General features: G+C 38.2%; 3 protein-coding genes across 4 annotated transcripts in view; 2 read left to right on the forward strand and 1 right to left on the reverse strand.

Annotated features, from left to right (window-relative positions):
• Positions 1-3,411: 3,411 nt before the first annotated feature.
• On the reverse strand, positions 3,412-29,948 carry LOC109430832 (nucleoporin Nup188). The gene is made up of 7 exons (XM_029866161.2): positions 29,837-29,948; positions 29,526-29,751; positions 28,021-29,467; positions 25,329-27,769; positions 8,431-8,718; positions 7,991-8,365; positions 3,412-4,415 (listed from the first exon to the last, which is right to left on the reverse strand). Exons 1-7 carry the CDS (start codon positions 29,860-29,862, stop codon positions 3,486-3,488), a joined length of 5,733 nt encoding a protein of 1,910 aa, XP_029722021.2. The 5' UTR covers positions 29,863-29,948; the 3' UTR covers positions 3,412-3,485.
• A 3,248-nt stretch (positions 29,949-33,196) lies between these two features.
• On the forward strand, positions 33,197-55,759 carry LOC109424152 (N-alpha-acetyltransferase 60). Of its 2 annotated transcripts, none has more exons than XM_062852684.1 (5): positions 33,197-33,649; positions 36,119-36,404; positions 46,701-46,921; positions 46,995-47,105; positions 55,383-55,759. In XM_062852684.1, exons 1-5 carry the CDS (start codon positions 33,630-33,632, stop codon positions 55,519-55,521), a joined length of 777 nt encoding a protein of 258 aa, XP_062708668.1. In that variant the 5' UTR covers positions 33,197-33,629; the 3' UTR covers positions 55,522-55,759. The 2 variants fall into 2 exon arrangements, with proteins under 2 accessions (XP_062708668.1, XP_062708669.1); XM_062852685.1 differs by lacking the exon at positions 33,197-33,649 and adding an exon at positions 35,876-36,032.
• A 9,607-nt stretch (positions 55,760-65,366) lies between these two features.
• LOC109424155 (protein cueball) overlaps positions 65,367-72,089 on the forward strand; it is a 44,214-nt gene continuing 37,491 nt past the window's right edge. The window contains exon 1 of the mRNA XM_019699243.3: positions 65,367-65,712. Within this exon, the coding sequence (XP_019554788.3) occupies positions 65,640-65,712 (73 nt within the window). The 5' untranslated portion in view covers positions 65,367-65,639. The remainder of the gene's footprint in view (positions 65,713-72,089) is intronic.

Below are 72,089 nucleotides of genomic sequence, written 5' to 3' on the forward strand. Positions count from 1 at the left end.
GCTAAGAAAATTTATAGAACTTTCTTCAACATTTCCATCAGAAGTTCCTTCGCGATTTTTTCCGGAGTTCCTTCGAAAAATACTCCCTGATAAACGTTCAGCAATCAATTCTCCACGAGTAAATTCGGAAAATCTTCAGGGCTTACTTTGGCAGCTCCTGTAAGAATCCCTTGAAGTTGAATCGGATTTTCCGGAAATTTATCCGGATAACACTCTTGCAGTTTTTGTTATGGTGTTCTTTTGGAAATTTCTTTCGGATTACCAATAGGAATTTTAATTTGAAAGTCTGCAGAAGTTTTAACGGAAAATATTTCCAGAACTTCCTATGAAATTTTCTCTAGGATTTCTTAAGCAGTTTCTCCAGTAGTTTGTTTAGAAATTCCTCCAGAAAAAAATCCAAGAAGTTCCCTCAGCATTTCCTACAATAGTTCCCACGTAAATTCCTTAAGAATTTCTTCAAAAGTTCCTTCGGAAACTTCTTAAGAAGTACTCTTGTAAATTTATCCAGAAACTTCATATAGAACTTCTCCAAAAACATCTTCGGGAATTCTTCCATAAATTAACCTTCACGTACCTGACACCCGACAACTTTTTTTTTAAATGCTGACATTTCGTCAATTTTCATTCGATTTTTTTGAAGTCACCCTTAATCGATCATAAATTTGTGCAAGTTTATTATACTCAAGTGGCCATGCAATATCCTGAACCATTCGCGGGGATATTCCGAATTATGCTGGGGTCAGGGGGGTTGCCAAAATGGTTGAAAGTGATTATTTCGTGTGTCGTTGTGTTTGAACTATAGATTTTCAGTGAAATTTTTGTTGCGAACAGTGAAACACAACTGCAATAACTAGATTTGAATAAGTTGATCCACCCGGATCACCGTGACAGGTTCCACTGGGCCTCATTGGGGACACTTCTGGTTTTTAACCTATACATGCCGTGCCACATATCAATCTTCATAATTTCGAATGAATAAGTCAGAAACGATAGACTGAAGTCTGTATCAACTAATGTGGCCACACCAGAACATCTGGCACAGGTTCCGAGGGGGCGTCGTCGGGGACATTTTTGGCTTGCTACCAAAACATGCCGTGCGACGTATCAATCTTCATGATTTCGAGAGAATGGGGCAGAAAAGATAGACTGAAGTATGTATCAACTGATCAACAAAGTCTGCAATGCCCTTATAATTTCATAGTGTTTGAAACTGTCGTGCTGAAACAACCTGTTAAACTTTTTTTTATATACCGTGGGGTGCCCTAATTTCGCGCGGGTCCAAATTTCGCTCACTGATAATATTTAGTGATCACAATCATGAAACTAATTGTTTAATTGTCCAAATTTCACTTAAGCTTCACTATCTAAAGTGAAATTTGGACAATTAAACAACTAGTTCTATGATTATGATCTCTAAATAGCTTGTGCTTCTTTTCCCCGAATGTCGTTTCCCCGAACGCCGATTCCCCGAATACCGTTTCCCCGAATGGTACTTTTCCCCGAATGACCCATTTCCCCGAATCACACCCTTCTTTATTTTATAGGCGGTTCTTTCAAGTTTTATTGCTCCTCAGACCTGCTGAATGAAGAATGGTAATATGACTCCTTCTTTCAATTGCTGCTCGTTCTTTGTAGAACCAAATTGATACCAACGACCTGTCTAACTATGGTAGGATATCTTTTTGAATACCCTAATTGCCAGGACACGAACATGTGGTGGCTAGTGACCATTTCGAACAAGAATGTAATATATAGTCTTTTCGGGGAACTGACTTTCGGGGAAACGGGTAATTCGGGTAACCGGCGTTCGGGGAAACGACATTCGGGGAACCGGCATTCAGGGAAAAGTAGCACAATCCTCTAAATATTATCAGTGAGCAAAATTTGGACCCGCGCGAAATTAGGGCACCCCACGGTATTTTAAGAAGGTAGACCAAAAATCGTTCGAAGCTCTTGAGCGTTAAGGCGAAACTGGAAGCATTTCCTCATTTTTTTGGTTTTTGATTTTTTATTAAATAACGAAGCAATATTTTTAAAATCGGTTTTCGTGCACATGTTGAATATGGATCATGGTAGCTTCTGATTTTTTTTGAGGTGAAAAATGTTTTCCATTTATGCAGAAACCATTTTTTGTGGAATTTAGTTCAAAAATGGTTTCTGCAAAAACGAAAATCATTTTCCACCACAAAAAAAAAATCAGAAGATACTTTGATCCATACTCTATATGTGCACGAAAACCGATTTTGAAAATATTGCTTCGTTATTTAATAAAAAAAATCAAAAACTAAAAAGTGGGGAATTGCTTCCGGTTTCGCCTTAAGTCATGAGAACACTTCTTAGCTGGAGAATATTCGCCTTGACGGAACTCTTTGAGAGAATTGCACTGTGCGTGAAAACACTTTTTTTTAACATGGGAAAGGATAGGAGCTGCATTTTCAAATGCTTCTAAAATATTTTAGGGACTTCAGATTGAAGAAAGAGTTAATGTTTTGCAATATACTTTCAATTAGCTACACTATAACTGGTTTTAGACAAAAAGTTTTTAAATCACAATGTTATGTCTATAATATAGCGTATCAAAATCTCATTCAATAACATTAAGAACGTTTTGCTTAAAAAAAATTCTATAAAGAATTAGAAGCATTTGAAAATGCAGCTCCTATCCTTTCCCATGTTAAAAAAATTTGTTTTCACGCACAGCGCAATTCTCTCAGAGAGCCTCCGTCAAGGCGAATAGTGTGTGGCGCAGACGTATGAAACGCGATATACATCGACAATGATTTTTTATAAGGGCCTAACTGACTTGATCGATTTCTCTTCGTCGACTCTCTCTTTCGCTAAAAACTTGATCAAAACAAACAAAAAATCATCATTCTTTTTGTTCCTATACTGCCGTGAATCGCATATCAGTCCCATCTTTGCTGGATTTCCTATGCAAATGGGACAAATATGCGATTCACGGCAGTATAGCAACATGTAGGGAAGTGGAACCATCTCGGCAGGGGTCCTATTTTGGGCACTTTTCTGCTATAACTCAGCCAATTCTTAACCAATTGACACAATTTTTGGGACGCGATGAGATACGTATAGTATCTAGCAGTGTACAACATTTCAAGTCAATTGGTTTGGAATTGACTGAGTTATAGCGAAGAGTGCCCGAAATACCGGCCGCTGCCCAAGTGGTTCGCTACCCTTCTTCGCATTTCAACCAAAAAATCTTTGAAAAACTCAATACATATTCTGTGATAACACAAAAAGAGGATCGATGAAGTAAACTCGAAAATGTCAGTCAGGCCCAAATGAAAAATCAGTGTCGACATAATCGCAGCTGGAATAAACCTTCGCTGTACCCATCAGAGCATCAATGCGAAAAAGAATTGTGGGTGGTCATCGCTTTGAAAAAAATATATATTCAGGCAAAATTGAAAAATTTAATCAACGTTTTCGCGGAAATCTTACACATTGTCATATTTACGATCTTTACACTAATTTTCACTCTGAGCTATCATGGAAAACAAATTCGACAACAGGTGTAGGTAATCCTCCTCGACTATCCTCACGTACGACAATCCAGTGTACTTACAATCTTCCGGTTCATAGAAGATGGGTTCGTCTTCAGGACCCGCGTAGGCAAAGGTTTTACTGTTTTCCAAACCCTCGTCGAACATCACCCGTTTAACCGAGCCCGCATTGGGCGGTTTTAAAATGCCTCGCGGTGCCGCAGCTGCAGGAGTAGATGACGATGGTTTATGCACGGTTGGGTCCATCCGCGAGGAGTGAGCAATTGGACTCAACGGTGATGACGCCGCCTGCTGTAGATGCTGCTTCAGAACCACGTTCACTCGCATCGACTGGCTGCGGTCGGGTTTCTTCGGTACCACAGCAGGCGGAGTGGTTTTAGCGGCGTGAGTGTCATCGCCTGCTTCGTTTTCATCATCGTTGTAGATCGGCACAGATCCATACTTTTTACGTGTAAGGATTTCCTTCGAATCCTTCAGGATTCGTTTCTTGACGAAATCATGGAAAATGAGCAACTCTGTGCTGAGTTCGCGTTTGATGAGTTGCTTTTCTCGCTGTGATAGATTGGTATCCTTCAGGGCAAGCAAACTTTGCGATGCGAGCAATGTGAGGACAAATTCTAAGCCGCTGATGCAAAGCTTGGAATCCAAATGCGTTAGCAGCTCGTTGGACAGGGCGATGGCATTCGTTGAAGTGAAACTCGAAACGGATGTCATCGAAAGCGACTTGGAGAATGGGGTACGAGGGCTTTGTCGCGTAGTGCCGTTACCGCCGGCAAGGGCCGATCTGTTGAGTCGAGCTAACGCTGCATTGGATAATGTGGCCGTGCCATCGACGTTGTCAGCTTCGCCAGCTGGCAGTTGGTTAAGCGGATTTTCTTGGAACGTGTAGTGTTGCTGAAAGGAAGCAATATATAAACTTGTTAATTCCTTCTTTACATCATGAACGCTTTCGAACTGTGGAAAAATTGGATTCGAAATTAGTTAAACATGTATAAACTGTGTGGGAATAGTAGTTTACGCAACATGGTGCAGAATGAAGATTTTTACAGCACGAGTCGTACATTTATCCAACGAGGCTTGCCGAGTTGGATAATTACGACGAGTGCTGTAAAAATCGAGTTCTGCACCGAGTTGCGTACGTTTTTTGCAATTTCATAAATTACCGCTTGGGGATAGTTTTCAACAAAACTTTTCCATCAAACTGCTCACTGATGTCTATAGCCTTGTTTAAGAATATCTGATCATAGCAGGTTATACTGTGTAGTTGTCACAATTTTTCAAAACTGCGTCCATAAAGCATCAAGAAGTTGATCAAAACTGAAAACAGTGCTGTAATGGTTCATTACGCAACGCAAATCAGTGCTGTAATGAACCATTACAGCACTGTTTATTTAGTGTGGGAAAGTAGGCCTTTTCCTGCCAGATTTGCGTGATGTAAAACAGCCTATTACGATGAGAAATTGCAAAAAATAATAAAGAGGAATTCCACGGAGTCATGTCAGTCGATCCTGAGCGACCATTTCAAAAATATCTGAAACTTTGCACAGTTTTTCAATTTCATCTAAATCGCCATTTTTCGATATTAAACTTTCATATTCACTCACGACTAACTTTTCAAAAGGGTGTATGCGAAAATAGTTCAAAAATATTCTAAAAGCTGTACAGCAAAAACGGATTGTTCGATTGTTATGAATTTTTCAGCAAAGTTAGATAACTAAATGATGATTCCTTAGAAAATATACACTGTAAAAAATTTCTTTTTTTACTTTAAAAAAATATGATCTTTGTCACAAAAACTCAAATATCTCAAAACCCTATCTTTTTACCAACGTCAATTTTTTAGGGGAAATGGCCCATTATATCAGCTATCTACCATCAAATTTTGGTGATGGTAAACTGATAAACAAAAAAGTTATGACATTTCAAACATTTCACAATTTTTACATTTAGTAACAAAAAAAAAAAATTTTTCTGTGTAAATTATTTCGAGAATTATATTTTGATGCTGATTTTATTGTAAAGGCTACCGCCTGAATTAAACAAGTTGTTTTCATGATATTTTTGTTTGATTATTCATAATTACTTTAGTATCTATTTGAAACTTAGACGCGATCCAGTGTTGTGATCAAAAACATTGAGAGTGTCATACTTTTTATTGTACGTGACTGGTGAAAAAATCCCTTGATAGTGTTGAAAAGCTGTTGATTATAAGAAAAATGGAATTAAACTTATTTTTAAGAGAAAAGCTGTATAATAAAAGTTTTATATACGCGTATACGTCTAGATTATCTGCAAAAAAAATTACCTCTTAAAGAACAGACTTTATGATCGGAAGAATGTGAGTAACTTCAACAACAACAAATGCATGAGAGGTACATACCATAGACAAACAGACGAAACGCCTAGAACAATTTTCGTGAAAATCCATCGCCCAGTTCACACTAACACCACCTGGTGGAAATGTTTCACGAAACACTGCGTTGTGCAATATCGTCATCAGAAGGCGCTAGTGTGAAACGTCAAACGCACGATGGGCGCTCTTCTGGTTATGAAAGCCACAACCAAGATTCAAAATGATCGTTAAAGGCGTGGTCAATGAAAATTTCGTCAGTGTTACGTTTGTGTGTCTGTATACATACCATGACAATGCTCACGAAAAAACAAAGAAATACTTCGCTATGGATATTAAAAATTTATTAGTAATTTTTTTCTTCAGCCAAGCAAACAACACCAAACTAGTCAATTAAAACTAATAAGTGATTTTGTTTATTATAATCTAATGAACAACATCAACAGTCGCTTTCTCAAAGGTCTTCAACTCAACGCTGTCTTGTAGACCGTTTGATGAAAAAAATGTTCAAAAGAGTTACGAAATCTCACCGAGAGCACCATAGATAAACTGAAAGAGACTGGTTATGCCCAAATGCCCACATTGAATACAAATTTACTTGCACGTCCTGCCGTCTAGACTTTGACAAACGAGCCATCTGTATATCATCGGTAAAGCAGGGCGCAGGAAGTTCTAAAACGACAACAACTGAGAAATTGCCAGAAGTGCTAAGTGCAGAGAGTCATGCCACCGCACCATCAGCGACATCTGTTTAAACAATTTAATCACGCCCCTTTTCAAAAATGTTTTGGAATATTCTTCAACATCTATACCCATTTCAATATTTTTAACGTTGCAAAACACGCTTTCAACATTCATCTTGAAGAAGAGGGAAAACACTTGTCCTCAAATGTAACAGCAAATTAATGAATAAGGTACACCGGGGCAAGTTGAAACGGGTGGGGCAAGATGAAACAGCGGGTTAACATGATGTTTTCTAATGATAATAAATAGTTTGATCGCCGTAACGCATAGTTTTTGATTTAAACAATCTTTTAACGAAGGATAAATTACCAAATTGTATTGAAATCTGTTTCAAAACTTCGTGTTTCATCTTGCCCCACCCACCCATTTCAACTTGCCCCGGTGTACCTTAAACGACTAATGCGCGGAGGGCGTGATAAAATCGGAACATTACTGTACATATAACATACATAATACATAATAAAAACAGCTTGTTTTACTCACGCACGGCCATTAACAATAAAATCAGCATCAAACTGCGATTTCCGGCCGAAATAATTTACACTAAAAAAAAATATTACTAAATGTGATAATTGTGAAATGTTTTAATTGTCATAACTTTTTTGTTTATTAGTTCATCATCACCAAATTTTTATGGTAGATTGTTAATACAATGGACCGTTTTCCCTAAAAAATTACGTTGGTAAAAAGATAGGGTTTTGAGATATTTGAGTTTTTGTGACAAAAATGATATTTTTTAAGATTAAAAAAGATTTTTTTTCACAGTGTATATTTTCTTAGGAATCACCATTTAGTTATCTAACTTTGCTTAACAATAAAATCAGTATCAAACTGCGATTTCTGACCGAAATAATTTACACAGAAAAAATATTTACCAAATGTGAAAATTGTGAAATGTTTGAAATGTTATAACTTTTTTGTTTATTAGTTTACCATCACCAAATTTTTATGGTAGATTGCTAATATAATGGACCGACTTCGCTAAAAAAATTACGTTGGTAAAAAGATAGGGTTTTGAGATATTTGAGTTTTTGTGACAAAAATGATATTTTTAATGTTAAAAAAGATTTTTTTTCACAGTGTATATTTTCTTAGGAATCACCATTTAGTTATCTAACTTTGCTGAAAAATTCATAGCAATCGAACGAACCATTTTGGCTGTGCAGATTTTTGAATATTTTTGAACCATTTTCACATACACCCTTTTGAAAAGTTAGTCGTGATTCAAAATTAAAATTTGATATCGAAAAATGGCGATTTAGATGGAACTGAAAAACTGTGCAAAGTTTCAGTTCAATAGAAAATCATGAATTAAAAAATTTGCTTAATTTTGATGCTGTTGCTTGGAATCGCTCTAAAATAAAATTTGACTTACCACATTCAGTACTTTGGTGAATATGCAAACGGCTCTCAACACGGTTCCAAAGCTGAGCTGCGAGTAGTTATCCGAATTCATTTTCGGAACTCCAAACTGAATTTCGATCAACGGATACCATTGGCCCGGGAAGAAATCCACATCACAAAGCAGTTTCATCAAATTTGGACTGAATCTCAAGAGGCACTTGGCACACAAAGTGACAATCTCAATCACATTGTTCATGGCTGCGACAAGTTCATCGGAGGTATCGACGGCATTGGGGTCGTCCTGTTCGTTGCACAACTCTGCCGATGGCCCTTCAGCCAATCGTTTGAGAATTTTCGGACGATACAGCAAAGCAACACTGTGGTCCATAAGCACCTGAACACATCGCTGTGGAAATTTAGATAAGTTACACCTAGTTTTATTATAACAAACTTTATTTTTGCTCGACATACCATCAAATTGATCAAACTTTGACCGTGTTCCAATCTCCATTCTTTTTCGTAGTTGACCAATTCTACCAGCAGTTCCAGTGTACCTTTGATGAGGGCTACCGCTTTCGTTTCCATGGATTGCTTGGCCAATAGCAAAGAGTCGATGAGGAATTCTTCGTGTATTCCAGCGAAGAACAAAGCATCCTTTAGGAAGCGATACTTGTGCTGCGCCAGCAGTACCCGCACCAATTCAATGCCGCGGGTGTAAATTGGCCACCAGTCTTGGGATTTCCATTTGTTATCGGCTCCCTGAAATGATGAATGTAAATAGATCATAGAAATAATATTCACTACACAGACTATACAAGAATATCCCCAAAAATTGAGTAAACACCTTCCAAGATTTCTTAGAGTTACCAGAGTTTCTTCCTGGATTTCCGCAGAAGTTTTCATAAGATATCTATTGGAGGACCTCCCGATATTTCTTCTAGAGGTTTTCCGATATGCCTTCAGAGTTCCTCGTTTGATCCCTCCTGAAGATCCATCCAGAATTATTCAAAGTTCCTTCACGAAGTTCACTTAGTGGTTTTACGGGTTACTGTTCCAACAGTTTGTCTAGGGATGTTCACAGAAAGTTTTCTGATGTTTCTTGGATTTTGGATTTCCTCACGGAATTTCGTTCGTAGTTGCTCCCAGGATTCCATGACGTTTTCAAAGTTCCTCCTCTAATGTCCTTAATATTTCCTCTCGGGATTATTCTTAAAACTTTTTTGCTGAGATGTCGCATTTTTTCTCAGTGTTTTTTAAGTTAGTGATCAGATTTCTTCAATAATACTTTACGGAGTTTCGTACATTTCTCCGGGATTTTTTATAAGGAATTTCGTAAGTTATCCCCCCCCTCTGGGAGTAAATATTTCAAAAATCTTTAAAGAAGGCGTATCCAGAATTTTGGGACATTTTACGTTAAAGATTTCAGGAAGACTTCTGGGAATAATGCAGAGAAAATCTCCTGTGGATCACTGTAAGAAATCCGGTACAACTACGAGCAACAACCTGGCTCTGACAGAGATCACGGGAAGAATTCAATGTGAAATACCAGAAATAGATCCTGTAGTAATCCCAGAAGGCACTCCGGAAAAAAAAATATTATGGGAAATTCCAGGGTAAATTCAGATAAACTCTGAGAGGCATCCCAGGATCAACATCGGAAGGAATCTTGTTAGTAAAGTTACCGAAAAGAAATAACGAAAGAAATTTTAGATAAAACTTCAAAATAAACGTCGCAAGAACCTTCAAGAAAATCCCAGCTGGAACTCCTCTTGCAGAAAGCTCCCAGACAAACTTTGGAAGAAATCCCGGGAGAAACTCCTGCAGAAATTTAATGAAAAACTCATCAAGAAATACTTGCAGAAACTCTAGTGGAAATCCCAGGAATAACTCCTGTAGCAACTCTGAGAGAAATTCTGGAAAGATCTCCTAGGGAAGTCACAAGAGGAACACCGGAAGGAATCCCGAGAAAAATCTAAGGAGAAATTCAGCGACAACTTCTACGATTTATCCCGATAGAAATTCGTATAGGAGTAACTATCGCTGAGACCGGCTCACTACATATTTAAACATTGTCTTCAAAAATGTTTTTAGTGACGATTTTCTGATACATAGTCCTTGCCAAAAAAGTAAGAAAAATGCATTTGGTTACTCAAATTGATGGACCCCCGTTAGTTAGAGCCATAACCATTTTAGCAGACCCCTCGATTTTAGCCATCATATGGCCAAAACAGAAAGCTCATTTAAACAGTAAACAGTAAATAATTCGAAAGTTTCTCCAAAAACACCTCAAAACGAAATGTTGTTGAAAAGAGGAAAGATAGAGCTACTATTTACAGTTATAAAAAGTTGGGTTGGCCATATTGATTTTAGACGCCATCTTGGATTTTTTTCATAGCGCTGTTTGCAGTTCAGAAGGAATTTCTCGGCCTATCTTGATGCATGGGAAATTCCTTGCCTGAATCGCCCAAGAAACCGTTTTTTCTTCCATCGCAGTACGCAGTTGCGAAGAAATGACAATTCAAATGGCCGTCACCGTAGAAAGTTTCTGCCAGGAATCGCTCAAGAAGTTTCTTGAGCGATTCCTTCTGAACTCGAAACTGCGCTTATGGGTTTTCAGTTGGAGCTGCGTGACAGCTTGTTTGTCAAGGCTGAACCCGTTATTCAAATTTCATCTCTACAAAAACCAATGTTTAGACGGAATAGGCTATGTTGCCCAATTTAACACTAGTTTTTACATTGTGCCTTAGTAGTTTTAATCAAAATTTTGCATTTTCCCTCCCATAGATGTATTAGTCATGTCCGCCCTCAGTCATGTGAAGTCCATGAAGCTATCAGAATAAATCTTAACCCGCGGAACCTGAAGCCCCAGGAATGTTTAGGTTTAAACATAACACAAAATGCTGTCTATGTTGACAACTGTGTCTATACTATCTCCAAGAAATATTACGGTCAAATACCAATGGATTACCCGCTTTGATGAAAATTGCAACAGATGGCGCTAGTGGGCAGGAGTTTTTTGCCTTTTAAATATATGAAGAAAGTTACAAAAAATGCTTTTTTGGCTCAATAAACGTTTTATCAGAAAAAATATTTGGTACAGGTTGTAGGTAATAATAAAAGCCAGCACCGTTACCAAATATTTTTTGACAAAATTTCGAAATATTTGAAATATTTGAAAAAATGTTCAAATCTCCATATATTTTTTCGGCCGAAAACTTCTGCCTCGATATTGGTTGCTCTTCCTTTCCCTATACATGACATCAAATATACATGGAGTCATATTTACTTTCCCATCTGTCAAACGAACAGAAAACAAAGAAGAAGCAATGTTTGGAATCAGCCGATCAACAGTCGGCAACTTGGAACGAAAAGATTGAGAAGCTTGAGAAGTGAGAAAAATATAAATAGTGCGATCAGGAACGTCGGGTAACAATCTTCGTCGTCCGCAGGGAAATGGATCTTGCTGGAGCTCCAATCTCTATCAGGTTTGTATTTAACTTGGATAAGCTTTATTTTAGGATGAAGTGAATATAGGTTGGCCAATGTTTTTGTCTTATTTTTTTTGTAGAACAGCGAGATGGATATGCAATCTGGTCGAGCCAGGGTTTCTCCTTTGGCTGCTAGTGGAGATTCTCAGGTGGAGATATGGAGATCAAACGTTTGTAGGAAACCACCCGCCTGATGAAGAACCTGACGTCGATTGTTAATAAAATCCTGACGGATCGATTGACCCAGGCTGGCTTTTACGTTGGAGTTCATTGCCGTTACCCACACACGGTTAGACGAGATGGAACAAACTTCCGAAGGTGTGCAAATGAAGATTGCCCAGTGATGCGCAGCTTTGTGCTAATTCTAGAAAGCAGTCTGTGCTCAAATACAGCAAGGCAAGGTAGGAATACGTAAGGGAAAGGGGGTGGGAGGATCGTTTAAGATGGGTCAACTGATATCGTGGATTAGGATATAATTACTCTACCCGATCAAATTATCCTACATATTCTATTTATTTTCTCGATTTTTAAATACACTTATCATCTACGATATATGAGGATTGAAGATCAGGTAGAAATTTGATACTTCTCCAGTGGTGCATTTGAACTAAACGCGAGACAAAAATGAACTAAACGCATGTTCCAACTGGAACTTGACCTGTCTCTCTCCAACTTAGTATTCTTTGAGCATTTCCCGCCATCTTCCGATTGGCGATCCAAAGCCTTATCCACAAAGCTAACTGGAAACCCGACACCGCTCAAACGCCAAATGCGCTGTAGGTAACCTGGCCAGCATAAATTCACGTACAAGTCCATTATACATTGTGGGGTTAGGGTGGGGCCGAGTCGTAGCGTCCGGAACCATAATGTCATAATTTTTATGACGCGTTCTTATGCGAGATTACGCCCAAAGGTTTGGATATGTCATAAAATGTGCTTTTTTTCACTTTGTGACGCGTCTACGTGCTAGAACGTTATTCCACGAACAAATGCTACGTAAAAACTGGAATATTATGGCCTCGAACATTAAGATATTGCGCCGGAATCCAGATTTTCCACGAAGAACTCACGATGGCCGGACCAGTTCATTCTCTCAAAAGAAGCTGTGTATATGAATGAGTTTTAAATTGCTAAAATAGGCGAAAAATAGCGGAAATATGATCATTTAAATTCAGCTTCGCGGGTACCAGTACCAGGATACCTTGCATTCTACGGATTTCACCGGTTTTTTCGCTAGGTATTCGTTCAAGATGCGTTTAATTTGAAGCTCGCTCGCATTCCAAATTAAAAACTGAACTTAAATGCGAATATTGATTCCTTTCAAATGCAACACAGTTTTCCCCTAGCCAAGTTCGCAGGGGTTGACGGTATTAAAGTGAAGAAGTTGCATTTTGATTATTGTAATGTAGTGTTCTTTAGTGAAACATATCACCCTTTTAACACTTTAATGCGCCTCCAACGGTTCATCACGAACCGGCTGCAGCAGATGGAGTATGGCTGATCATATGTATCAGACATGCTCGATAAACACGGAGGAACCGCCGGGGCTCAGTAGAGAATAGAGTTAATAAACTATAAAGGACGAATGTCGCTGCTGTTCCCTTTGTTCTCGCTCGCAAACATGTCGGGTATCTATCTGTCAAACTGCATACTTTTTCGCTTTGACACTTATAGCCCGGCCTATCTCCGCCAGCAAGAGATGTTTCGGCAGCGACGCCAGCGACATTCTTCCTCTATAGTTTATTACCTCTATTCAGTAGAGTCTATTCCCAAGCAATAGTTCCAAGTCGGTTGGATTTGAGAAGGTTTTGATGATCGTTTCAAATCCTAATAAAAGTATTATAGGCTTTGTGACAGGTTTTGGAACCTTTTACAGCCAGCTGACTTCAACATGTTGTTTGGGCTCTGTTTCCCATGTTTCTCGGTTGATTTTGATCAGTAATTTATTAATGTCATAGTCGCTTTTTCGAATTTTTAAAATGTTAGTTGGTCATATTTTCTTTAAATAAAGCAATTAAAACCGACCAAAGAATCAATAGTGGGAAGGAGATTTGCAGCACTTAATTGTGCTGATAGATTCGAAGCTAACGTGCGAACACTTAAACCAAGACACCAACAGAAGTTCAGTTACATGTTTCTGTGGGTTTTGGACCGATGACAATTTAAGGACACAAGAGGTGAACACAGAGAAGTAGAATACGATTAGCGAAATCAAGGAAACAATTTGACACAGGATCGACTATATTTTAACATACAGGGTTCGATTGATTCGATGAAAAAAAAAACAAGCATACGACAACTGATTTAACGAGAAGTAAAACATATTGAACCATACCACAAAATCAAACAAGAAGACAATAACACTACATAGGCAAATCTTAACTGACTGACCAATTGAAAACTTTCCAATCTTCTACCGTAGCTTTCTGAGTCAGTTGCAACAGTGTCTTAAGGACAAACGTATTGAAATCCCGCTTCAACATTGCATCAAAACTTCAGATGCACAAATCTCAAGAAGCAAGCTTCAAACAACAATGTATTTTATTATTCTGTTCTTGCTAACTTGTAATAAGCTTAAAATGAGAAGCTCAGGTGCGCTGGTTTTGTTTACGAAGAGTTTTGTGCCCTCAAAATTGTGAGTAGGTGCCAAAGTCGGCCATTGTGGCGGCCATTTTGGGATTATAAGAAGTCTGTCCTTAATGGATATCATTTTCCGCGTACGGCTGGCAAACTGCTTCTGAAAGATTACGTACTCTTTCCTATCTTCGGGTCTAGTGTAGAGGTTTCAACTCTATTCAGAGTGCAGCTAGAAACCTAGCAAAAAAAAATGCAACACAGTTTTCCGGTATTCTTTCAGACGATCCTTAGTCATTCCCTCAAGAATACTTTCAGGGATTTCTTCTGGAGCTCCTTCAGAGTTTTTTTTTTTCAATGATTCCTATTATAGCTTCCACAGGAATTCATCCAGGAGTTGCTTAAGATAATCCATCACATCAGGGATTCTTCCAGGACATCCTTACAAATAACTTTTTGGAATCTTTCAAAGAGTTGGAATCAGAAATCGCTTAAGGTGTTTCTTCAAGAGTACCTTTAAACATTTCTCTAGGAGTTGTTTCAGGGATTGCTCCAGGAACTCCCTTTGAAATTGTTTGAGAGGGTTCTTCCAGAAGTTTTTTAGGCATCCTTTCTGCAGTTACTCCTTCCAGGAATTTCTGCAGGGTTTTCTCCAGGAATTCCTCTAGAGATTTCCCTATGAATTCACTCTGAAATTTTTCTGCAAAACTTCCATCAGGGATTCCTCCAGGTCTTGTTCCAGAGAATCTTTCTTGGATTCTTTCAGGAGTATTTTCCAGGACTCCTTTTGAAGTTAATATCAAGTGATTCCTTTAGAAGTTGCTTTCCAAAGGCTCCCCCAGGGATTGCTTCTAGGAGTTTTCTCCAGGAAGCATTCTTCAGGAGTTTTATCAGGGATTTCTTCACAATTTAGGGATTGCTGCTAGAGTTCGCAAGGATTCTTTCAAGAGCTCTTTCAGGGTTTCCTTCTGGAGTTCTTTCAAGGATTCCTTTTGGAGTTTCTTCAAGGATTTCTTAGGAGTTCTTTCAAGGATTCTTTCAGGGACTCCTACAGGGATTCCTTCAGGTGTTCCTCCAGCGATTTCTTCTGGTGTTCCTTCAGGAATTCCTACTGGAGTTTCTACAGTTATTCCTCCAGGAGTTGGTTAAGATAATCCTTCATGGATTTCTTAACTCTAGTAGGATGTTGGGGCCAATATGACCCAGAAAAGATCACTGAACGCACACTACGCTATCGTAGTAAGCCTAGCTTGACATCTTAGGAGGGTTTAGGAGTTTATTCAGAGATTCCCTCAAAAGTTCATTAAGGAATTCCTTCAGAAATTGCTTCGGGGATTCCTTTAGGAGTATCTTCAGGGAATTCTATCAGGGATTCTTTCTGAATTTCCAACAGGGCTTCCTTGCAGAGATCTTTCAGTAATCCTTCAAGGAGTTTCTTCAGGGATTTCTTCCAAGAATTCATTCAGGCATTTTTCAGGGGTTGCTTGGGTTTTCTTCACGAGTTTTATAAGAAATTCGTCCAAAAGTTTCATAAACAACCTTTTATGGATTTATTAATGTAAAGTTTACTTCAGGAATTATTTTTCTTGCAGGATTTCCTACAGGAATTCTTTTAGCGATTGTCCTAGGAATTGCTTCAAGGGTTCCTCGAGGAGATCATTCAGGAGTTCCACCAGGGATTCTTGCATGACTTTCTTGACTTTCTCCAGGAGTTCCATTATGGATTTTTTCACGAATTTCATCAATGGTCTTTCCAGAAGTTCCCTCCAACATTCCTCCAGAAGCTCATGAAGAGATTTCCTCAAGAGTTCTTGCAGGGGTTCCTTCAGGAGTTGCTTCAGAGAACCTTTCAGGGATTCTTTCAGAAGTTCATTCAGGGATTCCTTCTGGGATTATACAGGGGATAGACAAAATGGTCGGGACAGGCAAAATTTTCCCTTTTTAAAAATGTTAAACTAGCTGTAACTTTTCGAAAAGTGCATCAAAAATTCTCAAATTTTTACTGGAAGTTCATCAACTAGTTGTGTATCAGTGGTCTAAATTTGGGAAAGATCGGGCCATTTTCCACGAAGTTATGCAGATTCTTGAAGAAGGTAAAATTATCCGATAGCCTACTATATCTCCGGATTCAAAAAAACGAAAGCAATGAAATTTTGATCATTTATGACTTATATAATGAGCTATGAAAAACCGTTGACTAAACTTGAAATTCTTAACACGGAAGAAAATTATAACGATTAGATTATTTTTCTAATCAAACACCAAATTATCCAAAACTTCAACATCGTTTCAAAATTCAAGATGCAAATTATAGTTCATTTAATTTCCCTTTAATTGACTTATAAATAAATGTGTTTTGAAAGAAAGTAACAACATAGCCGCCAACAAATTGAAAAAAGTAATGGCATACATATTAAAAATAGACCAATTTGCTAAAATACCGTGAAAAAAATAAATTCGCTATACACAGTTAGAAAATATCACCGACTTCGGTAATGTTTTACCGAAATCTCAACCGTTAAGTTTCTTTAACAGGAAAAAATCGGTAAAGGTAACAACTTTTACCGAAGTTCGTTAGAGTTTGACAGATAAACGATAACATTTTACCGAAATTTGTTAATTTTTTACAGAATTTCGTTAAAAATCCATTACCGAACGCTCAGCGGTTGAGATTTCGGTAAAAATTACCGAACGCGATTAGCTGTGTAACTTTTTCTCTTGTTGAAAATTTTAAGTTAAGTCAAATGTTTTCCAGAGCGAATTATATAAGTCATGGATGGTCAAAATTTCATTGCAATCGGTTCATTAATCCGGAGATATAATAGCTCAAAGCTGGCTATCGGATAATTTTACCTTTTTCAAGAATCTTTATAACTTCGTGGAAAATGGCCCGATCTTCCCCAAATTTGGACCACTGATGCACAACTAGTTGATGAACTTACAGTAAAAATTTAAGAATATTCGATGCACTTTTCGAAAAGTTACAGCTAGTTGAACATTTTTTCAAAAGTGAACATTTTTGCCTGTCCCGATCATTTTGTCTATCCCCTGTACACAGTTAGAAAATATCACCGACTTCGGTAATGTTTTACCGAAATCTCAACCGTTAAGTTTCTTTAACAGGAAAAAATCGGTAAAGGTAACAACTTTTACCGAAGTTCGTTAGAGTTTGACAGATAAACGATAACATTTTACCGAAATTTGTTAATTTTTTACAGAATTTCGTTAAAAATCCATTACCGAACGCTCAGCGGTTGAGATTTCGGTAAAAATTACCGAACGCGATTAGCTGTGTACTTCAAGACCTCCTTCAGGAATTCTTTCAGGACTTCCTTGAGGAGTTCCTTCAGAAGTTGTTTCTGGGGTTCCATCAGGAATTCCTTCAAGAATTCTTTCTCGGTTCTTCTGGAATTCATTCATGGATGTCTTCAGGGATTCCTGCAGGAATTAATCCTAAAATTCTTTCAGGAACTTCTGTAGGGATCCTTCCAGAGCTCTTTCAAGATTCCTTCAAGGGTTTCTTTTAAGTTGTTCTGTCAGGGTTTCCAGCAGGAATTCATTAAGGGATTTTCCTGAAAATTTATTCAGTGGTTCGCCTAGTAGCACACATGTTCTAGAAATGCATACACGGAACTACAAAACAACCCAAATTTAAGTTGTTTTGACGCAATCCCAGTCTTCCGTGAAATTATTAAAATTTGCGTCAAACAGCGATAGTGGTGAGTAAGTAGTTCTCGTTTGATCGCTGCAAAAAATTTTACCTTGTGATAAGTTATTTTCACCCAGAGGAGACCTGATTTGACGCGAATTTGGGTTAAGTCAAGATAACCCAAATTTGGCTTCTTTCACGGAGCTGTTTGGATGTGTCGGTTCTTCTCTCTTTGTTTTTGACAACATTATTGTGGGTAGAGGGAAAAACAAACAATCCAATACTGTATAAAAACTTAAACCTATTTAGTCAAATTTGAGTTTTTTAAACTTATTCGCCGGGTTAAAATATTTTTCTGTGTACGCAAAACTTATATGACTATATAATTTAGTCATAAAAGAGTTGTATCTACTTTTGTAGAACATGTGTGCTACGAGGGTCCTCCAGTGGTTCATCCAGAGCTTTTATCAGTAGGTCCATCATGGATTCCTCTAGGACTTTCTACAGAGAACGCTTCAGAGATTTCTTCCAGTAGTTCCTTCGCGGATTCCTCTAAGAGTTCATTAGGTGTTTTGCAGGGGTACCATTATGAATTTATCCAGAAGTCCCTTAAGAGGTTCGTCCATAAGTTACTTCAGGGATTCCTCCAGGAATCCTCCCGGAGTTCCTTTAGGTTTTTATCCAACAGTTCATTCAGGAATTCCTTCAGGGTTTCATTTGAGGATTCCTCTTGGAGCTCCTTAAGGGATTCCTTCAAGAGATCCTTCATGAATTCTTCCAGGCATTTCTCTCGAGTTCTCTAAGGGATTTATCCAAGAATTCAAGGACTTCGTTCAGGTTTTTATCCAAAAGTAATTCAGCAGATATTTAAAGATTTTATTTCAGTTCCTTCAAGAAGTTTTTTCAAGATTATATTTTATAGAATTCATTCTAGAGTCCATTCAGGGTTTCTATATGAATTCCTCCAGGAGTTCTTTCTGGAGTTTTTAAGAGATTCCTTAACCCATAATTTGATTATTTATTAAAACATTTACCAAATATATAGTTCTACAATAAGTTTGAGCTAACTTTGTTAACGTGGTCAAATTAAGCCATTTTTGAGACTACAAACTGCTCCCAAATCGTTGTTGAAGTTTCGTTTAGTACAACAAAAAAACAGGTTTAGTACCAAAAAAATAGGTGTAGTACATAATCCCAATTTTGCATAAACCAAAAAAGAAGTTCGAAATAAATAGAACAGAAAAAAATAGAAACAGTTGGTGGCAATATAGTAACCACTGCCTTATAAATGGTTAAGACGTTGCATAAGAGATATATTCAAGTATTTCAGAGATTCATCCAAGGTTTTATCTTGTAGTTGCCTCAGGAGTTTTTGCAGAGATTCTTTTCGGAATTCCTCCGAAATTCCAGGAGTTCCTTCAAGGAATCTTTCTGAAGTTTCCTTAAGATTTCTCCAGGCTTCCCTTTCGGCCAAAAATTTCGGAAGGAGTTTCTTTTATATATTCCTTCTCAAATTCCTTTAGAGCTTTCTCCAAGAACTTTCTTCAAGATTTCACTTAGGAGATCCTTCAAGGATTTTTTTTCCAGGGACTCTTCCTGAGATTTTATAGGAGTTCTTTATGGATTTCTACAAGAGTTCTTTCAGATATCCCTCCATGTGCTAACAAAGTAGCCGTAGCAGTCGTAAAACAGGAGTAGAACGATGGGAGCACCGCGATTGCGAAATAAAGAGTACTTGAATCGATCGTTGAATTTGTAAACAACGGGAAGCACAGACTGCGAATCTGTATGATAGTAAAAGATTTCCTAACAATATAAATAAAAACTTTGGATCTCCAGTTAGCCTAGTGTTTAAGGCTATGTCGGCAATCCGGAAACGGCGGGTTTGATTCTCGTTCCAGTCGGAAAATTTTCTCGACTCCCTGGGCATAGTGTAACATTGTAGCCTCACAATATACAAATTCATGCAATGGCAGGCAAAGAAAGCCCTTCAATTAATAACTGTGGAAGTGCTCAAAGAACAGTAAGTTGAAGCGAGGATGGCCAAGTCCCAGCGGGGCGTAGAGCCATGAAGAAAAAGAAGAATAATAATAATTATTATTGGAATATGGAACTATTTTTGGCTAAAATACCGTTACAAAGTTGGGAATCCGCTCCCGTTTTAATTTATATTATTTTTTTTTCTATTTCTTGCAGTTTCTTCTGGAAATCATGGTTCTTCAATTTATTTCTCCGGTACCAATCCCACAAGGCAGACACAATCATAGACATCACCATCTTGGCCTCCATAAGTATTGGACAAGTTTAACAGAATCCTGTTTTATTTACTATTATATTTGTTACTTATTACTTATAATAAAAAAACCAAGGGGGGGGGGTGTCGGTGCTCTCTGAAAATTTCCGAAAATCCAAGGGTAGGTTCACCATATTCTCCAACGTTGAAACATTCGAATAGTTCATAAGTTATTCTTGCATTCAATTTTGAGTTTAAAGCTGCGAGCTGAAGAATTTCATCATACACTTTCTCCCAACATGTTCTAAGTGTGATATAAGGAAAGTAGTGTTTATAAGTGATTCCTGCATTTAATCACAAAGCTGGTTCACCGCGTTCTCCCAAGTTGCGAGATGACGCTTATTATTTTTTCTAAAACTATTTGTTAAATCATATTTTTTCTCCTAAACTTTTGAAATACTTTATAATGAATTTTATGGATGAGTCGGAAACAGTCGAAGCAAGTTCTTCAAAATGCGAGGTGACGCATTGGAAGTTATATCATTCTTTCTCCTAGAACTTTGAAACGCTTTATAAGGCATATTTGTGATTAGTCCGAAATAGTCGAAGCTGGTTCACCAAGTTCTACCAAGATGCGAGGTGACGCATTGAAAGTTATATCATTCTTTCTCCTTAAACATTGATCACTTTATACGACATTTTTGTGATTAGCATGAAATAGTCGAAGCTGGTTCACCAAGTTCTCCGAAGATGCGAGGTGACGCATTGTAAGTTATAGCATATTCTTTCTCCTAAAACATTGAAATACTTTCTGGTTCACCAAGTTCTCCCAAGATGCGAGGTGACACATTGAAAGTTATATTATTATTTGTCCTAAAACATTGAACACTTTATGAGACATTTTTGTGATTAGTCTGAAATAGTCGAAGCTGGTTCATCAAGTTTTCCCAAGTTGCGAGGTGACGCATTGAAAGTTATATTATGCTTTCTCCTAAAACCTTGAAACACTTCATAAGACATTTTTGTGATTAGTCTGAAATAGTCGGATCTGGTTCATCAAGTTCTCCCAATATGCGAGGTGACGCATTGAAAGTTATAACCAATGGTATATATACCATTCTTCCTCCTTGAACTTGAAACACTTTATAAGACATTTTTGTGATTAATCTGAAATAGTCGAAGCTGGTTCACCAAGTTCTTCCAAGATGCGAGGTGACGCATTGTAAGTTATATTATGCTTTCTCCTAAAACCTTGAAACACTTTATAAGACATTTTTGTGATTAGTCTGAAATAGTAGAAGCTGGTTCACCAAGTTCTACCAAGATGCGAGGTGACGCATTGAAAGTTATATTATGCTTTCTCCTAAAACTTTGAAACACTTCATAAGACATTTTTGTGATTAGTCTGAAATAGTCGGATCTGGTTCACCAAGTTCTCCCAATATGCGAGGTGACGCATTGAAAGTTATTCCATTATTTCTCCTAAAACATTGAACACTTTAAAGACAGTTTTGCGATTAGTCTGAAATAGTCGAAGCTGGTTCACCAAGTTCTTCTAAGATGCGAGGTGACGCATTGTAAGTTATATCTTTGTTTCTCCTAAAACCTTGAAACACTTCATAAGACATTTTTGTGATTAGTCTGAAATAGTCGAAGCTGGTTCACCAAGTTCTCCCTAGATGCAAGGTGACGCATTGAAAGTTATACCATTCTTTCTCCTAGAACTTTGAAACACTTTATAAGACATTTTTGTGATTAGTCTGAAATAGTCGAAGCTGGTTCACTAAGTTCCCCCAGGATGCGAGGTGACGCATTGAAAGTTATATCTTTGTTTCTCCTAAAGCATTGACCACTTTATAAGACATTTTTGTGATTAGTCTGAAATAGTCGAATCTGGTTCACCAAGTTCTCCCAAGATGCGAGCTGACGCATTGAATGTTATATATTTTTTCACCTAGGACATTGAAACGCTTTATAAGACTTTTTGCGAATTCTCAAGCATTTTTCTGTTCGAAACCTGATTGCCTTCATAGTGCATCTCCGGAACAAGGTCCCCCGGCGGGATGCAGAAATGTAGCCATGAAAGTTGTGGGAATGTGATATTCTGTGCAGCTGACGCAGTTTAATTGAATTGTACAATGAATTTTATTTGATTGTTTTCATTCAACAACACTGACTTCGAGTAAAGCTGGAGAAAAGGTTTCAACTATCTCTGCTCAATCATTTCCACTACCGATCGGACTACCAGTAGTCGTCGTCAAATGAACCGGATTGTAGATGCCCAAATTTTTAAGCAGGGCTTTGGGTCGTGGATCACGTCCTCGGAGCCGACGTGTACCCTATCATCTGAGCAAACCAAGTTCAGCAGATTAGACTCCTCGTATCTGCCTGCCACAGATCCCTCCGGTGAGCCCTGTCGAGTCAACAATCGGTTCCGGATCTTGGGAAAAGTGCCCTATAAGACACTACGCACTTTTCACTGAATCGGAGGGCGGTGGCTGCTCCTGGTTGAACTTTTCCACTACATATTTCATTGGCCGATTCTTTCACTTCGATTCATCAGGAGGTAGGTAATCGACCTGAAAAACATATTTTTTTTTTCTTTGGGCATAACAACGATGGTGCACAAGACTTACCTTTCATGCTCCAGTGAAAACTCTTCTGATTTTCACTGATTTTCTTCGGGAATCTTCTCGCATCGCATGCTTTTTCGGGAATTTGTTAGACCAACTCTTTTCAAACTCAAAAATATACGTGATTTTTTTTCGATTCGGTTTGTGTATCGTTGTTTTGCTGCGATCACGGCTTCTTTTTTGTGCTCATTCTGCGAATGGAGTGACGTGAGAAAAGTCGGAGTCGTATATCGAGATGAGGAATCCACTCTCGAATGAAGTGACTCGCCGTGTAAATCAAATGGAGAGTCACTTCATTCGAGTCGAGATTTCTCACCTCGATATACGACTCCGACTTTTCTCACGTCACTCCATTCGCAGAATGAGCACATTTGTTGTTGTGGTCCTATCCACACAAAATGAGCTGTCAAAAATTTCGCATCAGCAGCTTTACCGTACTGCACCGATTTTCGGCACAAAATAAATATTTAATCTTTTCAAATGCACATTTTTAACCAAAATAATTACATTTCCTTTGCCTCATAAAAAATGCAATAGAAATTTAAAAGAATGCACTGCAAGGTGTACTAAATTGGTCTTCTTAAGTTCAATCTGGACTAAAAATTAATAAATTATTATCTTCCCAAGTTCGGTGCAATCACTGTAAGCTTGCATACGCTATCGAGTCGCCATCTGTTGGAGTTTGGTGGAACATTGGAATGTTTCCATTAGTTTCCGATAGAGTTAAAGTATACTTGAAGCGCCTCTCGCGGTGGAATATGTCGGAAACCGGTGCAGGTAGTCCATTGAAGACAACAACCGTTACTGCGATAACACCTATGTTGGTAGCCACCTACAGCTCTGGCGCCATTCCCAATGATAGACACTAGTTTTGAACATGTCATGGGCTTCCAATGATACGAGATACGAAAACAGCTTAACTATTAAAACAGGGCCAAACCGTTCATTTGTCCTATCGGTCCTACCTAGATAAACCTAGTCATTTTCTCCCCCGTAACCTAGAAATGTCAGTATAGTTATACACAAGTTACGTCCTTCAGCTTAGAAACAATCAGTTTTTGTCCAAAATGTCACGTCGAACGCATTGACGTCAATAAAGTGTTAAAGTATGGTCCACTGCACGAACTTGGGCCGGCCCGCCCACTCCCAAAGATAATTTGGCGTTTGAGCGGTGTCGTCACCGTTCAAAAGTCAAACCATGTGTGAGAGCTAGCAGGCCAGTATAAATTCGTGCAGTAATCCATTGTTCGCACATTAGCTTCGAATCTATATTACTGGATATCATTGTAATATTTAAAAGAAGAAAATCTGTTTTGATAAAATTACTAATTTAAATATATTTAATTATTGTATATTCCTCAAATTATAGTAAATTTAGTAGTTATTCAAAATCAACCAAAAAATGTGGGAAAGAAAGCCCAAACAGCATTTTCAAGTCTACTGGCAATAAAAAGGTTTGAAATCCTGTCACAAAACCAATAATATTTCTACTAGGATTTGCAATGATCATCAAAACCTTCTCAAATCCAACCGACTTGGAACTATTGCTTGGGTATAGAATCTATTGAGCCCTGGCGGTCCCTCTGTGTTTATCGAGCATGTCTGATGAATATGCCAAAACATATGATCAGCCAAACTCCATCTGCAGCAGCCGGTTCGTGATGAACCGTTGGAGGCGCATTAAAGTGTTAAAAAGGTGATATGATTCACTAAAGAATACTACATTACAATAACCTTCACTTTAATACCGTCAAACCCTGCGAACTTGGCCAGGGCTTTTAGACGCCATCTTGGATTTTAATACCAATTTTTTTTTCACTATGTTGGCAAACACCAATCTTTAAATTTTTGCATCAATTGAAAGTTTAGAGATTTATACACAACATATAAAAAAAATATAGATGTCTTTTTTTCCAATCAAAAGTTGTCTGCCGTTTTGTAAATCATGCCACTTTTGCGCACTGAGGACTTTTAGAAAATCGCCACTAAAAACATTTTTGAAGACAAGGTTTAAATATGTAGTGGGCCGGTCTCACCGAGAGTTACTCATAGAGAATTCTGGATGAATTTTATTAGAAAATTAATTGACAAACTCCAGGAGAAATAGGTCGCAGTTCAGAGAAAAAAATGCTGGAGGGAATCCGGCAGTATTTATACCTTTCCGGGAAAAATACAGAAAGAAATACCAAGAAAAATGGCGTGAAAAATACCGAAGGAGTTTTGTGAGAAATCCGGAGAAGCATTCCAGTTCCAGGAGGTATTTCTAATAAAGTTCACCACGCCCACGTAGAATTTGCAGAACTTTATTGGAATCGTCAGCTTGTTGGAAAAATCTACTAGGTCTAGGAGTCCTTCAAATTCTTAATTGATTTAAGTTACTTTGCCAATAATCAGTCAGAGGAATTTGAACCTTTTTTACGTAAAACCCTGCAGCATTACCGGAAAAGTATTTGTTTTGTCAGTTTAATCTTACTAAAAACATGTAGTTAAAGCTCATGTTTGAAGAAAAGAAGAAAAAACTACATACTCGAAAACTTATTTATACATACAACAATTCAATAATCTCTATAGACTCTTCTTTTGAGTAGATTGGCAAGTCGGAGTAAAATTTCCCCGAGTGCTAAAATATTCCCTGAGTATTCCAGGTTCTCCCAGCTGAATATAATATTCCATGGGGATTCCCGGTTTTTCAAGTTGTAGACACCCTGTTTAAAACAAGTAGGTACTTACCTTCTATTTGACAAAAAAACTGTCTACAAGTACCGAAATCTATAACTACGTAACATACTCACATTAGCCAGTGTATATGGTCGTTGTAGCAGCTCCTTCGGTGGCAGCAATTTCAACCAAAGATAGTCTCCGATTTCACAGTGCAGCATCTCGGCCGAGCAGCCACTCTTGGCCAACACAACCAGCAGCTCCAGCACTTCTTCGGTGATCTTCCGCTTGGAGTGAAGCTGTAGCATGACATTTGTTACGCTGAGCAATCGCAGGAACACTTTGTTCCTGATGAACCAACATTGCCAACGGGCCGAGGAACTTCCGTTTTCTTCGTAGATGAGAATAAGCTTTTTGAGCAGATTAAGGGCAAGAAGGAGAGGTATGTGTCCACGTGGGGAAATTGTTGTAGGAGGTGTCTTTATCTCAGCCTTTGTTGTCGTTTCAAGATCGTAAACTTCCTGGCAAACAACTTCAACGGCCGAACGGGTTACACTCGAGATGATTGAGGTGTTTTCAATTAGCTGATCAGCTTGTAGTTCTACCGCTTTGATGGCAATCGCCAGAACTGACTCTTTTGCCCGCGCGTGTAGTTCATTGTAGTTGATTGCAAGAGCGTTCAGCAGATTTTGAATCTTTTGCAGAACTTCAGTGTCCTGTTCAGTGTTATCGGTATACTTATGCTCGTAGTCGGAGAGAATTATTAGATATAGTTCTGCAAGAATGACGAACGGGCGCAGATCTTCCGCATATTCGGCCCGCTCAAGCAAAACATTGAGGCACTGATCGGCCAGGAAGCGTTTACTGCGATCGGGAATAGCAATTCCGGTGTCCTTTTTCCTCAGCAAAAGCACGACCAAATCTTTAAAGGACTGCAATCGACTGAGCCACTCGGGAGTCTCATCCGTTACTGGCGATGCAAAAGAAGAACTGTCGTCGCATATCTCTCCGCTTGATTTCGGTAGGTCAAACACGGCTCGTACCCAGCGGGAAAACACATTGTAGTCGAGGAACTTTTCGTAGACTTTCTTCAGATTCTCGTCAACTTTGCGCGGGCTATCGATTTTGAACAGCTCAATTCCAAGTATGTTGAACAGCTGGCAATAGGCTTTGACATTTTCGCTGATGTTTCCAAACAGAGGATTACACAAACTTGGCCAGAAGGTTTTCTTCTCCAGAAGTTCTTTGCATAGCACCTGCATGTTGTTCTTCCAAAGAGCGTGGAACAATGACATGATCCGCGACAAAAGCGGGCTGGCCAATTTCTTCGGGTCGCTGGAAATCGCTTCCAGATATTCTTCCATGTACGTTGGTATGCCATCGCTGATGTTCTTTTTCTTTCCGGGTTTTACACCCAGGAACAACCTTTGCTCAACATTATCGTAGTGGACTTTGAAGAAAGCTTCGGTCAACCCTGGCTGTTTATGGATGCAAGCTTCGACGAACTCCAGTACCGCTATCTTCAGGTTGTCACTTTCAAGGTCGTCCCTTAGACGTTGAAGGAATATCAGCCGGATTTGATCCGGTTCGATATCCAAACAAGCGAGCAAAGACATTTTGAACTCGAGAGAAAAGCGTCTCAGCAGCCTGCATGATAGAATTGGCAATCGTCTATTGAATATGTTGTTCATATAACCCGTGACAACCGGGATGATACGTAGAGTGTCTCGTTGCTTCGGTTGAGTATAAATAGCCGATTCCAAAGGTGACAACATTTTTTCATCTTCAATAACTGTCCGCTTGAGACGCAGAATCTGCATCAATATTGTCATCGATAACTGCACCAGCTGATTCATGCTTTGCTCCTGCGCCATCATCCAGCTGGTTTCGTTCTCCATCACCGACTGCAGGTATCCATTGCCGACTCCGACGAACTTCAACAGGGTCAATCCATTGTCTAGGTCCAACAGACTGTAGACGCAAACGTTCTGAAGAACTGTTCTGGAATAGTCGTTCTTCAACACTTCCGGGCTTAGCTGCAGAATTTCAAACAAATACTGCAAGATGAACACATACACCTTTTGTCGTTCCGCTTCGTTCTCGAACCTCCACGTGTGGGCATGAGGAAAAACTTCCCGCAAGAGGAAAATCAATCCGGGCAACTCAACGCCGAAAATGTTGCTCTTTCCCAGCTTGGTGTACGTTTTCAGAAAGTTTAGATAAGCCATCAGTATTCGATACTTTCCCGCGTTTTTCTCGCAATTCACCAGATAAAATCCGATCAAGCTGGACTCAAAACTGGTCCCGGCGGCGTAATCCTTGAAGTCCAAGTTCGCATTATTCACTGTTGGGAGGATATTCAAGTTGATGACACGGGCGTAGATTTCCGGCTCAAATAGCGGCACAAGGGCAGCGCAAACATTAATGCACTCCGCCAGCAGTTCTACGGGCGGATTTTGAACAACTTTGAACTTCAGCAAGATATCGAACACCATTTCGGTGGGATGCACCATTTCCGGGCTGATTTCATGCGGCTGGTTTATACGTTTGACCGCAACGGCCAAGTATCGTATTCCTGAAAAAAAAACAATATGTTTAAACGATGTTGTTAGTTCATGTGAAATGGGGAGTGCATTTCTTCTTCTTCCTTTTGATACATTTTAAATCCATTTGAAAAACTTGGAGTTATTCAGCCACCGTTTGGCTATGCCTTGATGACTTATATGATTAAATCCTAATCCTAACTACCTAGTTTAAAATGAATTCCAAAGTGATGCAAGAAAACCTCGAATAATACATCAAAATTAACACATAAAATTCACTCACCCGCCGTTATCCGTTGAATCCTTTCATCGTTGAGCTGCGTATACGCCAGTGCATCCGACAGCAGCTCGTTTATCTCGTGGTGCAATGCGTCATAGAAGTTAAATTTAGTCCTGAAGTGCACCATCGTGTGCGATCGCTTATCGAGCACAACCACGCTAGTGCCCCGGGGTACCTTGAAGCCAATTCTTCGAAATGGAACATAATCGTGGGCCAGGACGAATTCGTCCTCACTTGTGGCCGAAGGACGCAGCTCGTAGTTGTCTGGGTTGTACACTTCGCTGTACACGGGGAGACTTTCCAGCAGCCCGTGGATATACTTGTACGAGTTGGGACCTGCCGAAGTTAGAGCGTGAGCGATTGTAGCTAAGGGTCTAAAATCCATTGGGAATTTTTCCAGCGATGTATCGAACAGCGAACGAATGGGATTTGATTCGTTCTTGCAAAAGTCGGCTGCAATGGACGGGCTGCTGATCAATTCACTGAGCAGATCGATGACTTTGGCATGTTCAGCTACTGATCCGTCGGAGTCGAACAACTGACATAGGAATGCCAGTTGGTTATAGATCGCTTTACGTGTGATGCGGCAAACAAAACTGTGATCTTTGAAGGTTCGATGCGTCACCAATGCATGCAAATATTCGAACACGCCCAACTGAATTGCTCTGGACCCGAACTGACGGTATCGACTGGATAGATCATCGTCTTCCAAGTGGCCGGGGATCCTGAAATTGAACAGCATCCACATCAGCAGTAGAGGTCCATGCTCCGGGAACTGATGCAATGTGATTAGTTCACTGTCTAGCGCTTCGATGACGCCCTCGGCCCAATCGGCTTTATCCGGCCTCTCGGTTAGGTCTAGAGCTTCACACACAATCGCTATTTCACTGAAAGTGATTCTCTTCACTAGATCGCCATGATTCTCGTTAGCGGTGTCCAAATATTGCTGCTGCCGTCCAAACGCATGTCCTTTGAACAGCTTGAACAGTCGACAAAATTCGTTCACGCTTATTCCATCGTTGTGAATGATCATCAGAATGATGTGCAAGATTTCATTCATTTCACGTAGCTTCCGCTCTGACCAGGATATCATTTTTGCTTGGTTGTTGAACATATCCCCAGGAATCAACTTGCCAGGCATCGATTCATTTATCAAGCGCTCCAGCTGATTGATGTACGATGTCCGCAGATTGGCCATGCCAATCTTATCGATGATGCATTTATATTCCTTTGAGTACGGATGATTCCCTGAGTTATAGAACTCCAGAAGATTTTTGACGACCTTCAATAGGACCATCCTTTCCAAGCTGTAATATGACCAGATGTCGCTCAGCAAGGTCAGCATCGAACTTTCGGTTGACAAATAATCCGCCAAGGCATTGGCGGGACCCCGATATTCGTTAACAAGGTAGAAGCAAAGGATGTTCCACGACTGCAAGGCATCAATGTCCTACAACAAAATATCCGATATTACCCTTTCCTCTTTTAAAATCTCACCCATCCTTTACCAAATACTGATACAACTTGGTGGCGAAACCCAGCAGTTTCTGCTGGTTACGCTCCTTCATGGCTTTCTTCAGCTGTTCCTCCGAGACCTTGTCGCTTGCAGCTTTTTTATACATCGTAATCCCATCGGTGATCTGTTTCGAAACGTCCATGAGTCGGTCCCGAACGACGGCATTTGGCGTTTCGTAGTGAATTCCGGATACGAGTTGCCACAGCTTTTTCCATTGTCTGTAGGAGAATCCCAATCAACAAGAGGTTATGCTATTGTAAACAGAGGCACTACGTGCCGGGAAAACATTGCGCTCATACTCACATAACGTCTCCGTTCGCTTCACCCATTTTTTATTGTTTCGCAGTGTAATCTAGTGATCGATAATCCACATTGATTTAGTGGTGAACTTAAGTAAATTGTTTAATTACATTTACAGTCAAATGATTCACAGAAACAGCACAAAAATTTCAAACGTTCAATAAAAGTGCGGAAAGTTTGCCATTGATGACATTTCGTTGTGCAGTGTTGCCAGCATTGTTTTTATTGTTTATTTTTAAAATTTTAGTACAAACAGATTGTGCCAGCTTGGTATAGAATGCATTCGATATAAAACGGCGCAGTATCATAACGTCCGAAGCCATAATGTCCCCCCGCATAGAAATGTATAGTCCTGTTCAACGACGTAGGTTGAACTTGCTCGAAGTTGCTGCATCTCGCTCTTACCCGTTTGATGACAAATGGGTAAGAGCAAGATGCAGCAGCTTCGAGCAAGTTCAACCTGCGTCGTTGAACAGGACTTATGATTCTCGCTCATATCATAACATATTCATTCGCGGAATAATAATGATAGATTCAATAATAATTTAATGATTGAATGATGGAAATTCCTGAAATGAGATCATACAGAACTTTTTAAATATCATAGTATTAATGATAACTACATATTCACGGTATGATTTTCAAATATTTTTTAATTATTTGTTTTTGATTATCATCTTGACCATAATCAATTGATGCTGCATTAACATGTCTAAAGGGTCTAATTCGTTTTGTAAACAAACATTGTTTCTGTCGCTGTAGAGCTCATCTCAATCCACCCACGCATCTGGGGGCCGTTATCAGAAAGAGCGAAGATAGATCTTTCTGATAACGGTCCCCAGATGCGTGGGTGGATCGAGATAGACCCTACAGCGACAAAAACAATGTTTGTTTACAAAACGAGTTAGACCCTTTAGACATGTTAATGAAGAATGATACTTTTTACTGGCAATAGGTCGTTATCAAAACGTAATTATGACAGCATGTGCGTACCTATCTTTTGATCCATGTCAAATTGGCACCATTCAGTAGAAATTATCTTGAAATATCTATTCCCAAACACCCAGCCCTATGTCCCTGTTGCGTTTTTGTGGGGAATGTGTTGCAGGCGGTGCGGCAGCGGAACATTACCATCACTGGGATCGAGAAAGAGTCGTTTCTTCGGAAATAATGTTTCTTTGCAAATCAGATTCCGCCGTGATGCCTTCCAATCACGAAACTTCCATTGTCGTTCGACATCCAGAATCTGCTATCACCCATGTGATGCACGCTATCATTGGCTTACAATCCATTGTATGATAACATGTATAATTAGAACATGATAGCCTGTATCAGCGCTGTATGATACCGTTTTTTTCGGGCCATGACTTTATATACACTAAGAAAAATCCGCATCTAGTTTCCATGTGCCCACATATTGAATTTTGCAATCAAGCTTTGCACTCGAAAAGTAAATGCATCGCACATAAATCCAAATACCGCATTTGAAATATATATGCCGTTGCACATATTTTCCATCCAACTATTAGATTTTATGTGCAACCTTGCGTAGAGAACGCTCATGTGCGCGCATGTAGATTGTAATAGTGCATCTAGATGGACTTTTGCCAATAAATATGTGCGGTTTTTTTTTCGTGTAGCAATTTTCCGGGCACTCATTGAAAAAAACTATCACAAATCACAAATTTTTGCTATAACCGAAAATTATGGATATCATAAAAATACTTCATGCTCGACATTATGAAAATTGATCGTGCTTGTTATAACCAATTTTATGAGACAGACTTATGAAAAGAGCAAAAAATCTTAAAATTATGCAGACTGGAGTCGATCCATGATCACTGAGCTCGAGTTTAATCCACACGGCTACCAACACTTGAGAATACCATGTTGCTGAACATATATAAAAGCCAAGCTGTGAGACGATTCTGCGTCATAGTGCGACCTAATGAAACATCTTATGAATTATTCAAAGCCCATTTCATATGTTAGGCCTCATGAAAATCTTGAGTTTATTTGGCTGAGTGTGGCATAACGTCCGAACATACCCATACGTCACTACGTCACGAAGTCAAAGGAATGAAGGCACATATGATATAATGGCACATCCCATACAAGATCAAAACAGTGCAGTATTTACACTATCGAATTAAGTGCCCCACACAATGCATACCTTTGCGTGTACCCATGGGAAAACTGTAAAAAAAACGCAAACATCGACGGAACGGAGCCTATGTGTTCCAGCCTTTAGATATAGCGCATTTAGTTCACCACTGGAGTTTTCAAGTCAGGCCGAACATTTCTATAGGCCCTAAGTGCAGATGAGAGGTTCTCTTTAAGTCTCCTCTCATTCGATTATAACGTGCTTGTATTTATAAATTTTTATTTGCTTCTTGCATCGAAAGGTAGATTTAACAATCCTTTACCGGTCTACACATCACAAGTTGTCAAAATGTTCACTGTAACATCGTAATAATTCAAAGAGAATCGAAAGAAGAGAGAGCCTTTCTTCTGAAGATTGGACCTTTAGATTGTGTTTGTCGCCAATTGGCTTCTTTAGCGGTGTTGAGATAATTCCATATTCAGAATCTGCATGCAAAACTGAGCCGAAATCCAAATTTTTATGAATTTTGGTGCCCGGGAACCTATTTAAAAATCAGTTTGAAGTTTGTATGGGAGAGATTTGTCGAATCACCCCTCGTCGCATTTTGTACTGGGCGGAGCGTCAAGCAGCTGGCCAGCTGTCAAAAGGTGATTTCGAAAAATCTCTTCGAAAGCGATTTTAGGTAACAAAATGAAGTTCTAAAAATCTGAAAAAAATCATGCTGGTTCAGAAAAAGGTGCTCTTTCATATAAAATCAAAAAATCAATACATTTTTCTTAATTTAAAAACCCAATTGGGTTCTTTAGGGGTATCCGGATTATTTCATAATCGGATTCTCCACCCAACAGTTAGTCGAAATCCGAAATTTCATATTTTTCGGAGTTCGGGAACTATTTTTAAAATGCATTTAAAGTTTGTATGGGGAAATTTTTTTGTTCGGGTCGAACTGTCACTTTATCGATTGAGCTGTCATTCTATCCATAAAAATGAAAACTGGTTTGTTAATTTAACCATCAAAACAAAGGCATTGGAATCCAATAAAATCACGTTATACTCAGAAAAATGAGCTCTTTCGATTAGGCTATAGAAAATAACAATATTTTATTCACTAAACAACCCAATTGTGTGCGCGTGTTGAAACTTTGTTCTCTTTCGATGTTCTTATATGCCACTCTAGCCGATCCCTGTTTTGGAAATCAAGATTACATGAGTACTAAAGTTGTACTAAACGCAAAAAGCGTCATCAAACTGTCAAGTGGTTTATTGATGATCCGAGTTTTTTCGTAAAAATTTTAATCATTTCGTGCAGAAAGTTTTTCATCAAAAAGTGGTGTATTTTCATAGTTTTTCGATATTTAAAAAGTGAAAATATGATGTTTGAATTTGGGACGTGTTATGTCAGTTAAAAACGGTTAAAAATGTTATATGTAGCCTACAGTAGTAATTAATCAAAGGATGCAATCTTGGACACATCGCTGTAAACAAGTCAAAACAAAGAAAAAGTTCAACCAAAATTGCATCCCATCAGGAAGCAGTAGCTGCTGCTGCTGCAAGTGTTTGCATTAGGAAGTGCAGCAGTGGCGTTGTTGTCACGGAACGGCTCGTAACAATCCCGCAAACGCTCGGGACGAAGTTGGCGTGAATGTGTAGCGCTTGTTTGGTTTTGGTAGGAGTGACTGCATACCATCTCCAATGGCGCAATCATTCAGCTGGTAAGTACCTACCTATACAGGTCGGGGATCAGCGAAAGCGAATAGAAGATTGTTTAGTTCTACCGTCGAAGGCGATGCACACATCTCGCGTTACATTTGAAAAGGGCCTATCCCTAAAATGTAAACAAATCGATTTTTATACCTTTCCATAGCATCCCCCAACAGTAACATACTGTGCAAACATCATCCGCCTAACCGTTAATCTTATCAGAATAAACCCCACTTTCAAAACGGCCGATCATTGCTTTTTTTCCCAATCATTCATAAGCCCGTGCTCCAAATGGGCTAGTAACGGTAAAATTTTGTTTTCATTTGTTGGTCCTCTCGTTTAAAGGGCCGACAACCGAAAATTTTCGGAGCTGCTCTCGGGCCGAGCGCCGAGAGCGAGAATTCTCTCTCTCAAAAACGGCCAAGCCTTGATACGATGTCAACAACGGACTCACTCGGGGGACCAATCCACGCTAAGAAAATTTTAGAAAGACTCACAATAAGGCGTACACCGGGTGAAATTTTTCAAATCAGCTTAACATGTTTATCTATAATTTTTCATACTTTTTTGATAACTTTTAATGCAAAATTGATTATTGAGGCATAGATACATCTATTCTTGTGTCATTAAAACGAAAAGCATGTTGAAAAATCCGAAAACTGTGAAATACGAATAGGAAATGTGATGGAAAATGTTTGCATCGGTTTTTCTCAATGTTTACGTTCTGGGGATAGGCCCTTTTCAAATGTAACGCGAGACATGCGAGTCCACGCACGGACGGGAACGGACTAATCTAATCATATTCTGTCGTCAACTCGATATGTGGTGTCTACCATGAAGTGAACGCGATAAAGTGGATCTTAGTATTTAATAAATATCAATTGATTCAATCACTCGGGAACGAGTGAATGCGTGTGTGTGTCCAGCCCAGTTTTGTGCCGAGACCAGCAGTTCTCAAATTCTCAATGGCAATGCTGCTAACATACTTTTTTTTTCTATTTTCTTGTTTTGTATTGCTTACATTTCAAATTCCTGGCATATAATATTATGATTTTTTTTTTTATCAAGAATTTTTAAATTATATGGATTGTTTCTAGTGGTAATTTGAGATATTCTGGTCGATTTTAAGTTTACTCAGGCTGAACTTATATAAATGTTGCGAGTTTAAACTATATTTTGGACAAACTGAAAAGATGAAAAAGCGATTAAAAATTGTTTGTTTAACTAGTAAATATGTAAAAAAAATGGATGCGTGAAAAAAATGAATTAAAAAATAATAATAATTGTGAACGACATATGATAAACCAAAATGTTTGAGAACCACCACTGCTTCAACAGTGCGGATTGATGTAGTATTCGGTCTAAAATACAACTATTCGAACGCAGTGAAACATATCTGAGAAAAATGATAAAACTCTATCGTTGTGCTCAGTTTGAACTGGTTAATTTACACTCATTGCTTGAAATAGATTACTAGCTTACTAGTTCTAGTTGTCATTCTCATAGCGAGAGGAACGTGCACGGGTATGCAGTAGAGTGGGTCATCGTTTATATGGAAAAATGGAAAACTTCATGGTATCCCATCAGATCAAAGTTTTTTTGATCACATTTCAGGACCCAAATGACTGTGCAAAATTTGGGCATCATCGGTTATGTCTACGTTTTGCGCATCGCGTTTGAAGTTTGTATGGGATTTTACATGGGAAAACACACTTTTTTGCATTTCTCTCATGGCAAGCTCGAACTTTTCTAAAACTCTGTTACCGATAAAGTGAAAACATAGGCTAGGGTGTCCTGAAAAACTTTGTCGAAGACCGCGAAGTGATCTGATGCTTATGAAAAAAGTTATAGCGTTGGCGTTGCTTGCCGAAACAGCATGATTTTGTTGCTATTGTTATTCCTTTACATGTTAAAACATAAACACATGCATGCGGTTCGTTAGTTATAACTATTTTTACAAGTATCGGATCGCTTTGCGGTCTTTAACAAAGTTTTTCAGAACATCCTAGGCTATCATTTTACAGTATCGGTTTAAAAGTTTCAGACAAACTTTTTCAACTTATGACAAAAATGCAAAAAAGTATGTTTTCCCATACAAAATCACATACAAATTTCAATTGCAATGCGCAAAGTGTAGACGCAACCGATCGTGCTCAAATTTTGCACAGATACTCAGAACCCGAAACGGAACCAAAAAAGCTTTGATCTGAGAAAACGGTTCCGATGACCCACGCTAGTATGCAGTGTGTGCGATAAAAAGTCTGGTGGGGTAGTGTTTAGCATTCTTGCTCCTGTCTGGATTGGAAATAGTGCACCGCAAATGCAGCCTTATAGCATCGTTTATTTTGTACATTTGTAGTTTATTTACCATTGCGGAACAACCGAAATGCGGCTGTGAGTTTTGTGAACTTGGAACGTCATCACACGAGCTTTCATCACATATTAATTTTACTCTTTCTTTCTTTCTCTCTGTTCGATAGGTACCATCACAATTACCTTGGACCGACCAAAACCGAGGACCAACTGAAGGCCAAATCGGTTCCGCTGTGTTCGGTGAACGATGTGCAGTTGCGGTTTCTCTGTCCAGATGATTTGGAGGAAGTGCGAACACTATGCCAGGACTGGTTCCCCATCGATTACCCACTGTCGTGGTACGAGGACATCACATCCAGTACACGGTTCTTTGCGTTGGCTGCGGTGTACAACCTGACGATCATTGGTTTGATTGTGGCTGAGATAAAACCCTTCAGCAAGCTGAACAAAGAGGTAAGGCCTTCATACTTGGGAAATGTTTATACTGAATATTTTTATAGGGTACCGTCAAATGGGGTGACTTGTAACACTTTTCAGCTATAACTAACAAAAAAATGTAGATTTTACTTATGAAATATGCTTGAAACTTAAAATAAATATCTGCTTGTAAGTAAGTAAAGCATTGTCCAGTTAGAATCCGGACGCAAAGGATAATTTATTGTGACGCTCTCAATGATCATAATCATATTTTTTTTACAGCAGTCTGATCATAAACAAGTCCTCTATTGATGGTGAAAATTTCATCGATTTTCTTGCTACGAGTGAAAAGTTATTCCAGATTGAAGACAAGTTAAGGAAAAAAATCTTGCACAAACACGCTGAAAATTAAGCGTGGTCAGGTACGACAGTCGCGAAAAATGTTAATGTCTCCATAACCATTATGTGTGATGTGCTCAGATGTTGTTAACCATGCCATGAGGAAGTGCCCAAGGAAGATTAAAGTTTATGTTCATGGATAAATCTGCTTGGAATTCCAAGATTTGCCAGGAAGTTCGAGCTCTGGACATCGTTTTCTCACATCACGATTTTGACACCAAATGTGTACAAAGATGATAACCTCAAGAATCGCGTGCTGCTTTTCAAAAATGCACACAAGGGATCTGTAGAGGTTTGAGCTAATTTGGTGAGCTATCACGACAGCCTGAGATGTGCAGTGGTGTCATCACTGTTGGGTGGTGTTTATTAACGAAAAAACACTCAAATTTCGCTTTTTTGGAATTTACTGAATAGCCCTTAATTTCGCAAGAAGAGAAATATTTGGCAAAGTTTCTTTGGAATCCTAATCAGATTGGTAGAGGGTCTCAGGACACTACAGAGATGACCTGGTTGTTAAACAAATCCGCCGATGGGGTTGATGTTAAAATTTACTACCATTGTGCAGATTTTTGAGGAAGTAATCACGGAAAAAATGAGAAAATGTATTAAAAATTTAATTAAATAACTTTAATGATATTTTTCCATGAAACTACAGTAAATTATCTTTGTTTTGAGGGCTTCACCTTTTCTGTTTGTTATTCCACCTCTGAGATATAAGTGATTATCTGCGTCCGGATTCTAACTGGACAATGCTTTAAGTAAGTAGGTAAGTAAGTAAAAATACGAACTCTACAACACTACTCATTGTACATCTCTTTTCCTACAAGCAGATATTTATTTTAAGTTTCAAGCATATTTCATAAGTAATGTGCCTTGATTCTTGCTACTATTGTGATGTCCTTTGGGTTGACATTTATATTTTTTAAATCTATTTTTCATATGAAACTAAATTTCAAGTTCAAGGCAAGTTTTCAAGTGCACACATACCCACACTGCCGGGTCTCCAGTTAGCCTAGTGATTAAGGCTATGAGTCGCTAATCCGAATCCCGTTCCGGTCGGGAAAATTTTCTCGACACCCTGGGCATAGTGTATCATAGTGCTTGCCTCACAATATACAAATTGATGCAATGGCGGGCAAAGAAAGCCCCTCAATTAATAACTGTAGAAGTGCTCATGGATCAGGTATCATGTATCAGAAGGCCGGCTCCAGAGGCACGTTATCCTTCATTTGGGACATTTGTGCCATTACCATACATATAAGCCTGTTTCATCATTTACCTGACGGAGAATGGAACAAGGGATGGGAATTAGGTAAGGGAAAGGTGATGAAATAGGAAGGGGTACCCTAGAAGCGGGAATGAACGCATAAGCGCAACGAGAGCTCATAGCCCAAACCACAACGGGTTTAATCAGTGCCCTGAAAAGGACACTGTAAAACGCATAAGCGCAGTGGCGTCGCGTAACCTCACTTTTTACCTGTGTACCGACCCTAAAACTTGCATCCGCACAGACCGCAGAGGACAAGCTTTTTTCAAAGGAATAGTCATGGTATACCACAATGGAGGGCGTTGTAGTAACACCACCACAATGAAACTCTCTTGGAGTAGCAATGGAAGCGAGTTATCCATAAAATGTGGTCGTAACCAATTAGTACAGGTTCCCCCATTTTTTAGTAGGGACGCTTGAATACGCAAAATTTGCGAAGGAACACTTACAGTGTAAGAAAGGTCAAATGGAGACTCATCTGACACATGCCAATCAGTCAACTCATGACAAATTCTGGTCATGCAGAGTTGGGTTAGGTGCAAGTCTATGTTAAGTAACTGTACTACCTAAGTAATCCATTAGACTGAAGCATCTCAAATTAATGTTTGAGCTACTTCAGATGATCGTAGCAATACTGCCAAATATCAGCGAAAAGATGATGAATACAAGAAAGAGCTTGCTTGAAGGCATCCAAAAGGAAAGGTTGAAATAATATACTGATAACGTTATTCTAATATATAGCATGCTCGAGGCACGACACTTCATTTATAATGAAAGAAGCAAAACTGGGTTCACAAGTGTTACAACCTGGAGTTCTGGGTGGCCGAGACACATGATAGTGTAATGATACTCCAGGTGTAAACGAATAAACAAATTAAAATGTAACTTTATTGTACATAAAAATTACATGACTAAGACGCGACACGTATACAGGATGACGACTACAATACTTCTAAAACTAATGTCTGCTTTTGTGCATCAACCGATCGCATATTGAAATGCTATCGGTGAGCAAGCAGAGGGCGAGAGTTGAGAGATTGTTCAGTGGTTCTCAACATCTCCCCCGCTGAATCGTTGACGATGTTTCCATTGCAGCGGTCTTCGGACGTGGGAAGATCGATGATGGTGGACAGTGTAGATAGCGTGGTCGATGATCATGTTGACGAGAGTTGCTGTTCGATCATCGGAGCTTGATCCTGGTTCCACCATGGTTGATCATCCATTTAAAGACATCACTCAATACCGATGCACGTCCGCTCACTGAATCCATCCGATGTCCGTTGCGATCCAGAAAATGTTGGAGAAATTTCAACTTGCGGATGGCAGATTTGATGCTGATTATATAGCACTGATTGATATTGATTGATTCCCGAAATGATTTGACATGGAATGAGTTGAGCACCACTGGTGCGTGTGGGCTCTGCTGTGTGTATGCGGATTCAATTTCTCTTTCATCACTGCCGTCTGGTGAAGGTACGGGAAAAGATATTTTCGATCTTTTCGATCCTCTTGTTTGCTGTTGATGCTGTTGGTCAGAATCATCACAATAAACCGTCGTCAACGTCGTCGATGCGGGAACAAACAGCTGGTCCATTGAAGACTGTTGCTGATGCTGCTCGTTTATTGCCGCCGTAGTATCGACGACGTTTGCATGCGGAGCTTGATATGATGTCCCTTGCTGCTGTGTGATGGTCGGGGACGATTGTAGCTGGTTGTGTGATTGTTGTCGGGTGCTCCAATACAGCGAAAACAAATGGAATTGCTGATTAATTGATTCCATTGTCTGCTGGTACTGGAGGTGCAGCAACTGGTGCATCTGCTGGAACTGATGTTCGATAAACTGCTCCCGATCAAGCGGGAAGCAGCCAGCCGAAGATTGCGGTGGTGTTTGCTGTACCACTGGCTGTGCGTTGAACAATGGCGAACTGGTGAATGGCCCATTGAATCCAGCCGCCGGTTGATAGTGATGGTGGTGCTGCTGAGGATGAGTTTCCGCGGGTTGAAATGATGACGAAGATGGTGATGATGATGGAGTGTGTTGGTTCCGGTGTGTTGATTCCAGAACCGGCGAGTGCAGCCACTGACCCACTTGATGCTGATGCAGGTTCTGTCCAGCCGATGACACTGAAGGCTGGCGCTGGGCTTGATCACTCCTCGTGAAGTCCATTGTGTCGTCCATCTTCTCTCCGCGGAAAAATGATCGCGTCGCGGCTCCTCACTGCACGCACGGTTACGAATTACTCGTCGCCACTGTTACAACCTGGAGTTCTGGGTGGCCGAGACACATGATAGTGTAATGATACTCCAGGTGTAAACGAATAAACAAATTAAAATGTAACTTTATTGTACATAAAAATTACATGACTAAGACGCGACACGTATACAGGATGACGACTACAATACTTCTAAAACTAATGTCTGCTTTTGTGCATCAACCGATCGCATATTGAAATGCTATCGGTGAGCAAGCAGAGGGCGAGAGTTGAGAGATTGTTCAGTGGTTCTCAACAACAAGGTAACCTATTCAGAAGTTACCCTACGAAAACGAACTTTTTGAAGTAGAGCCACTTGGGCAACGCACGCTTTTTACGCTGAAAATTGATTTGAGGTTTCCTGGTCGTAGCCACTACCCAAACTAGACAGGATTACACTCTTCACAAATCACAATCACAGCACAAAAAGGAAACATCAACGACAAACCAAATCGGTGTCAATTGAAAAACGCCAATGGCGAAAACGCATTAAGCGAACCCATATAGATAATAATGTTAGCTATTTTACAACATTTGAATAATCCCGCCTTTATTTAGCCTCAAATTTGAGACTTAAGAAGGGCAGCTGATTATCTCGGAGAGACGCAATGTCCACTGCACCATTGCTCCGGTTAGCGCAGTAAGGGCGTAATACTGTGGAGGACGTCGTAATTCTCCACAGGCTCCGTTTGTGGTTAGGTTTTCTAGCACTACACACATAAACTGATTGCTCGTACATACTTACACACTACTAATTAATCAATCTTCTTAGTATCATGTGCAGTTCTTTGAAGTTATTTGCTTGAACACTCACAAAGCACGCAGGCAAACTTGCAAACAGTTATATAATAGTTTATACCCTTCTTATTTTCATAGGCCTTTCTTTCGAGCATTCTTTGCATTCGTATAACATGTGGCAAGTTTGAATATTTCAAGCCCAAGACAGTTTACAAAAAAAATGCTGGACCGATGGGGAATCGTACCCAGTACTCTCAGCATAGTCTTGCTGAATATCATTAACTAATAATTCACTCTCCTTACTTTAATAATAAATTGTTCTTAAAGTATTGCATACATTCGTAGAAGCATGCAAAACTCGCACGACATTATCTAATAGTGCAAACATATATACACATAGACGCACGCACAATCTTACACAAAAAAATCGAAATGTCTCCGTAACACAATGCTGAAAATATCAATAGTCGAATTTTGTAGGCTGAAATAATGGTTAGGCTAGTTTTCAATTGACATTAATACGTGATGGGACTGTTATGCGGGTACTTTTAATATGGGACACTACACTCATGACTTGGTATTTTTTCACACATTGATAAATATACACTCTGAAAAATTTTCACGTCCGATTTACGTGAAAAGATTGGTAGTTTTCGCCCACCACGTAGTCTTCGCCGGAATTTCAGGTAACTGAGCACATTTGAGATTCGGTAATCGACATGATGGTTCAGGTAAATTTGACATGAATTTTACGCATCGTTTACGTGAAATGTGGGTGAGAGCTACTGGAATCTTAGGTAAATTTTACGTTAAATCATGATAAGTTCTACATGAATTTTACGTAATTTGTACATGATTTTTGAATGATAATAGAGCAGCTGCACCAGCTTGCAACGTATTTGAAGAGGCAGAAGTTTTAAAATCCTCACAAAATGCAATGTTTTCATTGGCAAAGATTTTACCCTACTGTAAAAATATCATTGAATTGTAAGGATTTAAAAACTCTTGTCTCCTCAAATACGCTACAAGCCGGTACAAATATGCAACAATGAAAGAAAAAATCTTCATTAATCTTTTAATTTAATTCCGTCTACCCCCGTTGGTTTGACCTCATCTAATCTGAACACTTTTTAATCTGACTCCCTCTAATCTGCACATCGTTCAAACCAAAAATGGTTCAAACGTCATTCTTCTCATGGAACGGGGTAAATCGGAACGCGGAATCAAAACAAAATAGACAAAAACGGTTACCATCAGTGTGTTTTTCGATGTCCACAGGGTTACTAGAAATTCAAATTTAAAAACGAATCCCGTCGGTTTACATGAGGTATCGTTCAAACCAACGGGGGTAGACGGTTTATTTAACCCTTATGTGGCCGACAGGGTACCCGGGTACCCAGCTCCCATTTAAAAAGCACGGTGTAGAAAAAAGCAAAAAAATTGTCGGACACATAACGGTTAAATAAATAAATCTTCATTTACAAATGTATTACGATTCACCAAGATTGGATGATTTCAAACAAACCCAAGGATTATGACTCAAAATATTCGTAGTCCAGCTTCTAAGCACTCGCCGAACTGGTCCTCCGTCACTGTCAGGAAACATAATATCTATTCCAGCTTCTGAAATTATTGAAAAATGAAAAGTCAACACTCATTACTGCCTATTGCCTTTAGCAACCTAATTACTACTTCTAGCAACTTTCTCGTAGTTAGTAAGGGGTTTTAGCACCAACTTACTTCGCGGCGCCATATTGCAATTTTCACACCGGAAATTCACGTAACTTTTGTTTCACGGAGACTTCCAAGTCGAAAGTACACTAACACAAACGCATTAGAACGATTTACGTGAAAATGAGGTGGATTTGACCAAACAGGGTGGAGCATACGACATGGTTATCGAGTGAAGGTTACCAATGTCACGTAACTTTTGAGATTTTCAGAATAAGGATGAGCTTCGTGATATTTCACGTAAATCGGACGTGAAAATTATTTAGAGTGTAAAATTTTGTAATTTTTATGATGATTTTTGGAAGTACATCGAAAATAATGACTATTCATAATGTTAACTCAAAAGTGATGAAAAGTCAAATGGGACTGTTATGCGAGTGGGGGCAGATGTATGTCTCAAAAGAATATCTTTGATAAGAATATTACTAATCACATATGCATTCAAGTTCTTTCAACAATTTTCATTTCCATCCTTCTGTTATTTCAACCTTAAGGACAGACTCGTTAGAATCATAAAATGACCGCCACAGTGGCCGACTTTGGCACCTATTACGATTTCGGGCGCACAAATCTCTCCGTAAACAAAACCAACGCACCTGATCTTTTTATTTAAAGCTTATTACAAGCGTGCAAGAACAGAATAATAAAATGCACTGTTGTTTGACGCTTGCTTCTTGAGATTTGTGCGTCTGAAGTTCTAATGCACTGCTGAAGCGGGATTTCAAGACGTTTGTCCTTAAGGCGAAACTGGAAGCATTTCCTCACTTTTTGGTTTTTGATTTTTTATTAAATAACGAAGCAATATTTTCAAAATCGATTTTCGTGCATATGTAGAGTATGGATCAAGGTATCTTTTGAATTTTTTTGTAGTGGAAAATGTTTTTCGTTTTTGCAGAAACCATTTTTGAACAAAATTTCACGAAAAAATGGTTTCTGCAAAAATGGAAAACATTTTCCACCTCAAACAAATTCAGAAGATACCTTGATCCATACTCTACATGTGCACGAAAACCGATTTTGAAAATATTGCTTCGTTATTTAATAAAAAATCAAAAACCGAAAAAAGTGAGGAAATGCTTCCAGTTTCGCCTTAGTAATGATTTTTCAGCCTTTCGAGAACTAGCCTGTTAGTATACAGTTTTTTTTTTGCATACATGCACAGACACAAACAAACTTGGGTCTTTCATAAACCACGTAGTCCTTTTGGGAAATGTGAGTCAGACCAAAGTCTACGCTCAGTTTATTGACCTATATGAACGGTCTCTTACACACAATTATCCAATAGTTACCCTTCTTATTTCCATGAGCCGTTCCGTCAAAATGGTACAAACCGCAAAATTTTTGACCACGAAATGGTACCGATCACAAAATATCAAACACAATTTACACAATTTCGAAAAAAATGCTTATGGAATTAAGAAGGGTGAGCTATTCGATAATTGTGTGTAAAAAGCCGTTTATATAAAACGTAAATCAAATTTTGGCCATCTTGTATGGAGCGTAGACTTTAGCCAGACCTCCCTCTGCCAAAAAGTCGAAGTGGTTATGAGCGGCCCAAGCTTGTTTCTTCGTCTTTGCATTTATACAAATGAACAGGATACTAAAACAAGGCTGAATCGCGAAATACTGAATGCAGTCGTATCACTATTTCAGCCTTCAACTTCAGGCTCTTGACATTTTCAGCCCTTTGAGATTGAGCCTTTTGTGACTTCAGTTTAATGTGTTTCGACCTTTCATAGGTAACCCGAAAGAACAGCCCATGATACTAAGAATGGCGAACTTAGATAATTACAGTATGGACCCGATTTTGTCAGCCCCATTTCAAGACGAACTTTTTGCTCTCATTATCTTACGACCAAACTTTGACCAATTAATTCGTGCTTATCTTCAAACTACTGCTGAAAGGCAGAGTATAGAGGGATAAAAATTTGCAAAACTGTTATTGCAGAAGAGCAAAAAAAATGTGTTTTGAAAAGGGGCTGACAAAATCGGGTCTCTTATGTATTGTGTTAGAGAGAAATTTGTGTGTGAATTTATGCGTGCGTGTCAGTGCGTTTATACGTAACTTGAAAGAACAGCTCATGAAAATAAGTAGGGTGAACTATTAGATGATTGTGTGTGATTTTGTGCTAGCATCTGTGAATGTGTGCAAAACTCAAAAAACCAGTTCATGATACTAAGAAGAGTGAACTTTTAGTTATTATACAGTAAACGGCTTTCCTGGGAAGCTGACTAGACTGATTAAAGCAACGATGGACGGTGTGCAAAACTGCGTAAGGGTTTCGGGTGAACTATCCAGTTCATTCGTATCTCGCCGGGGACTGCGACAAGGTGACGGACTCTCATGTCTACTTTTCAACATCGCGTTGGAAGGTGTGATGCGACGAGCCGGGCTCAACAGCCGGGGAACGATTTTCACAAAATCCGGTCAATTTGTGTGCTTTGCGGACGACATGGACATTATCGCTAGAACATTTGGAACGGTGGCAGAACTGTACACCCGCCTGAAACGCGAAGCTGCAAAGGTCGGACTGGTGGTGAATGCCTCAAAAACAAAGTACATGCTGGTAGGCGGAACCGAACACGACCGGATCCGTCTGGGTAGTAATGTTACGATAGACGGGGATACCTTCGAGGTGGTGGAGGAATTCGTCTACCTCGGATCCTTACTGACGGCTGACAACAACGTGAGCCGTGAAATTCGGAGGCGCATCATCAGCGGAAGTCGGGCCTACTACGGGCTCCAGAAGAAACTGCGGTCGAAAAAGATTCACCCACGCACCAAATGCACCATGTACAAAACGTTAATGAGACCGGTAATCCTCTACGGGCACGAGACATGGACCATGCTCGAGGAGGACCTACAAGCACTCGGAGTTTTCGAGCGACGCGTGCTAAGAACGATCTTCGGCGGTGTGCAGGAGAACGGTGTGTGGCGGAGAAGGATGAACCACGAGCTCGCTGCACTTTACGGCGAACCCAGCATCCAGAAGGTGGCCAAAGCCGGAAGGATACGGTGGGCAGGGCATGTTGCAAGAATGCCGGACAACAACCCTGCAAAGCTGGTGTTTGCAACGGATCCGGTTGGCACAAGAAGGCGTGGAGCGCAGAGAGCACGATGGGCGGACCAGGTGGAGCGTGACTTGGTGAGCATTGGGCGTGACCGAGGATGGAGAGCGGCAGCCACAAACCGAGTATTGTGGCGTACTATTGTTGATTATGTCTTGTCTTAATGATGTGGAACAAATAAATGTATGTATGTACAGTATGTAGTACGTGCGTCTATGCGTATGTGCCGGCCCATATAGCCGACGTGGTAAACGCGCGGGTTTTCCGCAAGACATGCTGAAGGTACTGGGATCGATTCCCGATCACCATCTTTTGGGATCTTTTCGTAATGAGATTTTTTTTGAGTGCTAGCAAAAAACTGTCATTGACAAATAAAACTCTCAGATTTAGTAGGGAAGTTATGCTAAAAAGAAGAAGCCTAAGTACCTTTGCCCTGCACAGACATGTGATACAAATATCACATACAAACAGATGTTTCACTCTACTCACTTCCCATCGTTCCTCTCTTCAACGATTCGCGGTGCTCGTATCCTTTTTGTTCCTGTTTGACGTTTACTCACTACCGCCATCTACTCAGCGGTTTGCGAAACACAATATGGTTAGCATTAGGCGATTATGTTTTCATAACGATGATTGTAATCGTATTTTTTTTAAGGATGCGTCCGTTTATCTGTGAAAATATGATACATGTCACTTGTCTGTCACAAGTATAGATCAAAAGAACAGTTAATGAAAGTATGAAAGGCGAACTACTAAAATGTTGTGTTAAGTTTGCTTGCATGCGTCTGTGAATATTTGCGTAACTCGAATGAACTGCTCATGATACTAAACGAATTCGACATTACAAAACCTGTAACGTCTTTCCTCTTGTTCCAGGATCGAGGCATCCTGTCGGAGTCGATGGGTCGCGACGCCGACGTCGGCTACATCCTATCGCTGGGCGTACACCGTAAGTATCGTCAGAACGGTATCGGATCGCTACTGCTGGATTCGCTCATCAACCACCTAACAACGGCCGAGCGCCATAAAGTGAAGGCCATATTCTTGCATGTGTTAACTACAAACCAAACCGCCATACTTTTCTACGAACGAAGAGGGTGAGTAGAACTATTTTCTTCATGTTTTTTTTTCAACGAAACATCCATTTACGGGAACATACTTTCGCAACAGATTCGTTCTCCACTCGTTCCTGCCTTACTATTACTCGATTCGGGGGAAGTGCAAAGATGGCTTCACGTACGTCTCGTACCTCAACGGAGGCCACTCACCGTGGACGTTATAATATCCTTTTCCAAACGTCTCATTGTTTCTTATTTATACACTAGCTTGCGGCGAATGTTTTGGCTGTAATTAGTAGTTAATGGCATGCTTAGGCAAACGCTAACTTTAGATCATGCACGTCACAATCGATAATATTTACTTCATTTATGTTTAACGTTTTCATTTCTCAGGCTTAGCTCGACTGTCCATTGTGTTGTTTGACTTTTAATTTTATTTCTAATAGCATGAAATTATATTTTTTAGATAATTGTGTTTTGTGATTACATTATTCGGTAGCATTACTAGGTTTTTATGCGTTAAGCTTTGTTTGTGAAATGCTCACGTGTTTGTTTTTATGGTTTTACGGAATGAAAAATAGATCAAGACTATAGACATTATCAACATATGTGTTTGTTTTATTTTTTTTTACAAATTTATTTTATTTACCAAGTTAGTGTGAAAAATGATTTTCAAAATGAATAGTAAGTATTCCACAATGGTGAGTACGTTATGACATGGAAATGCAATTCCTAAATCAATATATTATGCATATTCAAATATAAACTTTGTATTTTGCGCTGCGTAATTTCACAGCGAACCAAGACAAAAAAAATAATTATTCACAACTGTATTCATATTAAGTTAAGGTGAATATATAACGAAGCCACACCTCAAATTTTTAAGAGCACAAATCTGAAGAACCGAATGTCAGTTTGCCCTGAAAAGTTGAACGATTGGTCACCACCAGCGGGTTACCCAACGATCAACTTTTCAGCAGCGCAAACCGACTTTCGGTTCTTCAGATTTGTGCTCTTGAAAATTTGAGGTGTAGCTTCGTTATATATTCATAAAACACGAAAGCGCAGTTTTTGTTTTTTACTACTACCTACTTTCATAATTTTCAAACAAAAGAGAAGGAAGCTTCTGAAACACGGTGAATATGGGTCCCCACTACCATGGTGAATGGTGTCCTATCACGGAACCAGACGACCTTCTTCTCATCCTCTACTAAATGTACTATATCACTTCTTGTGAAAATTTTCTACTTTTGTGGTTATTACTTTAATGTTAACCTATAATGAAGGTAATTAACAGTGGTACAAACAATGTTTATAACAGGGGTTCCCAACCTTTTTGAGGTGGTGTTTTAGAATTGTCAAAACATCTGCGGTCCAATGAAATTTTTTAGAAAAAAATATGAATGAAATGAACGAAACTGAGTTTTTTTTTGGGTACAGTGACGTAGCCAGAAATTTAATGTGGGAGGGATTATCGACGATCAATGATACTTTTTTTTTATTCGATACACACATTTCGTAAAAATGATGTCATTCAACATGAGTTACAGCTGAAAAATAGCGGCGCAGCCGAAAATTTTTTTCTTCTGAAGGCGTTTTATACTAGAAATTTGTTCGTCAAATTGTGGCTTTTGGGGATGGCGGTATACAAAATTAAAAATTGGTATAATTTGCACAAAATAAAAATTTCCAAATTTTTTTGGTAACATCGCGGCCCCCGTAGACTGGCTCCACGGCCCCCCAGGGGGCCGCGGACCACCGGTTGGGAACCCGTGGTTTAAAAGATTAGTGTAAAACGACTACCCGTATTCGCCTTAAATCTTCTTAGACCCACGGTGAACTTGACGATACATTTGTTTAAATTCAGATTCTCACGCAATTTTCTTGCAAACTTACTCAAAAGTTCCTTTTGAAGCTCACGTAAGAATGTATCTATGCATTTGTCACTAAACAGTAGACTGCTTGTTTCTGTTCGGGAAAAAAACCAATATTTGATTTATTGTGGTATATCCTGTATCCTTTGAATAGTGCATGTCGTATTACTTTATCACTTTAAAAAGATATAAAGTATAGGTTCCGCTTTTAGCACGCTCCTTTCTAGTCAAAATCGGATCCCTTAACGAAAACTTCGAGGAATGATACCGATGTTGACCATGTGTCGGAACCGTAGTCCTTACTGTCTCAAACCAGTGAACACCGATTGAGAGATTAGCATGAGCATGAGCATAGATGACCGCACAATTCGTAGTTGCTACTCCGTGATTGATCAGAGCAAATCGAAATTGCACAAGGAACCAATGAATAGAGCTTGGGACTAGCCTACTATTCTCAATGTACATGGTTCGAGAGCTCTCAACTTCAGTAAGGTCAATAACGGCGCCAGCCACGTCCTTGCGGTCATCGAGGATGGAAGGGAATGTTAGTGAGACAAACGTTGTTATAAAGACCGCGAATCGCTGCATCTCCACGTTTGTCACAGGAAGGATTTTTTGTTAGTAGGGTATGGTACATTGTCAATCTGGGAGTCACCTATGGATGGTGATGTGATTTGAAAATGGATCAATAAACACTAACTTTCGCGCACAATCGTCCACTTTTCTATACGAAAACAGATATCTAATAAAAAAAAAACCTGTCGCGCGTCTCAACCCCATCAGGGAGCAGAAAATTTAGGCCCATTCCACGCAGGAATAAACTGAACGCAACAAAGGACACATCAATCAGTGAACACCGAATGAGAGATTAGGATTACAAACCTATTTTTTCCTTGTTTCAAGATCCATCTCGGCCAGAACCAAACCGAGACCTATCACTTTCAACTAGATCTTTCACCGTAACGCAACCCTTAAAAGGTGATTCACTCACTCTATGGGCCTCCATTAAAAATCGTGCATTTTTTTAAACCCCCTTAAACATTCATCCCTCAGAACGGGTCGCCTGACACCTTGGATTGGGGTTACCTGTTTGGTAGACTTTAACCCCCCAGACAGGTGGTCCAAAGTACTATTCTAAGCCGGCAACTGCATGGGCAAGTAGACTACTTACTCGAAGCTCAAAAATTCGGTGTATACCAATACGTGTGGCGTAACGTCCCCATTGCGACAAAGCCTGCTTCTCAGCTTAGTGTTTTATGGCATTTCCACATTTATTAACTGTACTGCGAGCTTCCTCTGCCATTACCCGTTTTGCATGTGTATATCGTGTGGCAAGCTTGAAGATACTCTATGTCCAACATGTTAATGTTAACATGTAAAGTAATAGTAATAGCAACAACTCCATGTTTCGGAAAGTACCTCATGTTTTTTTTTTTGTTTTTATTTATGTGTATTTTAACATAGCGCTAATTCTACACTTCGGTACCTCATGTATATGGTGTAACTTTTTTTTCCACAAGCTTCAGATTGTTTTGCGGTCTTTGAAACAGTTGCTCAAGACATCCTTGACTATATTTTAACATGGTTGATTACATGGTTTAAGTATAACTCTCATAAGAAAATGCAAAAAAGTATGGTTTCCCATGTACCGTGGAGGGCCCATATTCTGCGCACCTAAGACTTCTTCAATTTCAATCAGCTGTAACAAATTCCAAATCGAACCGATTTGGCTGAATTTTTGACCTCACATAGTTATTAGCTTTGTAAATAAGGGAAAAATATAGTTCATATACAAAACACTCAATTTATATGTAAAATCATTAAAATTCTAAAGTGTGTCCTTGTTCCTAATTCTGCGCACCTTTTTTGGAATGTTCCTTATTCTGCGCACTAATGTTCCTAATTCTGCGCACATGGGAAAAACTTCAAAAAGATAACATATTGTAATGAGAACATTATTAATAGATGAAATTTAATTGAATTCTTCATTTTCAACTTTTATCCGACATTACGACCATATTGGAACTTTGCATGTCCCCAACATTGATACTACCTACTTTGATTACTAAGCAAAGGGAATTTCAATCATAATACACAAAAGGGTTTTGTAGCATTGCACAGTGGGAAAAAATATGTATAAAACGCAAATAAATTCAATATCTCAGCTCGGAGTGGATGGATTCGAATGAATTTTTGACACAAACTGTAAAAATCTCTATAGTTTCAGATAAGGAGGGTGTCATTCGCCGCACGATGCTGAAAATCAGTGTATTTAGCTCGTTTTACCCCACTCTCTCTTTCTCACATATTTTTGAGAATATCCTCATCTATTCCCGCCTGGCGTTCACAATAAATGCCTAATTTAACTCGTATTTGTGTGAAAACTTCCACAGTATCGGCAATTTGACATAGGATTGGTCCTGCTCTTATTGTTTGCGTTCCACTTCGGACGGAGATGCATGTGAAATTTTAAAGAAAAAGGGGATGTCGGGGTAATTTGAAAATATTTCAATTTTCAAGGCTCTGTGATCAGAGAACCAGCTCCATTCGATACTATTTTGCACTTCAGAATTTTTCCAATAAGGTGCAAAAGAGAGAGAATGGGGCAAAACGGGCCCAATACACTGATTTCCAGCAACGTGCGGCGAATGACACCCTCCTTATCTGAAACTATAGAGATTTTTACAGTTTGAGTCAAAATTTCATTCGAATCCATCCACTCCGAGCAGAGATATTGAATTTATTCGCGTTTTATACATATTTTTTCCCATTGTGCATTGGCGTAAAGCCTTTTAGTTATCCGCATATGCACATATTAGTAAATTCTACTTTCATTTCTAAAGGCAATATAAACTTTTTCGCCATTACAAGGTGGCACAATCTTTGTTTGCTAACTGAGACTTTTTTCTTGTCTAACTCCAGGGTTTCCACTGTTTAAAAAAAATCATGTAAACTCACATCATATATCGCATTTGACGAATGCTTGCATGAATACATAAAATTTCCCCCGAGGTTGATAGCAAATGTCCATCCTCGGATGGACCGCAGCAGAACTTCCTCAATACGAAGATCTTTGCTGTCTCGTAGACCTGGATACCATTAGTAGTAGACATAAGATCGCCGATATTGTGTTCTTCTGTAATATTTTAAGCGGACGAACAAAAAGTCCTTTCCTGTACAACCGACTCAGCTTCAACAACAGTCCAGTGTCACTTCGCCGGAGAAGGGTATTCGATCCTCCATTGCGGTCAAGAAATTATACGCAGCATGAGCCTACTGTAAGATTCATGAATGAATTCAACGGACTACAAGATGTAATTTCTCTTAATATGACTACAGAAGTGATTCGAGATAGATTAAGATTGTTTTTTTTTAAATCAATGGACAATATAAAGAAGAATGTTTTATCTAGTCTGTAAGTAGGGTAACGGGCTTGCAGCCTATAGTCCAAATACAAATACGAATGATTTCCAAAACAAGTGATTAGTCCGGTCGAACTATCAGATCAAAAATGTAAGAATCGTAAATTAGCCTTCGAAGTATATAGACTAACTTGTTGAGACGTAATTACATTCACCGAATTGCTAGAAACATAGAATATCCTAGTTATAACTATGGTGGCATTTATATGATGTTTGTTTATAAATTATATTTTCAAATTTTAGTGTTGAAATGTCTGCGCAGAATTAGGACCACTATTTAATACCGGTTCCTAATTCTGCGCATCTAAGAAGAACAAGAAGATTAAGAAAAGAAGAAAAAACTCAATTGTTTTTTGCCGATTCTGATTCCTCGAAGACAGCAGTGCAGGATGCGCATGGAGAAGCAGACATTCTCTTTATTATTTATGTCGCAAAATGCTTCATCTCATGAGGCAACTTTTTAGCAGCTTCTCTAACGGACACAGATTTCAGGCAATTTTCAGTACTTGCAACATCATTTTATTTTTTTACAAAATCATGGTCGTTGATTTGAAAAATTTTTCTTCACAAACTTTTTCATTACTATTGAAACAATATTCAAAAAATATATTTGAAGCTAATATTGAACTAGCGTCCGTGATTTTGTAGTATATTCGAGAAAGTGCGCCGAATTAGGGACTGCGCAGAATTAGGGCCGGTCACGGTACGTTTTACAAACTTCAAACGCGAAGTAAGTGTGAACAAAACATAACCGTAATCTTATATGGAATAATTTAACAACTTAACGTGATCACCATGGAACAGCATCATGTTTTATCGATTAACAAGGTGCATTCCATAATTTTACTTTGCAGAATTACACTTTTTTGCCTGTAACACATCTGAAAAAAAAGTCACGGTCGCTTCAACTAGGGTAATTCGCTAATTGTTGAACACCACCCAAATGTTGAACAGTTTCTGAAAATTTTATTATAAATCTAACTTAAGTAATTATTGCTCAACGTAAACGTATGATGTGGATGCGTATACATGTGTGTTACGTTATTGCTCCAATTAAGTTACAAATTTATGCATATTTTACGTCAAAAATATTGATTGCTAATTTTGTACCGCTGATGACATGAAAACTGCACAATTCTTAAGATTAATTTTAAGAAACTGCTCTTACCAAATAAGCTTTGCTGGCAAATCGACCACTAATATCAAAGTCACACCATAGTTATAAGAACTGGAAGGATGTCGTTAACAGTTTAACATTGTTTAAAATCACATTTTCATTGTAATTTCATTTGCAAAAAATATTTTTATTATCACACCATCATTATGCATCTAGGATCCAATTGTTGAACACTGACATAACCTACGACCGCCAGATTTTTTTTCCACTTAACCTAATCGTACATGTCATGGGGTTTCAAGGGCGTTCCAGGGATGATCCAGGGGTGTTGCAGAGGGCTTCAGGATGGTTCCAGGGGGTATCCAGGAGTGTTTCAGCGGCTTTCAAAGGCATTCTTTTCTTCAATCGTTTTCGCTTCTAGTCAAATCTTTTCAGTCATTTTTTACATCTAGTCATGTTTAAAACGATTTCAGTCCACTAGAGCTCTTTTCAAATGAGAAGCGATTCTCTGTCACTTGAATAAATTGCCACTCAAATGACTTACTGGCCCCAAAACACGTAAAACCTTGAAAAAATCCGCCAGAGTGAAAAATTATCGGATGTCGGGTCAAAGTCGGGTCAAATTTTATCAAATGTTGGACCACTGTTGGACCCACATCGGATAACTGTAGGGTCTATGTTGGGTTTGGTAGCCAAAATAAAAACAGGTCAATGATAGGTTGGTGTCGGGTTATACATCATTTTTGTCCAGAATTCAACTTTCTTATATCTGCTATTCACATTTACACTTCAGAGATTTGGTTTACCTTTCAACTGAGAGAATAATTCAATTCATATTATGAGACATAAATACACAGAACAAAAATTACTAGCTACTTTCGGCTATTTTAGGGAAAAGAATGCGAAAAACCCTTATACGTCATCAATTTCGAACAAAGCTTGGACCGTTCAACAATTAGCGAGAATCGTCCAACATTAGGATGAGCTAGCTTAAGGAAGCGTTCAACATTTGGGTAACAGACTTTCCATACAAATGTTCTATTTTCTCTTAGAAAATGGATTTTAAGGGACTTCAATTTCAAAGGGAAGTATAAGGAATGAGTGGATCTAGACGTTCACTGGACATTTTTCAACTAAAGTGAAATTATGCACGGAAAAATAAACGAAAACAAAAATGCCAGTACTAACCGTTCAACAATTGGCGAAGCGAATTACCCTACGGTGTGTGCAAGGAAATTTTGTTCATCCTTGTGGAGACCAATAAGAGTAGGCTCGGTCTGATCGCATCCTCAGGTCAAGAAATAGGGTATTGGTTCCCTTATTAAGCATGTGGCTCCCATTTTCATCCTACGAAAAACGAAGGATTGAAGCGCTGTTTGTTTTGTTTCTTATTTTTGTATTTTTTGTTAGGAGTGAGCACGCATGAGACAAAAAGAACGGAATCAATCGGTGCCGTAATCGCTTGTTTTCGAATAGGATGAATATGGGAGCTTGAGATTACTGATGGAACACACACCCTATATGGTTCAACTTTGACAATATGGCTCAACAGTGCAAAATTTAAGCGCGTTTGTAATTCAATAATCAAGATGTGGAGAGTCAGCTGTATTGATTTTTGCATAGTAAAACATGCTTTATTGCAGTTGTCTCGTAATGTGTTTGAACATTACATGTTGTAACTGAGCAAATTTATCTGAAACCAAGTTACCAATGTTTTTTTTTTTTTAACATAGCATAGGATGTTCCAAAATTGTTTATCAAAAACAATAACGCATAGAGGCGAATCAGCCAAGGGCTGAAAGTCTCTTTAATAAAGACAAATCAATCAATCAACAATAACGCATGTTTAATGTAGAGCGTCGTTAAACTTTATTTCATGATAATACAGGCTTTACCATACTCATATACCTACACTGTTTTTCATGTTGTTTGTTTCACGCTGGTATTCATTTGATGTTGTTTTGTAATGCATGCTTTCACTAATATCGTTTGGTGCATGTTGCTTGCTGTTTGTTTGCTTTCCAATAATAAAATTTTATATTTTGAAACACTGAAAGCATCTAAATGACCTTAACCATCGGTTATACTGATCATCTGAAGTACTGGTGCTCAGTGGTGGTCACAGCAGGAGGGCTCTGCTCCTGGCTTAGCGGACGCATCCGGAGCGCATTTCGTTGGGTTTGCTACCGTACCATATCGAGGTTTACGTTTACGCAGGACAACTAGAGCACAGCAGCAGTATCCTCCAGTGTTTTCCCGGTGATTCGTTATAGTCAAATATTTAAGTTCGGTAAGCACAAATTTTAAATTAAGACAGATGATCAAATGACACGGTGCGCCAGCTGTTACAAATAGCGCCACGATTTTTTTAACTATCACAGGTTTAGTAATAAGAAGCTAGTTATTGTAATTGTTGACCAAGGATTATTTATTTTCCCGGAGAAAATACGAGATGTACATTTGATGTGTATATTTTATTTTATTTCATGAACCAAACCACCTGACGGACACTCTATATCCCGTTTTATTAACATCGGCAAATACGAGAACTCTTCGAACTTGGTACTGTGGAATCGAATGCATTATTCGCGAACCTTCCTTCAGTATGTTTAGAAACTATTTCTATATCCACGGTTTGAGGCTCAATTACTTTTGGGAGCCTGAAAAGCATCATATAGCCAAATATATAGTTTTGGTTGTATTTTGTTTCTACCGCCCACCTCGAATATTCACATGCACAACATGTAACATGATGTTACATACTTGAGTTTTTCACCAGTTCCTTCAAGAGTTCTAACTAATTTTCAATAGAAACATTCAACAAGCATTTTATCAACTATACAAATGATTTTATATACTAAGTTCTTAAACCCATATTCAAAAACGTATCCACCCACGGTTCCCAAGTTTGCCTTAGATATAAAATGAGTTTCGAGATGTAGATTACTGAAAAAACAGAGAGATGAAGGACAAAGTTGAATCCGAATGCTATCAGTGATTAGTGTAATTGACAGTGAACCAAATGCTTTTTTTTTAATTTATTCCAATTTTATTTTATGATTAGCGTTTAAGCATAACTCTGCATATCAATTGCCAAAATCTTTATTTATATTGGTTGTACACAGTAGTGTTTTCATTTTCGTATCGCCGAGAGTAAAAATCAATTTTCGCAAACGTCGCTGTAAATTTGATGTGGTATTTGTTGAACGATTTTAGTTCATATAATTATGAATGTTATTATGAGAGTTGTTGATTAATATTCGCAATTGACGTTTTTGACAGTTGTCGAATTATGCTGTACAGTTATCTCTATCACCATTACCATCGTACTAAACGATAAGTAATGCATATAAAAGACCTTCCCAGGATATATGAAAGCAAAGCACTCAGAAGAGTGTAAAATGTTTCAAGGGATTATTTATTGAAAGATGAGAGCATAGGTTTTGTTCTGCAGAAGAGAATATAGTGGTTATGCCAAATATATAAAGATACGAAAAGTCTATTAGTCCTGTGTTTTTATCCGTAAGTCTGTATCACACACCTTCAACACGTAAGATTCAAAAATAAAATTTATCGTTTGAATCTTGTTCCGAACCTCAACAAGCTGACCTCCCTCTTTAATTTAAATTCATCCTGCTCATATATATGTATGTATGGAAACTCAGTTGCAGCATGTTTGCAACGATGATCATTTTTATTTTAATTGCAGGTGCTACTTGGGTGCTCTAAATAGTATTAATTATCGAAGAAATGCCATTATACTGAAAAGTGCCCGAAAACGACAACATAAAGCCTGTATCCGCAATAATCGGGACACAGAAATACAGCTATAAATCTGTAATAGATATATAAAAAATGCTCAAATTTGGCCTTATAATATCTTAAGCTGTGTTCATTGAATTTTGTACAGCCCCTAGTTTTGATTGTCAGCGCTGAAACTTTTGAATTTTGCAAAGAAAATGGTTGAAATATTAAACACAAGCCTCTCAATCTACATTCATTGCATACGCAAAATTTCAAAAGAATCAATGCACTATCAACAATTTTATAGTCGAAACATTTATTGGCACTGAACGCGATTTTAGCCCCTCAGACAGCAATTAGTCAGCACCCCTTATTGTTTCGATTGTACTGTTGAAAGTACTATACATCAAATTTTGCAGACATACTATACACATAATCAACTACCTTCTGTGAAAATTTCATGACAGTTGGCAGAGACATTCGAAAGTTATGAATAGGCAAACATCGCACATGAAAAACACGAAAAATTTTCACTAACACTCACTCTTATCGACACAAGTAGCTTTCAAACCAATCGATAAAAGTTGATGAAATTTTGCAAGAAAGTGTCATGACTGCTAACGAAATTTCATAATTATCATCACAGAACTTTGAACTGTAGCCTAAAAGAACCATCTACTATGCGAATGAAAATTGGTCATGATTGTACAAAATGCTTAAAACCACGTCTGTTTGTTTTTCATCCACAGTTAAAAGTAATGCATCGATTTTTATAATATTTGGCACAAATAACACAAGTTTACAAAATAAAACGAAAGTCGTGAACTTCTGTCAACGACCAAAATTTTTGAAGCACAATTTAGTGCTGATTTCGAAACCGACCTTCAAAAAATTTAAAGTAGAACAGTTTTTGAGTTTTAGCTCAATATCGAGTTTTGTAACTTTCCAAAATATGTAATTTACTAAAATTCAAATATATTGCGTTTTGTACAACCAATTTTAAATCTTTTTCCATAAATTAAAAGCTGAATACAATACCATTCGATCATCTGAATACAGGATTTGCGTCAGATTGATGAAATTCAAGATATTGGCGAGTTTTACGGACGATATTCCTAAATTTTAGCAAAATTCCCAAAATTTTTTGAAGAAATGTATTTTTTTTAATATGAAAAAACCAACTGAAAAATTTTTTCTCGACGTTTATTTGACATACCATATGTAGGCGAGTTACAGTAAAAATTTCAGCTCAATCGGAGCATTGATTACGGAGAATGAGATGTTTGAAGTGAGCGACTTTGCTTAAAAATAGAACAAAAATCGATTTCAAATCATCAACCTTGTATGGAAAGTCGAAAAAATTTCCGCTCTACTGTAATTTTTTTCCTTCGCGTTTTCGAACTCAGGGCATGATTCTACACCAAAAATGATTATCAGCTTACCGAGTTCAAAAATGCTGTAAACTAGTGTAATAAACATACACCAAAGAGTTCTGAGTCAATTATTTGGCCAATTTTGCCGATTCATTACAGAGCTACAGCCGTACTTCTGTGTCCCGATTATTGCGGATACAGGCTTTATAAACGCTCCTCTATTTGAAGCCTACAAATACAAAATAATGCATAAGATTGAACTTCTAATATTACTGTTTTTTTTTCTTTTTGTATTTTTTTAAATTCAGCAGCCGTTATCACAAAATCAAGGACTAGGAAACGTTGCATTTGCAAAATCTATGGTAGGCTCAGTGTACCAGTTATGGCTAGTGTACCTCAAATTCGCCATATTCGATTTTCAACCTTTAAAGATACAAATCAACAAGAAAAAAGTCGTGAACCACAGATCACGATCACAAAAGATGATTGCAATCATTCAAACTTCACAATTTGCTCAAATTATGGTAGAAATAAATCATTTTCCTTAACTTTTCGGCCTCCTTGCACCCTATTTCGCCATAGTGTACCAGTTATGGCAAATCCCATAAGGAATGCATGTAAATAGTGTGAAGTGGAACCCAAATTAACAAATGTGTCCATAACTGGTACAGGGTTCCTATCATTGGCACACGCCGTAATAAATACTAAAAGTAGTTTTGGTTCCGTTTTTATATTTTTCCTGTAAAGTATGAAAACTAATCAATCATTTGACTTATTGTTTACATTCGTCGGTCTTCTTCTTATTTTTGTAGAAATAGTTTTTCTTAGGTAGTGCGATAACTGGTACAGGCACCCTATGTGGGGACAAGATGGGTCATTGCCGTTTTCAAGCGTTCAATATATCTTTCAATAATTTTCCCAGATCAACGACGTGGATCCACAGAAAAGTAATATATTTATTTAAAAACTCTTTATGTTCCTTGCACAGGAAAAAATGAAACATTTTTTCGTTATACTTCTTATACTATAAATCCCATATACAACTAAGTGTAATGTGTAGGCGGGGCAAGATGGGTCATCCTTAGTTTTCGGCATGTTTGCATAGATTTTGAAAATGTTTTACTTTTCATTGAAAGGCTATTCCGTGACCTACATTATCGAAGCGATTAGAGAACTGAAAATTTGTGTACTAAGAATAAATATTTTTTTGCAAAAAAACATAGGTTTTTGAAGTCAGTTGAAGGCTGCCGGAACAAGAATCTTGTAGTTCTTAGAAACAACTACTAATGTGTTTCATCACTGCCGTCATGTAATCTGTACGTATGTGAAGCTTTCATGTATAAAGAAAAAAAAATAGAAGATACAGTATTTTTTGTTGGAGAAAAATCTAATTTTCTGTTGCCTGACCCATCTTGTCCCCGTAAAAATTAGGTGGGGCAAGAAGGGATATGTTTTAAAAATTGTTTATAAGGACCAGATCTCAAACCTTAAGACCTTTATATAATCTTATATCATAGCTGACTAGTGTATCTGAAAGGCGTGGTAGAAAACAAAGAAATGCGATTTATATTTAGATAATTATAGGGATATGTTTCTTAGGTGACCCATCTTGCCCCCTCCCCTTACTATACTGGTCTCTCGAATGGATGGCCTCTTGTAAATACAAAGCTATCAATTCAAAGTTACTGTAAGAACAGGTCAACCCAACATGCAGATTTCAGCAACAAATGAGATTCAAAGTATTGCTGAAGTTTCATGTTGACGTCAACATCAATGAAGCTGCTTCTACTCAACCGTCGTGCACAAGTCCTAGCCAAAAATAAGCCAAGCTCTTCCATACATTGCGTCAACATCTCAAGACTTTGAAATTATTTATTCTGGCAGTCTTAATTGCTGCACCGAATTTTCTTAATGGTTTTTATTTAGTAGTTCGTGACAGACAAATGAGAACAATCAGTTAAGAAATAACTGATATATGGCAATCCAAAGTTGAATAGTTTGTATGGAAAAACGGCTTTGGTGCATTTTTATTGTCCTATGCTGCACATGCAAACTTGCTGCATTAACAGTTTTCGTAATTTCAAATGTTTAGTACCGTGGATACACAGTTGGTCGGTGTTAAGTCAGAGGGGACCAAGTAACAAAATTGTCGAAAATTAGATTTTTTGGGCATTTGATTAAGAATTTCTTAAGCTACTTGGCACATTCACCCAATTTTCTTAATGTTACAGTTAACGAGAGTTATAGCAGAATTTTCTTTTGATTGAACTGCAAAAATCGATAATAGTGTGCAGTCAGAGTGGACCATATGCTTGATGTCAAGAGAGTTGAAAAAATGTGTATTGGTTAAAATCCAATAAATAAAATAGTTTGTCATCAAAATGTGATACGTTTCTAAATCGTATGACTCCCTAACGCATTTTCTGATGATTTTTGATCAAGAAAGCACGTGAAATCCCTCTTTATTATGGTCAATAGCATATTTTACAGACCATCGTGTTGAAGCATATTATGGCATTTCGCGTGCAGACATAGTTGACCATGTGTCTCTAAGAAAAATAGTTGAAATTATCTTATTCTTCGTAATCCTTTCCAAATCAAAACATGTTTGTTTAGTAGCTGTTAAGCATCATATTGAAATGTACCAATACCCGTTTCATGAAGAAATTGATTTTAACGATTACACAGCGCAACATTTTTTTGTCTCAAGAGCAAACTTATGTGAATCCGAAGGATTTTGGGCCGCTGAATCCGAATCTGGGCTCAGATTTGCTCCAACACGTCACAATTTTGAGCTATACCTCAATTTATTGGGCAAAATATGCGATTTTGGGCTTTTTTGACTGCAAGCCATTAAGCTTGGAAATATTATTTTTAAGCAATCAAAAGGTTAATTGGTCAATTAACATCTAAGTTAACGACTCATGCAAAATATTTCGTTTTACCTAATCAAATTTAATAGATTTAAGCATTTTATGTTAGTATGAAAGCTTACATGCAACTTTTGGAGGGTGCCTTGTATGGGAAATATCGTACCTAACATAAATCGCTTAAAACTATCAAATTCGATTTGGTAAAACGAAATATTTTGCATGAGTCGTTGATTTAGTTGATTTAGATGTACAGTCAGGTCTTTTTTTACGCGGTTTTCATTTACGCGGCCGCGTAAATGAAAACTCCATATAAAAAAAAATTTCATCGTCTTATTTTTGCATGATTCGTCGAGAAATGGTGAGACTTTTTTTACGCGGTTTTTCGAATTTTGAACTGAGTTTTTTTTTACGCGGTACGTATCCCCCGCGTAAAAAAAAACCTGACTGTAAATTGACCAATTAGGGTGCCTGTACCAGTTATCGCACTACCTAAGGAAAACTACTTCTATAAAAATAAGAAGAAGACCGACGAATGTCATCCATGCGTCAAACGATAGATTTGTTCTCATACTTAACAGGAAAAATATAAAATCTGAGCCAAACCTACTTTTACTATTTATTATGGCGTGTGCCAATGATAGGAACCTTGTACCAGTTATGGACATAGTTGTTAATTTCGGTTCCACTTCGCACTATTTACATGCATTCCTTATGGGATTTGCCATAACTGGTACACTATGGCGAAATAGGGTGCAAGGAAGCCGAAATTTTAAGGAAAATTATTTTTATGCAATTCAGTATCATAATTTATATTTTATCTAACTCATTTTGGTATCATAATGGCCAATTTTTCCGAACTGGTTCATTATGCAACTAAAATGAGTTGCATAATGAAAAATAGTTGTATAATGTTCATAATGCAACTCATTTGAGTTGCATTATGAACATTATGCAACTCATTTGGGTTGTATTATGAAAAAAATCATTGCATAAAGTTTTGAATGGAACTCGTTGCAAAACTCGATTTTTTCAGCACTCTTCGTATTTATCCAACTCGGCAAGCCTCGTTGGATAAATGTACGACTCGTGCTGAAAAAATCAACTTTTTGCAACTCGTTACATAAATAACTATTTTCTATCATAATTTGAGCAAAATAGGAAGTTTGAATGAGTGCTATCATCTTTTATGAAAGTGATCTTTCGTTCACATATTTTTTCTTGTTGATTTGCATCGTTAAATATTGAAAATCAACTATGGCGAATTTGAGGTACTATAGCCATAACTGGTACACTGAGCCCAACCTTTTGATTGCTTAAAAAAAATATTTCCTTGCTTAATGGTTTGCAGTCAAAAAAGCCCAAAATCGCATATTTTGCCCTATAAATTGAGGTATAGCTCAAAATTGTGACGTGTTAGAGCAAATCTGAGCCCGGATTCGGATTCAGCGGCCCAAAATCCTTCAGAGACACATGAGTTTGCTCTTGAGACAGACAAAAAGTTAATTTTTGTTACGCTGTGTTATTTAAGAATTGTGTACTTGGTTCACTCTGTCTGAACGAATTTTTGAAAAATGCCAGTCCTCTGAATAAATTATAATGAACTGTGTTACTACAATATTTATAAAACGTACCGGACTATGAAAATACATTCAAAAATTGTTAGCTACAGAATGTTCAAGTTTAGAATTCTTAAATAGCTCATTAATTGGGTTGTTTAATGAATAAAATATTGCTATTTTCTATAGCCTAAGCGAAAGAGCTCATTTTTCTGAATATTACGTCAATTTATTGGATTCCAATACCTTTGTTTTGAAGGTCAAATTAACAAAACAGTTTTAACTTTCGTGGATAGAATGACAGTTCAATCGCTAAAATGACAGTTCGACCCGAACAAAAAAATTTCCCCATACAAACTTTAAATGCATTTTAAAAATAGTTCCTGGACTCCAAAAATTATGAAATATTGGATTTAGACTAATTTTGGGGCGGAGAATCCGATTATGAAATATTCCGGGTACCCCTAAAGAACCCAATTGACTACCCTTTATGTGATACTGAACTGTTGTACTTGGTCCTCTCTGACTGAACATAAAAATTTAAAATGGTAATCAACAGTGTAATAACAGAAATATCAAATTTCAAACTTCCTGCTCACATTATACACCACTCCTATTAACTGTTGTCCTACTTGTGCATCATTTTTTCATCAAATATGTTAAAACTTGAGTGTGAACTGTAGTTGGTTGAAGATTTTCCAAAAACCGTTCAGTCAGAGTGGACTAAGTACAATTAATCACTTAGCAATTTCTCGGTTTCAAGCTTTATTTTCGTTTTTTCGCGATCAATCCAGAGCGATGCTGTGATGAATAGTTATTAAGATTTATGGCAAAAATTCAAGAGCTTTGTTGAAAAACTCAAAACCTATAGAGTTGCAAACTTTAAAGTCATTTTTCTAGAAATTAAGTAAAAGACACATGGTCCTCTCTGACTTAACGCCGACCATATATGAATGCGGAACAAATCCTATATTTTGACGTTTTTCGTTGAGAAAATGTGAATTAATTAAAAGGTGACCCATCTTGCCCGCACTTTTTTCACGGCACAAAATCGATCACTTTTTAAAACTGCTTGTTTAACATCGTATTTTGTATTTAATGAACTTTTTGTGGACTTTTAGCATAGCTAACTAGTGTATTGAAAAGTAGCGGACGAATACAAACCAATACGATTTGTATTTACAAAGTTATGGTGATCCATCCTTAGGCGACCCATCTTACCTCGCCCCACCCTATAGGGTAATGGTAAACAGTAGCAATGCTAGCAAGATAAATAAATCCTAAAAGTATTATAAAGGTTCTTGCACTTTTTGGACAGGTGTACCTATTTTGGATATAATTAAGTCAATTTTAGGCCTAAGACCTTAATTTTTGGCACAAGGTGAGATACGTACAATATCTAACCATATACAAAAATTCAAATCAATTGGTTTGAAATTTACTTAGTTATAACGCCCAAAATAGATACACCTACCCAAATGGTACATGACCCTATATCATGGTTTCCCAAACTGTGGGTCGCGACCCCCCAGGGAGGGTGTCGTGAGAGACAGTCGAATATTTTACTGTAACAGGCAACAAATGAGAATATTTCTATGGTGGGTCGCGAAAAGTACGTCTGCTGGTCAAAGGGGGTCGCGCACCTGAAAGTTTGGGAACCTATGCCCTTTATCATACACATTGAATCCGAAATTCTAATTATGATTGCTTTCTGAGATGGTAATCTCGCTTCAGCAAGGTTACGCACATCGGCCGCAAGTCGTAATTTTTTTTTTCACATTTTCGGTGAACGATGTCTGAAATATCCATCAATATTCGACTTCGAACATATTTCATTGTTGAAAGCTTTGTTAACTTGACTTTGGAAAATTAAGAGAATGTCTTTGAATATTACGATAAAAGGCAAGCTTCGAAGGAATTAATTTTCCATTTTTTTTTTATTTTGTTTTATCAGTTACCCAACACTGTCTTTCTGTTTCAATTCACAGCGATCAGCAGTATCGTTCATTTCTGAACACTGTTCATCCCTTCAGATTTTTTTCCTATCATTTCTAGTGCAACCATTCGCTCTCGATCGAATTCATTAGAAACTACACGCGGTTTTTCGGAATCCAAGAGAGCTAAATACATACCACGAAAACCTCGTGTACGGCTCGCTCATCGGCAGACCAGAGCAATTTTTAAGATGTACGTTGAAGGTAGATATTATTGGTTGGTATGTTGGGTCACATTAATGGAACAATTTTGATTATTTTCCTAGTGTAATCATTGTTTTTTTATTTGACTGGAATTTAAATTACATACAAGTTGTTATAAAATTCATTTGTTGTTCATGTATGTAAAATTTGTGTTATACTTTGCAATTTAAAATTAGTGACGTCATAATTACTTCTCCCACATTATTTTCTAGTTATGATAACCATCTAATGAAAAGGGGCCTGTCTCGTGAGTAAATTTCTCAGTTGGAAACCGATACGATGTCTACTCTTCTGAGAGAATAAGTGCTCTTTTATAACGTTGCAATGGTAACGAACAGAAGTTAGTCGATACCCGAGTGCCGAATAAGACTGATGTGTCTCGCGTGAATATAGTGAAGTTTCGACTCGTCCGGTTGTACTTAACCGACCACCTATTTCCTTCCTGTCTGCCCACCACCCACAGAAGAGGGGCAGTTGTGTCCTTAAGTTTGGCCTAAAAGTGTCAGAGGCGAAGAATCTTGAACGGAATCTATCTACCGCTGAGGAGGATAGTGCGTAGATGCCGATACCCGCTGCATAGTGCCTGTGTGAAGTGAAAAGATGGAAAATCTAGGAATTGCAGTCTGTTTTACCGTTCTACTTGCAATTGGTTATGTCACAGCTCTCCAATGGGGTAAGCAACCAACCAAAAAAGTAGCCAAATCATGAGGTGTTTGTTGAAAATCTTATCTAAAAATACTACCTTTTACGTGAGCACATTGAACGTGACCAATGTGCATGGGAAAAGAGTGAAAATCAGTCAAGAAGCAGTGATTGCAGTGCTGATTCCCAGTGAATCAAATATTATTTAACTTGACCGTGAATGTATGCGCCTCAAAGCTCTACGTTATACCAGGTGTCTCTAAAACTAGAGAAACAAACTGATCTGACCACGTCTTATCATTTTTTTGTGTGTCCCAAAAGCTAAAGATTGTAAAATTGTTACCGCCACATGATTGCGACAGCAGTGTGACGATAGTACGACGGTCGACTTACTACACATACGAGTATAGCATTTTTCTAAAGGGAAACCACTACAGTGTATTGAAGAGGATGTGATGAAAAGCTTTTTTTTTTGCAAACCAGTCAAAAAAAGTTTCAGACGTAATATTGTCAACACTCTAGTCGTCAGAACGATCGTCATAGATAGATTATTTGAACCGGTGCAAGTTATACATTTTTAGTATTGATTCTCTGGTTTTCTTTGATTGGCTTATTTCTTCAAGTTGAATTGCATATTTTGTATTTGCAAATGTGTATACATTTGCGAGATTGATATCATCAAATTTTGTCTTGCCTACATAGTTTGTACCATTTATGGCCATTCATGAATTTGAAATTAGCGTAGCATTGACATGTCATTTATTATTAGTAATGTTATAATTAATGCTCTTAATGTTCATAATAATCTCGCGGTAACATTGAATGATTTTTTGTATTGCTAGCTCACTCGCGAGAATTGCGTATTTTACGACCGGCGTTTCCAGGGTACCGCAAAAAAAACACCTTTCGCCGAAATCGCCAATAACAAAATACGAAAAAGACTACATCGAAACGCCATGGCAGCATAGCGAGAAGTCACGTAGACGCGCATTCGTGCGGTGCAACTCGGAGAAACACATCAGATTCTATGTTGGTTGGGTTGGGTGGCGGCGGGTGGCCCATTTGAAACGTGGTTAGGTTTAGGTGTCGACTGGCGGCGTCGGCGACGACGACGACGATGCACAAATAAACAGTATGCAAAGCAGGCAAAATATGACACCGAACCGGGTCGGCTGGCTGGCATGCGGCGCAAGGTAACATGTGCTCTAAGAAGTAGAGGCAATGAATGCATTCATGAACACTCTCGGCTATGCGTATGTAGGGTAAAAGCACTAGACTTCGCCACTGCTCTAGTCTTCGCCCCCTCCATACAAATTCAATTTTTTATGTATGAAATGGCGAAGATTAGAGCAGAATTTTAGGGGGGCGAAGTCTAGTGTTTTTACCCTATATGCGTTGCCGGCCGCAGCATTCAAGATCAACTTTTCTATGGGTGGAAAGTTATGAAACAGCTGATCGTTCAATGATGAGTTTTTTTTTTGACGATTTTCAATGCCATGTAATGCCAACCAAACAATTGGTTCGTTGAACATACTGTTTGATAAGAAACAGTGCATAATATATCTCTAGATCCTGAAGTCTAGAATCTTTCTTAAAATGGATCCGGCAATCCTTGACACTCTATATGCATGCTGGCATGTTATGTATGACTGTTATGTATTATCGAATGTCAAAAATCACCAGGCGTCTCCATACAAATTCAGCGAACTATTAAAATATGGAGGCGCACGATGATTGGTAGCATCTGAAAATAAACAGTGTTTTCGGAAGCTAATAATGGATGACGGATCTCTATTTGTAGAATTCCTAGATAGAACGTATCCAACCCATTCAGGCCGCATATATGATTACTACAGTATTATCATAGACTAATTTCAAGATCTGAATGTAGGGGGATTAGGAACATAATGAGTATGTTAGGCCTGTATAATAGAGAAAAAAATAACATATTATCAGTTGGCTCACAACTTTAGTTTGTTTTCTACGTAGTTCAATCATTTACGGCAGGTAGAATGTCTATTGTGAAGAAATAATGAATTAAACGAGTTTACATAACATCATAGTTAAGTAAATTCGCAGTGGCCAGTGTTGATTGCGCCCCCAAATGAACATTAAAATTGCTATTTTGAGTAAACTTGGATCAAAAATAAAATATTTCATCCATTGCTAAATCTGTATATACATGTAGATGAGGTAACAATTCATTTGTGTTTATGGTGGGCACACTTAAACACCCGAAAATACCTTATTTGCTGCTGCTTCGAAATTATAAGAATTTTACCATATGAGAAACATATTTCAATCTCAATGTTTTTTTGGTTATTTGGGAGAAATATAAACGGTACTTTTGAAAAATAGAACATGTTCCTTTACACTTATGCATTAAAAGTTTAACATAAAAGTCAACGGTTTTTGCAAAAACAGGGGTATCCATTTCGCCCCCGGTGTCCATTATGCCCCGATCTTCCCTACCTTTAAAAAAAGAATTTCGGTTGTCCAATCAGGTACTCAATAATATTCATTTTTTCGTGTTCGTACATTGCGTGACAGGTTCATGCTTGAAGACATTTCCTTCAACAATAAATAAGAAATCCTATAACGTACCAGATATCAAATACCGAGGATGGCGTATATTAAGTATATATCATTCTGTGGAGTAGAGACAATTAGAAAATTGTGTATTTTACAGATGTCTACTTCATGAGGTTCATACAATAGAGTGATTTTGTTAGCCTCTGATTGTATTTGAGGAATCACTGGACGAACCCCAGAATAAATGCCAAGAAGCATTCCTGAAGAAATCGTTGGAAGAATTCTTGGATGAATCCCTGAGAAAATCTCGTCAGTTATAGCTAGGAAATCCCCACCGGAATCACCGCAAAAATTTCGTTAGGATCATGCAAAGGAATTCGAATTTCTGAAAAAAAAACTTTTTAGTAGAATATCCGGAGGAATTTCTGGAAAAATCTTCTTTCTTCTTTCTGCCATGGTGGCTCAGAAGGACGAATTGAAAGATCTGGAAGAATAACATGAGGGAATTCTGTATGAATTCCAGAAGAAGTCCCAGCAAGAATTCCTGGACGATTTATAGCAGGAACAACTGGCGGAATCTAAATTGTATTATCTAGGGATTACAGGGGAAATCTAGGGAAATAAATATCAAGAAGTAATTGAAAACGTTGCTGGAGGAAGAATTCACAGAAGAATCCATGTAGCAAGTTTTGGAAGAATTTCAGGAGTTTCTTGAGCAATTTCATCACGAATTTTTGGAGAAATTTTAGTACATCGGTGACCCGATTTTGTCTACCCCATTCCGGAATACATTTTTTTGCTCTCTTCAAAAACAGTTTTCCAAACTTTTTATCCCTCTATGTTCTGAATCTAAGCTGTAGTTTGATTATGAAAATAAAAAAATTGGTTCAAATTCTACAAAACCGGATCCTTACTGTCAGGGTTCGTAATTTTCGTTTCAGCGATACGAAATATGGCTATTCTCACGGCGGCGGGAGAGCTTATTTTCACTATTTTGCTTGAGGAACACTTTTCCCCTCCAGCACTTCTTTCGAGAGTAGCGATTCATGATAACTGAAAATCGCTTCAACCTGCAGATAATTTCTTTTCGTTCTGTTAAAATTTGCTCTCACCCAATTTTCACGAAAATCTTTTCAAAGCAGATTAACAAAAATTGTGCCCGCGACGGGATTCGAACCTGGAACATTACTAAAAACATACGCGACACGCGCACTCTATCCACACCACCACGCCAACCACACAGAGGGTGTAGAAAATATAATGCATAAAACCAATCATCGTCGGCGTCGTATGAGTCAAGGAAAGACAACATAATCGGCCGACAAAGGGCAAACGGAGTTCTCGCACCTTTGGGAGTGAGTGAAAAAATGTTTTCGCTCTCCTCTTTGTGCGGGAGATTTCTCAAGCCAGATTTTCGCTGAAAATTGGCGTGAGGGAGAATTCTATTTTCGTGAGAATGAGCGAAAATTACGACCGCTGCTTACTGTAGATATTTCCAGGGAATCGTCGGAAGAATTTATGGACGAATTCCTAGAAAAAAAATCACTGTAGGAATTCCCTCAGGAATCCGAGGTAAAACCTCTGGAGAAACAGCTCCGAACAAGTCGAATTTGAGGACGAATTGCTGGAGTAATCTCATTAAAAAGAACTTAATAAAACAAAAATATAAGTAGGAATTCTTCGAGCATTTTTAGCAGGCATTTCTAGAGGAAACCTAGCAAAAATAACAGGAAAAATCCCAATAGTAATTTTCGGAGGGATAACAGAAGGAATTATGTTTTATTCTACTATATTCTAGTGCTGTATTGAAAAGCATCCTGGAAATATCAAAATTTCTTCTTATATTTTCTTGTCAGCATTAATATTCGCAGCATACCAGAGATGTGACACAAATAATAAAACGGCCAGGCCCACTGTGCAGACTAATGGAGTTGGAAGACAATTCAAAAACATAAAGCAATAAGGTTTTATGAATAACATGATTGACAAACCTTTTTGAATTGAATAAAGGAAGGGAGAAACGGGGACAACCATACCAATTGTTTTGCATGAGGGGAACCCAGGAAACACAACTAGCTGAATAGTAGTTTCTTCAGCTAAAGTTTGCTTAAGAATCGTTTCTTCGACTTCTATACAGCGAAAATGTTTGTTGGGAATGGTCCTGCTTAGAAGGTTAATGCACACTCCGTTGTAATTGACGTCTCTTCTCCTGCATTTCGGAGAGATAATAGAAGGAATAATTAAAAAAAAACTGAAGGAATAAAAATCATGAAGAATCCTTGGAAAATCCCACTAGGTATTCCTGAATGGATCATAGGATAAATTTCTGGAGGAATCCTATCATGGCTCCTGGAGACAGCATTCCTAGAAGAAACAACTGGAAGAATTTTTTCACATTTTTTCAATTTTTGAAAGAATTCTTGGATAAAAATTCTAGAGGAATTTCTTGTACCATTTACTATTTACGCCCAGTGATCTATTTATCACCTCGTATGCTCAGTGATCTATTTATAGATCAGTAACTTACCGTGGAGAAATGAGGCATGTTGTACGACCAGTGTCTCCCGCAAAGTTATTGAGGAGGTCTGGGGCTCTCCGGTTGTACGTAATTTAGTATAATTTTGCTCCACTAGGCGGCGCTAGTTCCCATGAAACTTTTTGTTCTGATAGGTGTTCCTTCAACAGCAATCGCCAGTACCATGGTGCTCGTGTTCATCAAATGTGGTTTTGCAATGCGTTGTGCACCTAGCGTAGGGTAAAACCATTCTAAAACTAAGTGCGAAATCTTCGGTAAAATTATTGATCAGGACATAAAGAGCTATCCGATATCCTTCGGAAAGTTGATCAAGACATCAAAAGCTATCCGATGATGAATGCATTAGAAAGGTCTTACAAGTTCTGAATTTCTGTATCTCGAGAATTAGGCCACATAGAAAAATTTCGTTTTTGAAAGAGTTAATTAGAATATTAAGAGCTATCCGATGATAAGCTGTTTGATTCTACAATGTTGTCCATGCAGGGAAACTTTTCTGTCGTTAAGTTCTCTTCCCCAAGTTTTTTTAAAAATAAACTCAAAGTTGGCCTCAAATCTTTTCCAACCAAGCTGAATCATACGACCAAGTTTCAGGCAATTTGGTCGACAAAAACACCTTATGAAGAAAAGAAAAAAAATCTGCAGATAATACCAAAAGTCACTCTATCTGTTCAACGAAATGATACAATTTTGATATTTTTTAAGTGATTCATGGAAAACGCTTATGATTTTTTAGGGCTGAGTACGGCATCATCTGCATCGGCAGCCATGTTGGATATGTAGCCCGAAATGTCAAATTGATAATTCTCAGTCACCAAAGCAAAGATTCGTATGAAAAAGTACCATTCTACATATAGGGGATAGACAAAATGGCAAAATTTTCACTTTTCTAAAAATGTTCAACTAGCTGTAACTTTTCGAAAAGTGTATCGAATTTTCTCAAATTTTTACTGTATCAACTAGTTGTGTATCAGTGGTTCAAATTTGGGAAAGATCGGGCCATTTTCCACGAAGTTATAAATATTCTTGGAAAAGGTAAAATTATCCGATTGCCAACTTTGAGCTGTTATATCTCCGGATTCAATGAACCGAATGCAATGAAATTTTGACCATTTATGACTTATATAATGATCTGAGTCTAAATGTAAATTTAAAAGTTTCACTATCTATTTTGCAAGAAATATTCTAGAAGTCCTATCCCAAATGAGATCTTCAAAATACTTTGTCAATACCCAACAAACATATTCGCTGTACAAGAGTAGAACAAACCACTCTTAAGCAAACTTTAGCTTAAGAAACTGTTATTCAGCTAGTTCTGTTTCTTGGGTAGTCTGCTGTTGCAC

The sequence above is a fragment of the Aedes albopictus genome, chromosome 2, assembly GCF_035046485.1.
Source record: "Aedes albopictus strain Foshan chromosome 2, AalbF5, whole genome shotgun sequence".
Classification (NCBI taxonomy): Eukaryota; Metazoa; Arthropoda; class Insecta; order Diptera; family Culicidae; genus Aedes; species Aedes albopictus.

Excerpts from the sequence above, each read along its gene's own strand:
- LOC109430832 (XM_029866161.2), bottom strand. The coding sequence starts at position 29,862 with ATGGGTGAAGCGAACGGAGACGTTAT. Across the intron at positions 29,752-29,836 it reads GAAGCGAACGGAGACGTTAT|ACAATGGAAAAAGCTGTGGC; the intron begins GTGAGTATGAGC and ends ATTCTCCTACAG. Across the intron at positions 8,366-8,430 it reads AAAGTTTGATCAATTTGATG|CGATGTGTTCAGGTGCTTAT; the intron begins GTATGTCGAGCA and ends AAATTTCCACAG.
- LOC109424152 (XM_062852684.1), top strand. The coding sequence starts at position 33,630 with ATGGCGCAATCATTCAGCTG. Across the intron at positions 33,650-36,118 it reads ATGGCGCAATCATTCAGCTG|GTACCATCACAATTACCTTG; the intron begins GTAAGTACCTAC and ends TCTGTTCGATAG. Across the intron at positions 36,405-46,700 it reads TCAGCAAGCTGAACAAAGAG|GATCGAGGCATCCTGTCGGA; the intron begins GTAAGGCCTTCA and ends CTCTTGTTCCAG.